The 60948-nt window shown below is 41.4% G+C and overlaps 2 protein-coding genes across 2 annotated transcripts; both read left to right on the plus strand.

Moving 5' to 3' along the window:
- The first annotated feature begins 36481 nt into the window (after positions 1 to 36481).
- On the plus strand, positions 36482 to 48648 carry LOC134842322 (vacuolar protein sorting-associated protein 33A-like). The gene is made up of 8 exons (XM_063858599.1): positions 36482 to 36941; positions 37424 to 37732; positions 41203 to 41357; positions 41588 to 41731; positions 42015 to 42224; positions 42473 to 42802; positions 43047 to 43213; positions 48215 to 48648. Exons 1-8 carry the CDS (start codon positions 36488 to 36490, stop codon positions 48375 to 48377), a joined length of 1932 nt encoding a protein of 643 aa, XP_063714669.1. The 5' UTR covers positions 36482 to 36487; the 3' UTR covers positions 48378 to 48648.
- Positions 48649 to 50156: 1508 nt separating this feature from the next.
- On the plus strand, positions 50157 to 52116 carry LOC134842097 (probable DNA-directed RNA polymerases I and III subunit RPAC2). The gene is made up of 2 exons (XM_063858278.1): positions 50157 to 50416; positions 51874 to 52116. Exons 1-2 carry the CDS (start codon positions 50232 to 50234, stop codon positions 52049 to 52051), a joined length of 363 nt encoding a protein of 120 aa, XP_063714348.1. The 5' UTR covers positions 50157 to 50231; the 3' UTR covers positions 52052 to 52116.
- The last annotated feature ends 8832 nt before the right edge of the window (positions 52117 to 60948 follow it).

The following is a 60948-nucleotide window of genomic DNA, read 5'->3' on the forward strand; positions in this document are numbered from 1 at the left end:
CTGCTCTTGATGGAGAATGCCAAAAATCGCTACTACCGATGCATCCGTGTCCAGCACGTACATTCCCTTTTCCGTTGGCATCCCTAGCACCGGTGTTTCACACAACTCCTTCTTTATTCTCTGGAATGATTCTTCCGCTGCGTTGTTCCACGTGAACTTCTTGCCTTTGTGCCTCATCAGTTGCTGCATCGGGTACACTTTTACCGCATAGCCCTTGATGAACTCCCTGTAGTAATTCGCAAAACCCAGGAAGCTCATCAATTGATGTTCCGTTTTAGGCGATTTCCACGTCAGAACCGCTTCTACTGCATCTGGGTCTGGTCTGATGCCATGTCTATCCACCATTCTCCCCAGGTATTTTATCGAGTCCTTGAGTATTTCACTTTTTGATAGTTTGCATTTTAGTCCCGATCTCTTCATGTAGGCAAACACCTCGTCCAGTCGTTTGATATGATCCTCTAGTGTCGGTGTTGCAATTACCACGTCATCCACCTAGCATATTACCAGTTACACCGGTCAATGTGTGTGCCATCAGTCGTTGAAATGTGGCCGTGGCGTTGCAAATACCAAAAGGCATCCGTTTCCATTGAAACAGCCCCAGCTCGCAGGCAAACCCTGTCTTGTCCCTGTCCTGCTTCGTCAGTGGTACCTGCCAAAAAGCTGATCCTAAATCAAGAGTCGTAAAAAAAATTTCGTCCCCCATTTTTGAGAGGCTCTCATCTATTCTGGGTATGGGATAGGCATCCTTCACCGTGACGGAGTTCAGATATCGAAAGTCGCAGTAAAATTTAATTAGTCGCCCTTCTTTTTAGCCATCACTACTCCACTCGCCCACGGTGATTTGGATGGTTCTATCATATCATACTCTAGTAAGGTCTCTATCTCCTTTCTACATGCATCCGATTTGTGTGAGGTCATTCGCCTCGCCCCCTCCCTATGCGGCACCGCCGTCTCCTCAAGCTCTATTTCATGTTCAACAAAATTACAACATCCAATATCTGCTTTATGTCTCGAAAAAACATCCTCATTCCTCTCTAGTACACCCTGATGGCTTCGAGCTGTTCATCCGTTACCTTGCCCCTCAAGTGCTCTTTTTCAGGTAAAATTGGTTTATCCATTTCCATTTCCTCTAGTGTGGGTCTTTCTGGGAAATTGGAACAGCTCGAAATTGGACTTAAGTGACTTCACAAGACCTGATGAATCTTTTATTTTCTTCAATCGTCTCAAGATAAAAATCTTGTCCCTGTGATTGGGACACTCAAGTACTTTATTCTCTTTTACATTTTCAGTCATTTCAAATCGAGTTTTCACAGGTAAAGCATATCCCAGCTTCCTCCCCCTCTGGATTGTGATGGGTATGTCAAGAGTATTCAACAAGACACTGACGCTGAGGCCGCTCTTGGTTATCGAGAGGGATCTTCCTAAAACAGCAACACTTTGACTGTTTGGATATAGAACTATGCATACTTGCTTGTTATCACTTAGTTCATTATAATTTTTCATCTGTAAGCTCACAATTACCGCTTCGTTTGCTTTCAGCCTTACCCTCCTACTCGAGAATACCCGCGCTTTATTCTCATTTGCCATTATCAGATTTACCGGTTTAATTACGTACTTCCTATCAGGGTTCCGTATTCTGAACATGGCATTGTTCAAATCAATTGTTACGTCGAAGTTCCTGATGAAGGCCCTGCCTAAACTGAACTGGTCAGACTCATCTAGGTTCTCCACCACAAGAAAGCTCATCCACAGGTTGCGTTCCCCTAGGTTTAGGGCTATTATTGGTGTTCTGTCTAGTGCCCGCAGCGCTCCCTTGTTTGCAGCCGAAAGCCGTATTCTCGAGTCTATCAAACCATTTTTGTTGAAACCCATCCGCTCCCAAGTTTCGATCGGTATAACACTCAAGACTGCTCCCGTATCAAGTAGCCCGCGTAACTGAGTCTTCTTGCCACTTATGTCGAGCACGTGTACTGATACGTCTGCCTCCGTCCCGATGTGCCTTGCATTCTCTTCTAACTTGGCGCAGTGTCCAATCGATCCTACTTTCAGTTCTTCTTTGCCCACATAGATTTGTCCGGCTAGGTCCTCATCACATGTTATCATGGTTTTCGTGTAGATGTTTATCCCATCTATCTTTAACATCACCTATTCTCGACGCGAACTGACTTGCTGCCACTTCTCGTGAGTAGTGCCCTCCAGGCTCTAGAAGTTGTCTGCGGACTTATTGCACTTAAGTAATCTGCGTACACCTCGATGCGCATTATTGTCTTGTCACTGGGTTCACTCAGGTTTCTCGTTACTTCATGGCCGCCCACAGTGATTATTGACATAATTCTGGCTCCGATCTTTGTTATGCCGAATGGCTTTCCCGTCACCATTTTTAGAGTGTTGCAATTTCCACCCCTTGTCGCTCCCATATCGGTATCGAGATACTTAACGTCTAACTCAACTTCTGCCTTTCAATTTCCTGCTTTCCGGAGGATTCTTGTTCTCAGCTTCTATGGCATTCTTAACTTGCACTACAGCCTTCATCGTTTTTGTCGGTAGTTCCGCACTCGGTGCCTCCGTGTTTTTGTGTCAAACTCGGCTGGCCTGTTTCTCGTGTTCTGCACCGCCGCTAACGCTAACTTATGTTTGGGATGACTTTGGTTTTTTACTGCTTCCCAAAATAATGGACAGTCCATCCTGAAGTATCCCTCTTGATTGCAGAAGAAGCATCTCGCACCTATCTTGATGATCAAGCCACTATAGAACTCGTTTTCTTCCATCTGGCTCATGTCTTCCTCATCCGGTGCATATCCCAGACCCTTCATGCCTTGGTTATACGTCGTGCAGTCCGCCACATGATGATCCGCTGATCCACAGTTTGCGCATGACCAACGTTTATCCATATCATCTCTAGGCTTATACCATGACGACCTCTGTGGTTGACTCCCCCCTTGCATGTTTCTGTTATCCGAGTATGAGTATTTCTTAGGTTTCATCAGCATGTACTCTCTTGACTTCTGTCTCATTTCTTCTGGAGTCGGTGCTTTATCTTTCGACAGTGTATAGTACGTTGCTAACCTTGTTCTCAAGTCGTCACTTTTACCCCATCGATAAATTTCGAGGCAATGCTGAAGTTCCTTCTATTCGTTGATTCAAGCTCTCAAGATTGTCCAGGAACCGATCAATCGATTCGTCGTCCCTCTGTCTTCTCTTTTCAAATCTCATCATCACTTGGTGACCCTTCATACCCGACCCGAATCGGCTCAATAATATCTCGAAGATTGTGTCTGCAGTATCACGTTCCTCGTCCTTCTTTGCAACTACACATTTTAACGCCGTGCCTTCTAAATTGCTGAGTATCGCTATGCAGGCTTGTCTCTCGTCGTTCAAGTTGTCTTGTTCCAAATGTAGTCTCATGACTTCCACACATGTGTCAATGCAGCCATCCGAGTCGTCTTTGAACTCTTTGGGTTTCTTGAAGGTCTTCCTGGATTTACCACTTCCTCTTTCACTCGAGTCAGTGTTCCTTGTCGCGAATGCTTCAAGTGTCCTGTTCATCATTGACAAGATGCTTGCCCATATCATGGAGTCAGGTGCTACATTAATGTTCGTACTCGAGCCCTCTGGTGTATTCGTAGTGTTTGATGTTCCACCCGTCATGATGGTCTTGGACCTCCCTGTCCCTACGCTCGTTGCAATCCGGGGTAACGGTGTAGAATCCCGTTTTTTCCGTTGCGGTTCTATGAAGTCAACTCTGGTGCCTTGCGGTCTACCTGCTACCAGTTTGTCTTACGCTGTTGAGTTTCTCAAGATGGCATCCAGTTTGGCCTGTATGGCACAAGAACTCTTAGTGTGGTCTCTGCTCATTTGTCCATTCTCGTCTCCAAACTCCCTAGCTTACTGTTCACAGTGTCATACCGTTGCTTCATTACTTGCATGTCTTTTTTGATATTCTTCTCGCGGTCTTTGTCAGTGGCCTCTACCTTGTCTGACACCTGCTGAAGCTTTTCCTCCGTCGCCCTCGCCAGGTTGAAGTAGTTGTCCAGGTATTCGTTTTTGTTGCATCTTAATTCCTTCTTTATTACTTCTCGATCTTCCTCACTGCACTTCAGTTTTTTGTCGATTTGTTACAGTTTTGCCATCAAGTCACCCAGTTCAAGAAGAGGTGTTTTCTCTTGGTTTGCTGTTGTCCCAGTTTCAACCGTTTCCTCGTGGCTAGCTGTTGCCACAAGATCGCCACGATAAACGTCTCGATAATCATCTGTTGCCACTGCAGAAACGGTTCCAAATGTCTTGCCTTTCTCGGTCGTAGGTGTTATTTCATCCTTCTCTCTTGGTTTCCTTCCGACCATCATTGCAATCCTCTCTGTGAACGACGTTCTTTTTGTTTGAGAGTCCTCTTTTATAGTTTCTGGCGTGTTGCTCCTTGTATCGTCTACAATGTCAATCGGCGAGAATTCTATCGTCTTCTTATCTTGTTCCTTCACGTTCGGCATCGGTGTTGACTCTAATCTCCTTTTCTTTCCACCTCATCAACACTCTAATCTGGTGTCTCTAGATCGATTTCTGTAGCAGGTACCGTTCGTTCCTCTTCAGCGCTTACTCTCGTCTTGCTTTCCTTTGCGCTTCTTGTGTTTGACCATGCTCACTGAAAAGTTCTTTCTTATTACTTTTTGGTCCGACGGCATCGCTTTTCGTTGCGACGAGTTGTGTTTTGTCTTTGACTCTAGAACTCTTTTTTCTGCTATCGGTACCCTACTTCGCCTCATGATTCTTATTTACAATTTTTTCTATCTACAATATTAAAAATTATAAATTTCTATTCTAAGGATAAAAATTCTAAAAAGTTTTCCTAATTTTCTTAAGTAAAAAGTTTTTCAGTTCGGGATCTTATTAGAGCAAATTTTTCTTGATTTTAATCGTTCTGACCGGTCTTTTGAACTCTCCACTTAAGTATTTGGATGTTTCACACCGTCCCAATGCCTACCGCTTCAGTGTTTGGGTACCTCGTACTGTCCCGAGACCCTTTTTGCTCAGATGTCGGAACACTTCGCACGTCCCAGGACCTCTTGGTACTGTCCCAAGACTCTGCGCTAGTGTCCCAAGACTTTTCTGTACTGTCCCAAGATTTTTGGCACTGTCTCAAGACTTTTCTGTAGTGTCCCAAGACTTTTCTGTACTGTCCCAAGACTTTTTTGTACTGTCCCAAGACTTTTCGGCACTGTCCCAAGGTTTTTCTGTACTGTCCCAAGACTTTTCGGCACTGTTCCAAGACTTTTCTGTACTGTCCCAAGACTTCATGGTGCTGTCCCAAGACTTTTTTGTACTGTCCCAAGACTTTTCGGCACTGTCCCAAGACTTTTCTGTACTGTTCCAAGTTTTTTTGGCACTGTCCCAAGACTTTTCTGTACTGTCGCAAGACTTTTCGGCACTGTCCCAAGACTTTTTGTACTGTCCCAAGACTTCTTGGTGCTGTCCCAAGACTTTTATGTACTGTCCCAAGACTTTTCGGTACTGTTCGAAGACTTTTCTGTACTGTCCCAAGACTTCTTGGTGCTGTCCCAAGACTTTTTCGCTCTGTCCCAAGACCTTTTCACTCTGTCCCAAGACATCCTGGTACTGTCCCAAGACTTTTCCGCTCTGTCCCAAGACTTCCTGGTACTGTCCCAAGACTTTTCCGCTCTGTCCCAAGACTTCCTGGTACTGTACCAAGACTTTTCCGCTCTGTCCCAAGACTTCCTGGTACTGTCCCAAGACTTTTCCGCTCTGTCCCAAGACTTCCTGACTTCAGTGTTGGGACATACACACTGTCCCAAGACCCCTTCTTCCTTAGTGTTGGGACAAACTGATTTCTTCTTCTTCGTTGTTGTGACTCTTGAACCACTATCCCTGGTACCACCACTTGAGCTCTAGTATAAAAACTTCCCCAAAACCCAACCTTACTGGCCAAAAGTTTCAAATGCTAATCCCCTGAACTATCTCCCTTTATTAATCTGACGCAAGTTGAAATTCAACTTGTTCTCTGATGTGTTGTGATCACCTATTCGTTCAAAAAACCGATAAAATTAGTACCGAAAACGTAAAAACACAAACGATAAAAAATTATACAAACAGAAACATGAACCCACCTAAAATTGGAGGTGACCAATATCGCCCTCTCGTAGAAAAAATTCTGGTACCTGATTGTCACGCGTTTTCCTCTACCCTCTTAACGTTCTTATGGGGTATTGTCCTTCCGGGGTTAAAAAACTGTCTATCTCCGTTCCCCCCACCCTATCCTACCAGAGTACCTACCTTAATTTGATCTTAAATTTGGATATCCTCTCACTATAATTCACATGTGTAAGATTATAATGTAACTAAATCGACGATATCGATTGAGTAGTTACTATAACGTGTCCCCCTTTTTTATAATTTGCAACCGCCAACCTCTAACCTAACCAGCCCCCCTTCTAACCTCCCCCCTGTTTAGCCCTCCTCTTAAGCCGAAAATTACCTTAAGTGCTGGGTGCTAAACCTCTCAAGAGAAAACCGTAGAACCTGTTTCCAAGCTCTGCTCAAGTAAAAACGTTCCTCAAAACAGTGGGATTCCGCTTATCCAATTTGACACTTATCTCTTATATTGTAATGTCGATTCTAACGATACCCGATTGACCAACCAACCAGAACACCTCTGAGTGTCCCCCTCTGGTTGTTCTGATTCCGTGCTGGTTGTCTCCTTGGCTCGTCCAGGACCTCTCTCCAGCACCTCCTTGGCTGGTCACCTGTTCCAGTCCAGTCTCCCAGTGGTTCGTAGATTCACCAAACAAAACACCTCTGTGTGCCTTCTCTTTTCGGTCCCGTCGGTGCTGGATGTCCCCTTGTCGTATCCAGTACTTGTCAGGTTCCCTTATTGTGAACCACTTTCCTGCTTGGCTGGTCACTTTTTCCAGTCAAGTCTCCTAGTGGTCCAGCTAAGCTGCAAGCTATCTGAAAACCCTTGACAACGCCCCACACTCGGGCACCTTTTTAACTTGCCGAAATGATCGAAAATATCGGTCTCATGAAAACAGTATGGGTATACTATTTAATTAATATAAAGGTTTGATCCAACTAATCTGGTGTCAAAGTCACTGTCATTTTTTGTTTCATGGTTTTTGTTCCTTTATCTATTCTTTTTCGGTTTTTGATTCGCTTTTTGTCTTTTTGCTCGTTTTTTAGTCCCCCTAGTTACCTCCCATTACTCGGTTAGCTGGCCTCGTTCGGAATGCGTACTAGGAAATTTTCTCGAGTTTTCTTAAAAAGCTATCACGGTACGACCGGAAGGTTTACACGTTCCCGCCGAACCGTACCAGCGGTACTCTAGAATGGGCATGTAGCCCGGAGCTGTGTCAAGTGGGTTCGACTCCGTAGTCATGATGTCGTGGAAACACCCAGGAGCGCCATAAAAACACTATGTAACAGTCGCCTACTTCAGTCACATATTAGGTTAAAGAAAAATAGGCCCTATAAACATTGGCTCAAGAGTCAGGGACACTATCTCTTGTGTTTTTCTACCTCGAACAGTCGGAGCCAATTCGGTTCACTTGCGACATGAGACTAAAACCCCCTTACAGCTTAAAGGCCACTACCAAAATACCCCCCCCCACTCTAGAAAATAAGAAAGTCCCCATACATAGGTCTCAAAATACCCAAAATACGCGAACGCCGTTAAAAACATGGTCGGAACAGTCCGTATGGTTACGTTTTATTGGACAGTGGAACTTTGATCCATTTCAGATCGATCAACCTAAAACTCTCCTTATCTCAACATAAAAATTATAAAACACACTCAAGAAAACTAAATTGGGTACTCACATACCAGCATACTCGAGAATTGAGGTAACTAAATTAATCAGTAATTCTAGCATTAGGTAATTAAGTTTTAACTCAAGAAGTTTGTAATCAATGAATTCCAGCAAGGGAAATGAGTTTTGACTCGAGAATTAAGTTTTGGAACTGGACCATTGGGATACCCCAGCTGTCCACCTTACCACTGAGGGTTCACTCTGGTTCACTTCTTATTTGCTCTGCTCTGTTTACAATCGCTCTGCTTCCTATTCAGGATAGGACAGCTCTACTCGCGTTTGATTTATATCTGGAAATTGCGAATAGCAATTTCCCGCTGCTTTTTTCAACTACTTTCCCGCGATTGTTATTCGGTGGTTCTGATCTTGTATTTCTGAGATTTTCAGTTTTCTCGAGAAAGTTGAGCATGACAAGCTCAATTCGAATTTTTGAAAAATTACATTTCACCCCAAAATTACGTTGTCTGTATTCCTCGATGTCAAACTTCCAAATATGACCGACTGGCACAATGACGCTTACACCATACAGTCTTCTGTATACTATACTGCAGTGCAACTATCGCAGTTACATTGTTGAATATCATTGACATAAAAATTGAACAAAAACGGACATTGTACTGATTCTTGCAACACATGTTATTTTCAATCCATTTCGAAAATTATTTTAACACCCACGCGATGCTCGTTCTTATTCAAAACTTTTTCTTAATGCATTTGCTTATAATTAGCAATATCTCCATGTGTTTGGCGAAGTGAATTGTGCTTGCAACTACTGCAAAAACTCAAACTAGACAGCTAAATAGTGTTCAAAACTGGGAACTCTCTAAAGCCGTTGGACCATATTCAACGTTCTTCACGTTTTTCTTGACCTCTTTGTCCTATATTTTACTTCAAAAAAATGCTGCAGTATGAAAAATTCAAATGAAGGCCGAGTTTTTCAAGCGGTCATGTAAAGATCTGTGCCAGTCGGTCATGTCTGGAAGTTTGACCTTGAGAGACACGAAAATACGTAATTTTCGAGTGGAATTTTAATTTTCAAAATTTCGAATGGAGCCTGTCATGCTCAGTTTTCTCGTACCAACTGAAAACAGAAAGTGAAAAATCAGAACATCCGAATTTGCAATTGCGGGAAATTACTCAAGAAAAACAGCGGGAAATTACCCAAGAAAAACAGCGGGAAATTGCTATTCGCAATTTCCAGATATAGAATAGGACACGAGTAGAGCTGTCTTATCCCGAAATAGGAGGAGAGACGATAAATAGAAGAAAGAACGACTATTCGGAACGAACTAGAGTGAACCTTCAATGGAAAGGTGGACAGCTTGAGTGTCCCAATGGTTCAAACAAAAACTCAAATTCTAGAGTCGGAATTTACTTCCATTACCAAAACTGACCAGTATTAAACTTATCTAGTTATATTACCTAATTCTTGGGTTGCTTACCAATTTAATTACTCCTTGTGCTCGAGTACAACGACATGTGAGTTCCCAATTTAAATTTCTCGAGTGTGTTTTATGATTGTTATGTTGAGATAAGGCAAGTTTTAGGTTGATCCATCTGAAATGGATCAAAGTTCCACTGTCCAATAAAAAGTAACTTAACGGATTGTTCCGACCCTGTTTTTAACGGCGTTCGCGTATTTTGGGTATCTTGAGACCTAAGTATGGGGACGTTCTTATTTTCTAGAGTGGGGGGATATTTTGGTAGTAGCCTTCAAGCTGTAGCGAGTTCTAGTCTCATGTCGCAAGCGAACCGAACTGGCTCCGACCGTTCTTGAGGTAGAAAAACACAAGAGATAGTGTCCCTGATCCTTGAGCCAGTGGTTATAGGGCCTATTTTTCTTAAGCCTCATATGTGACTGCAGTAGGCGACTGTTACAATCATTTCAATCCAAAGCTATCAAAGGTTTAAAATGCCTAGATTCATTTTCTTCAAAAATAGTTTTTCATAAGTATTAGGTGTTTGTAACAGTCGTTCACTTTTGTCACATTTGAGATCAAGACGGATAGGCTCTATAGCCTTTGGCCTAAGGGCCAGAGAAACTATATCCCGTGCTTTTCTATCTCATTCGGTCGGAGCCAATTTACGGTTCAACTAGACAAGGAACTCAAGATTGTGTTACTGCTTAAAGACCCTTGCCAAAATAACTCCCCTCTTAAAACTATATCGAACGCCTCCATGACCAGGTCTCTAAACAATTGAAACACGCGAATGGTTGATCAACCTAGAAAGTCATCTCGTCTCAGCATTATCGCATAAAACAGTCTCTATTGATTTAAATCAGCAACTCAGGGTCATAAAAAACTCAATTGTAATTCAATCAAGATCAAGAGAACTAGTTAACTCAAAAAGTGTTGTTAAATTTTTCGAGCTTGGACCACCAGATCAGTTCAATGGCAAGGTTCCCGAGTCAAGTTGTACTCTGGATCTAGATAACGCATTGCTCTTCGCAATCGCCTGTCGCAGCAACTCTCGATGTTTTCTGTCACTAATCAGACAATTCTACTCTCGAAAAAATGTATGATTATATGTGCCATTTGCGATTAGCAATTTGTCAGGGGTGATTTCTAGCACAACTTTCCCCTATTGGTATTTTGGCTGTTCTGTTTTTGACTTCTGATTTTGAGTTGTTGCGAGAAAATCAGGTATGACTAGATCGAGTCGAATTTTTGAAAAATTTAACTCAAAACGAAAAATTCCATTATCATGACCGACTGGCACATGTAACATTCGCCCAAATATCACACAGCGACGGAGCGTAGAAAAAGTACCTATTAACGACTGGCAGGCGTCAGTTACCTTAATCCTACTCGTTTTTCACCGTCTCGACCTTGCCAGTTGATTTTCTGGTCTGTTTAGGGCAAAGTAAAAAGTTACCATTTTTAGGCCATCAGTCAAACGACTTTTGATCAGCTTTCGTTTGCATGCGAACACAACCACATAGCTGAGTCTCGGATCCTCAGACTACGTGATTGTCATTAAAAACACGGCTCGAACAACCTATTTTATTATGTTTTTGTGTGACAGTTCTACATTAAATCCATTAGAAATGGATTGACCCTTTCCTTTTTCTAGCTACTCATGTTCTGAAATATCAAACAATAACGGTGTTAATTAAGATCTATGACATTCCAGCAGCTATAAAGTTAGTTTATACAGTCCCTTCACATAGACAGTCTTTGGGGGACCAAGCCTCCGCTCCCGTAATATTCCTGAGATAACGCTCTTATCTCTTATAATTCGTGTCCCGGGAGGGTTCCGTGGTATATTTCTTCCCCCACTGAAGCCTCCTTCTCCACCAATATCTGTTGACAAGTGTCTTATCGTGCGTTGTTGCCACGATAAGAGGCTTCGTATTTTCCGTCTCTGGTACGACTGTTTTTCACAATATCCGTCGTTGTTCTTCTTTTTCAGTCAAAATGGCCGACTTTTTCTATTTCTCAGAAATGTTCACTCTTCAATCGAAATTTTGAAAATAAAATTCTAGAACATTCTGACCCTCCTTTGCAACACTTTTTCGTTCATAAGGCCTTTAGCCGTCCTTTTTTATGTCGCCGGAAGGTTGTGCTGTGTCATCTGGCAGAATGGCACATACTCCCCGGACAAGTCTCCATCAATGTCCCTATTGATCGCATAACACCGGGTTATCATCAAGTAGTTAACCAGTTTTCTGTAATCAATCTTACAAATTGCATAAGAAAATGAAATTTATCTACTCCACCTCAACTCACTACGTGTTCACAAATGGCATCGTACTACATCTCACTGCCTTTCAACATTTTCACAAAATTTGCACCATGAGGAGTATCCTAGATAAAATTTCTTTTCTGACTACTTACGTCGTTTTGCCATGAAACTTCTTTTCGCTTCTGATTAAAAAGTGGGACGTGGCACGGCCACGCACCCGTTAAAATTAACTTAACATTACTCACCAAGTATCATCAGTTATTTATGCGGTCCTTTCAATATTAAAACTAAGAAACTCTGTGGCTAGGAAAGTTATTGAGTTACCCACCCTTCTCGAGCGAGTTTACTCAAACTTACCATGTCGCCACACAGTGAAGTTGTGTCTTAGACAGGTTAAAAACTTCAGTCGTGAATAAATAGGTAAATATACTCACCTATGCTCCTTATATACATACATAAATAGCCATAACTAAAATCAACAATTTCAACAATTTTAACAATTGCAACAATTTTCAAAGTTTGGTCTGACCAAACTAGATCAAAACAAAAAGTTTAACAGGTTCAATAATCAAAACTTGGTTGATTTGTTCAAGTTTTTACACACAAATACAATCAAGTTTTCTCTCCTTCTCTTCTCTTCTTTGGTCATCTTCACTCCATCACTTCTCCATCCTGATCTTCGCTGTCTTCCAACACTTTCTCCAGCATGTCCATTGAGTTGCGGACCGTGACTCAACTCTCCTGTTCCAACAGCCTCGGTTTGCAGCAAGGTAGCAAGTCCACATTCACCTTCTGCTCCCGGTTCCTGCAAAAGCTGTTGTGAAGTCATAGGCTCACGTTTCGTTCTAGGTCAGCTCTTAAGACCTCTTTCTTCTCATCTTCAGTAACACAAGGCGCTCCAGCTACCCGCTTCACCGCTGTGGTGACCGCGTTTCTGTGCGTCAGGAATGCTCGTTTATAGGCTCCTGGTCCTATATCTAGCTGGAAAGATTGATAGGCTTCCGTGTTCCTTGACATGTGACGCTTCGCGCGTTCATACATCCATGATGTCATCACTGCACGGAACCAAGGCATCAATCTTTGCCTTGACCATATTCTTTCAATGGCTTTAGGTATCCTCAGAACCTTGCAGGTGGTTCTGAAAAGATCCAATTCACGACTCATCTTCACGTTGCTCAGCTGCTCAGGAGTCGGCACGGCCGTCTCCTGCTGACTTGTGTCTGCGTTAGCCTCCAGCCATCTCACTGCTAGCATGGCGCTAACCACCACGATTGACACTTGTTGATTCTGATCGGGCAACCCCGTGGAGTAAAACTCCTCCACGTCCCATACTAGCATCAGATTCCCGCGTTTGGGGTACCACAACGTCTGCGCCAAGCAGTGGCAAGGATACTCCCCATGGGTCCTCACTATGTTCCTTCGGGTCCGATACCCTGAGGCTCCCAGCAACGGTTCCACTTCCATCAGGATTCTATGTAAATCGTCTTTCTCTTCTATGGTGGGGAATTCAGTGGGTAACGCTCCACTCGCTTTCTGTTTCTGGAACTCACTCACGTTACCTTCGTTCAGTCTCATGAACTCTTCACCCACAACGTCTTGCAACTCGCCTTCAGATCTTTTCGGGACTGCCCGAAAGATCTTTGCCAACAAGTCATATGACCTTTCTGACATTCTGGCCAACCTCACGCACTTTGGCACAGAGAAATGTTGGTCAACCAACACTTGTTGCGTCCTAGCATCCATCACTACCATGTGCGTAGGATACTTGCTATTACAATATGGCGCGGAGCTTGAACCCACCATATATTTTGAACCAGTAGGTCTGTGATAGGCTTCACTATCCTTCAGATTCATTTCGTTTTCTAGAGCTTCTCGCCAGCCTCCAATCTTCTGCTCTGTCTGTAATGCTCCAGGGAATATTTCCACGCTGAGGGACGTCACTAGCTCATGGGCACGCTCCAGGCGCTCGAGTGATTCTATCGAACTTGTCATGCTACAAAATCCCAAGGCTGTGATCAGGTTCACGTCCGTCACCCCATGGCAGTCTGCAACCAACTCCATGGCACTCTTATCTGACATGCTCAATCTTCCGTACAATCGTGCCAGTTGTCGATGCTGCTCGCTCAGCGTAATCAGGCAGTGTCCCAAGTTGCAAACATGCCCTTCCATCCTACTTTGTTGAGCCAAGCATGTGCCTTGCTTCAACCAATCGCTCGATGGACTTTCCTCAGGCAGATCCGTGGATGGATTGCTCTTCCGCTTCGTCGACTTCATGGCCAGCAGATGGTGTATCATGGCCAGATCATGTAAACTCGCGTCATCATCTAGGTATAACGTGATATCCGCCGTCATGTCCCAGATTAAACCGGCATTAGGATGAGGGCACCAAGAAGGCTTCATGAGTTCCCACATCGTCACTAGACTGGTTTTCAAGGGACCTTCCCAAGAACCACAATCAAAACTCACTTGCCCCTTTAGCTCGGGAACCGAGGGTTCGACCACTCGTTCTTCCAAAATAATTCCCAGCTTGGGTTGTTCCATCATCAGCATCCCAGTTTCTTTAATACGTTCGACCCAGAAATTGAGTACTATGACTTGCTCATAGTCGAAGTACGCTTCCCTGGCTTCTTCATTCACGAAGGGATTATACGCCATCCCCGGTATGCCAGACACATATTGGAACGACTTCAGTTTCCCTAGTGTTGCAAACTCTTTTTGTCCTCTGACCGCTTCAATCAACTCTCGGCTCAATTTCAATTCTTTGTTGGAATATCTTCTCACCTCTTCCAACTTGCGATAGCTTTCCATATCATTCGACTCCTTGCTTGGCACAGTCGATGGCATGTCCTGATATAGTTCCAGGAGTGCCCTAAGGAAGCTCCTTTCACAATCAACTCCCTTTTGCCGAATGATCTTTATGCATTCTCCCAAAACAGGAGTGGGGATACGATCCACCACGAACCTGACAAAGCAAAGGGCATCCTTACGCTTAGCCCATGCTATCGCAGAATCGTCTTTCGAAATCAACGCTCGCAGAGCTTCCATCAACTCCGGTTCCTGTTCCCGTGATTTCGAATCACTACTGGCTTCATACTCCGCTCTCTTGATGCCCATCAAGCACCAAGCCAACCGTACTTGCAGATCAGTTCTCACGCAAGGATGAGCCAGGTATGCCGCCACCGTAGCAGGTGCATGCATCGCCTCGTCGTAGTATCTCTGGAGGGCCGCCCTCCAGGAGATTTCTAGCAATTTTTCCAATCCGACTTCGTTCGCTTCAGAGGACATTACCGTTCCGTATTCTTTTCGATTCAAGTTCGAATTCTCTGTGAGCTCTTTCAGATATTCCTCCATGACTCGCTTCTAGCTCCAAGCCATCAGGTGCCCTCTCGCGGAGTTCCTCGCTTTCAACATCTCCAGATAACCCCCTGCCGGATCTCCCATGTGGACCGATTCCGGCACAGTTATTCGACTGTACTCGACCACGTCGTGTTGTCCTTCCAGTTTCAACTTGGCCATGTTGATTCGCGAGGGCCTATAATCTTCAAGTCCTCCAGATCCACATTGACTGAGGATTTCCATTTCTAACTTAGTGTCTGCCAGGGTTCGCGCCATCTTCTTCGATCTCGTGGCGGTTATGGTCAGACCTGCCAAGAGCATAGGGGGTATCAGGTTTTCTTTTTCTCCCCCGGCTGGTGTCGCACCATCTCCTTGCCCGCTCTCGCCTGACCGACCCGTACTAATCAGAGAGGTCACCACGGTCTTGGCTTTTGACTTCACCACCCTCTGGTTCACGACTTGACTCCCTGTCTTTCCTTTCAGTCTCTTCAGCCCTTTTTTGGCTCGTCTAACAAGTAACTTCTTTGTGCCCTGCTGATCATCGGCACTGTCTTCTGTAACTGACTCGGTCAGAACATCCGACTCCATGGAGTTCACTATTTTCTCCAGGACCTCACGCATGATGGGTTGATTCAATCCCACCTTCATTATGGATTGTGTCCCATATCGTCGTATCACGTCCCATGATTTTTCCATGAAGTTCACTCGGCTCCAGGTTGCTCCTGTCTTGCCTTCCAGTTCCATTTGATATCTTTCCCATTCCTCTTCTGGTAACGTACTGAGGAATGATATCTTCATCGACTCTTCGATTTTCCTCCTCCTTGGTGATTCATGAAGCAGTCTCTGCGGATCCCTGCTTCGGCACTCTCTAGCCTGGCTTATTGGGTCCATCGGAGATAGATCGGCCGACGCCTCCTTTGTAGGAGACATGAAGGACGATGGTGCCATCAGCAATAAACTCCCATCGACTTCCCCATCGTCGTCTTCACTGAACCGGTATTCTAGCAAGTCCCTCTCCAACGCTCCTAGATCGGTCTCTCCCGGTTTTTCAGTCTTACTTCCGGTCTCGTCATCATTATCGTCCTGATCCATCAATTCATCGTAATCCGCATCAGGCTTCGGCTTGGGTCCCGAGGGTCCTTGTCGTGCGTCTGTGCCCGAATCCGGCCGAGCCGGTACGGTCATGTCTCCTGCGTGATAAAACAATTCACCATCCACCAGGAATTCTACTAACTCCTCGCCATGTGGAGCCAGGTCTTCTATCGTTATATATGAGCCCCCTCTGCTCTCCTTTGCCACTTCCATCATCACTACCTTCACTTCTCCTGATCACTTCAGTCTTGATAAGTCATCCGTGGGAGAGTACACTTCGTTCCACATTTCGGCCGAGACCTCTGGTCTCCTGGAAGGTAATGCCTTGATCTTCTTCCTACTCCAAGCATCAGGAAATGAGAAGTCGAATGTGTGCGCGGCTGCCACATTCCAGCCGATGAAGCGCGGCTCCATCCCTTCACTCCACTTCAACATTCTCTTTTCTGCATCACGAGCTGCTCCAATGCGAGGGGCAATGATGGGAGATGTGACTCCCAACAACATCCTCCTTATCGGTGGATATCGAGGGCATTGGTCCGGCAGCGGCCTGGACCCAGGAAGCCATGTTTGCTGATTCTCTTTCGCGTGTGTGCAGGCTCCTGGCAATTGAGGTACTCCCACAGCCTCTCCTGTATCTTTCACCACGGGTCTCAAATTCCAAAGTTTTGGGTTAAACTGGATGTGGGACAGATCCTCACGGCCCATTCGGCACTTGAAGTGGTTGTTGAAGTCCATCAACACCCAGCCTGGCTCTGCTATTCTTCCGAACAGCCTATCGTCGCTAGCCAGCCTTCTCAGTTCACTCTGCTCTACCCAATTCAGCACGGAACAATCCACGACTGAGACCAGGTTGACGTACAACACCGAATTCCTGTACGCTTTAACTTGCACATCCGGGAACGCAAAAGACATCACCGGTCCATACACCACTGTGACGAATTCCCTCAGCCCGTGGACCAGAGCCAACGGATCAATCCGCATCATGACAGCCAAGTCCGTCAGTAAGGGCATGCCACAATACTGCTTACATTCGCCTGCGTTCGTCGCCACCTTGTCTTCTCCCGTGACGCTTCTGTTCTGTTGCAAGAGGTATTGAAGCAGGAGAGTCCTCCAGTCTTTCATCTTCTTGAGCGAGGCGGTTTCCAACTGTGCATTGAACTCACGACTGGGTCCCTGTAGTTGTTCAGGGTAACGCAACAGCACAAGCAAGTCACCCAGTCGACCGTAGATCATGGCAATCAGAGTCAGGAGTCCATCCAATCTCAAATCTGCCAACGCTTGGGTAAAGAGGTTTGCCGGTCCTTTCACAAAGTTTTCATGACCAAATGTCACGTATAAGGCTAGCACCAGGCCAATCGACAACTTCCTGATGTCCTTGACGAAACTCGCGATCAGGTTCCTAGATGCCTTCGGATAGCACGTCGATAGGAAAGATGGCGTCCATCCCACTCCCATTCCACCCAAGATAGCATCTGATCGTTCATACTGTGCCTTAGTGGCCAGCACGTCAGCTTGGAACTTGTCCAGCGACATCGTGTTAACGTCCTGCATCAGTTTCAACATCTTGCCTCCAGCTAACTCCCGGGCGTCAAATAGATTCTCTAGATACACGTGTATCTCTTTAATTATTGCCGGCGCATGCTCGAACGCGTCCTCACCCAAGGTGCACAGCCTCGGTGACAAATACAACCATACGTTGTTGTGCGGCTTCGTACGCAAAGCCATTGCCATGAGGTCCTCCTCCGCTGATGTCATGTTCTTTCTGATCATCCTTCCCTGCTCATTCTCTGCATGATCCATCTGTCTGAACCAGAGATCATCAGCCACCTGTTGTACTAACAGATGATCGTCATCTACCCCTGGTCTTAACTTCAGTAATCTGGCGAAGTTGGACAGCTCCAACCCCAGAATTTCATCTAGCACCAACCGAGTTGTGCTACAATCTCTGAGCCCTTGTATGGCATTGGAAATGTCAGCCCAAACAGCGGGAAGCTCAGATCGGGATGGGTAGTAATTATCTGGGTCTACTACTCTGTTCGGGGCAGGAATTATCACGTTGAATATCCCCTCTGCTATCGTTGCGACCATTGTGTACACAAATTGAAGGGGTTCTGGCAACGCAGCGTAGCCTGGTGACAATACAAAGATCACCTTCACCACATTCATGGTGAAGCGTTGTCTTGCTGCTGCCTCTACCTCGGCCATCGCCGAGAGCAGGGTCATTATCGCCTCCCCTATAACCTCGTTACTCGGGATCGACCCATCCGTCAGACGTGACAATAAGCCCCTGCTTTGCAGATGATCATTTGAGCCTGCAACCACTATTACCTGTGGCTCCATACTGACCACCCTTCGCACACTTATCATCATACCGATTGCTTGTCCCCAGTCCAATTAAGGTGCCGTCAAGAAAATATCATCGGGCCAGAATAGAGAACGGGGCGTGTAGAGATAATCGGAGCCGGCCACAATCAGATACTTGGCAGCCTTCATATCCAAGGGATCATAAGCTGCAAAAAGGCCATCGCCTATTGGGGCCTTCAGTTTCCCATATCTCTTATCGTCTCCAACCACCGTTGTCGTTCGGGGGTAGTCCCTTGAATACTCGCCAGGCGTCTGACCGGGTGGTTTCGCAAACTGCCTGTACATCTTGTGATGCTTGTTATTGGGCTTGTTCTCTGTCTGGAATTTGCCCTTGCGAGCAGGTGGTGTCCTTTCCCGGGTCCTATCTCGAACATCGGTGAGCGACCGGGTGTTCAAAGGTCCAAAGGTATTGTCATGAGGTAATCCATTCAAGTCTACATGTCGGAGTGAGGTCGAGGAGCTGAATTTCTCCTGCTCTGCTAGCAGCCAATCCACGCCCGGTATCCGATAGAGTCGCGATACTGTAGGACTTTCTCCTCCAGTCATTCTCATCACGTCCTCCCGACACGTCAAGGTGTTCATGTTCAACTTCGCCGACATGTCCGTCTTATACTGACCCCAATGACTAGGATCTGATCTATTCCAAAGCAGCCTGCTGCCTGATTCGATTCCCTCCGCTGGCACGGTACTTGTAGACGGTCCTGTTGTCGAAGCAGGATTTGTCGTGGCAGGCGGATCGTTCCTCCTAGACGCGGTCTGGGAGTTATTCATGTTGTTCTGTTCCACCGATCTGCCGAGTCGGCTTCCAATCGATTGCGGCCTGGGAGGAGGAGCAGTCCCTAGCCTGTCTCTCACGTTTGAACTTGGAGCAACGGTTGCGGCTCCAACCGTCTCCGTTGCCAAGGGCCCTAGACGGTTGGCAAGGGATCCGGGCACGGTTGCCCTTATTCTACTCCCTCCGGTCGAATTGGTCCGGGCCAAAGAACCGGTCGCCCTCGACTCTTGCTCCGCTTCCCTCAATTGCGTCTGAAACACATCATTAATCCAATGCCTCCCTCGTTGGGTATTGAAGTGCACTCCATCTTTAGTGAGCGCGATGTGGTCAGTCATGCGCAGCATGTTCTCGAGATCCAGGAGTCGCAACTCGCCAGGGTTGTTTCTCACCAGACTGCGGGTCATTTCATTCCACCGCGTCACGTTGCCATTCATGAAATCTGCAGCTATGGTGCCCACCAAAGGATTTGGTGGTATCGTGCACAAGATCACGAGCTTGGGTCTGTACTTTTCTTTCAGTTCGTTCAAGAGACACACCAATAGAGGTTCCCACTTGTTCTCCGGAGTCACGCGGGCTCTCGAGACGTCATTGGTCCCCAGCATTATTATTAATGTATCCAGATGATCCTCGCTCTGGAATTCCATCATTTTGATGACCTGAGCCACTGAGGCTCCTCCAAAGGACAGAATGATAGTCTGACCATAGACGAAGATCTCATTCAGATCTCTCACCAAACTGTCTCCAATGATCAAATGGCGACTCCCTGGGGGAATTACCTGGTCGTTCGTGGCGGGGTTCCAGCTCATGTCATTCAGGCAGGCTCGAGGATGCTCGGCTGGCACTTGCATGAACTGATGACGTGCCATCAGATTCTTCCTGATGTCTACCACGCGAGACTTCTCAAAGACTCCACCAGGCGCAGAACACGCTATCGTGCGGGTTACTCGCTCCGAGCTATTTGATGACTGATCACGACGCTGGGAAGGAACGATCCTACCCAATGTCCGTCCAGTGGTCCGGTTGATCTCCTCCATTGTCGCTCGGGCCACTTGGTTGAACGATTCTTGGAACTGAGGGGCGAGGTAAGTGTCAGAAGGATCTGGTATCGTGAACCTTTGACTAGAAGCAGACGGTCGTGTCTGCTGAGGAGCCTCGGGCTCTCTCGATGCACGCAAATCCAGAATCTCGGTCCCCCTCGATACACACAGCTCCTGAGCTGTTGTCCCGGGGCGTGTGTCGTTGGATCCCTCCGAGGATCTCATGCTCGCCAGGACCTCCGGTGACACTTGGCTCACCTTCGCCGTATACAACTCCTTCAGGTGCTTTATTTCATCCTCCTTATGAGCCACCTGTAGATCTTCGTATTTCTTCTTCCATTCGTCCCTTTCTCGAGCTATTGCCCTATACTCCTGGAGTTTGGCACACAGCTCGCTCTGATCTTTCTCCTTCTTTTCCAGCGTCTCGATCGTCTCCGACGTCTGGATCTCTATCTCACTCACCCTCACTTTCTTCAAAGGAGGAGCGGCTGTAGGAGAGTCGACCGAATGTGACGGGCCTGGCCCATCACGTTGTCTCTTCGCTCCGATGAGTGGCTGCGCAGGTTGGACGGGTAAGGGCATCTCACCTAGCCGGTGGTCCCTTTGCTCACCTAGTCCCGGCTCACGAGCCAGGTCGTGGCCAGACATTTCTCCACGCCTCCATCTCATCAATCGGTTTCGGCCTCTCTCGGCGGTCCCGGACTCACCGAAGGCCAACATCAACACGACTTCTGTAGGGCGATTCCCTCGACCCTCTCGTCCTAGTGCATTGAGGAGTGCGACCACAAACATCGCCAACCCCGGGTCTTCCCGTGTGAAATCACAATCGATCAGCCGCTGATAGATCTCGTCTAGAGTCGCTCCTAGACTCGCTGAGAGGAATTCCATGAGTTCGTTCGTGTCACCCATTTCTTATCGTGTTGATTCTTCTTGTCGTGTCGTGTAATTTCTTCGTTTGATTCAATGAATTCAATAAACAATTTCTGATCAATCAAGATCTAAAAAACAAGTCGCGACTTAGAACCATCATTTTTGGATACAACATCAATCAATTCTTTAAAACTTTCCATTGAAATTCTTTTCACAATTCTGATTTAAAATTTTAGCACCAAGGTGGATCGTCCACCTTTACCTTTGTCAGAGTAGCACGAATGTGCGCTGTCACCTTGATGACCTGGAGTGCCCCAGGTCTTTTATGACACAAACATAAAACCTATCATAACAATAGCATAACATAGACACATAAACATCACACACCTATACTATCATATAAAAACCTAATCCCTAATAAAAACTTAATCCTAATCTAAACTTAATCCTAATCTCTGTCAAGTTAACTTAATAAAAACCACTTACCGCCGAGCGCAACTCTTAGCATATGCTCAGATAGTATTTTTTATGTAAGTAAACTTCTATGTCAGTCTCTGAAAATATCACATGTACAAGTGCGTACAACTCTCTCGGATGTAGCTTTCCCCTATTAGGATCGTATACTGGCAACGAGAGAGAGGTCACACCTCTCTCAACCAGGAAATCCCTAAGTCGAGTCAAGGCCAATACCAAGCTCTCCGGATTCACGTGTTGCCTATCAGTAGCTTTCGTAACCAAAAAACACAAATATTTCCCTGGTATCTGTGATGCGACAGGGGGCAGCGCTATCATCCCTCCCACACCAGGCCTCTGCTTCCACAAAAACTCGATATTTTTATACTCTCTCTTGAAGTCAGCCGCTAGTGCTGTTTTGAAGCTTACGTCCGCGGTTATCGCTATGGCGCACGTGCGTTCCGTGAGTATGAAATTGCTGTCCGTTATGACGATATTGTTCGAATAATGGTTCGGTAGATCAAAATGCGATTCAAAGATTCGCCCAAAAGGCGGTGTTTTAGCGTTCTCACCCTCTGTCTCTAGTTCTCCGGTTTCTCTTGCCGATTTCAACTTTTTTATTATCAGATTTTCGGTGTGGGTGAGTCCTTCCCCCACTCCCCTGACAAAAATATCCATCGACGTCCCCGTCGATCGCCCAAAGTCTAGGAGATCGAGGTTGGATTGTGGAACATGTAGAGGACCATCTGGGGCGACCCAGTTGGACTCGGTATTGTCATGACTGATGTATTTGGCGCCGTCTCTATCGACGTCCTGAATCGTCAGGATCGTCTCTTTTGGATCTGTCGGCAGATCATGGAGCCATTCGAGCACGTGCAAGTTTGTTAGTTCTTGCTCATGAGTCTGTTCTGCTTCTGGTTCGAACTCCACTTCCGGTTCTGATCGATCGTCGATCCAATCTTGATCCATATCGTTCACAAGGTCGATTTCTTCTAGCATCGCCACTTCGTCCAGTCCCACCAGCGAGTCCATGACATCACTTACTACTATCCTGTCTACAACGAAGTCCTCGCCGTACGGATTGTATTTCTTCTGGTTTTTTCCTCTCTTGCTTTGGCGTGTTTCCATAGTGAGAGGAAAGTCAGGCTGTATTCCTTTGTCAATTTCGGTTTGTTCCGGGCAGTCCCAGTCTTCTTCGGCATAAGGTAGAGTTTCATCGTCCACCTCTACTCGCTCGGTCAACTCGAGATCCAGTGGTAGATCGCAATTGTCCACCACCTCATTCCCGTCGTTCTTGTCGCGAGTACCCCTTTCATTCACTTCACAAGCAGGATCCACTATCAAATAGTCTCCCTCTTGCATGTCCGCTGGGATGCACCAATCCTCTGACGAGGCATTGTGTGGTTTGATGTTCTCGTAATGAGCTGCTCTTCCAGTGCTCAATCGATAAAAACGACCTCCTTGGTGCACCTCTGTTATCTGAAATGGACCACGCCATTTCTTTAATAATTTCTTGGTTCCTTTTGGTGGATTCACTTCCTGGAACACCCAGACGTAGTCGCCAACTGAGTAGGCCTTCGCATCAGCTGTCCTTTTGTCAAACCTCCTTTTTTGTCTAATCTGCGCCTGTTGCGTATTCCTCCTGCATAAGTCATTGAGGTCCTGCTGTCTTCTAATAACATCCCGCACGTACGTTTGCGGTGCTGTCCTCTTCCCCTCATATTCAGGGTAGAAAAACGTCAACGGGAGCGCTTTTTCATGACCCGTTAACATCATGTGCGGACTTATTCCCGTGGTGGAATGCTCCGTGCTGTTGTAAGCACCCATCACTTGCGGCAGGTGCTTGTCCCAATCATCCATGTAACGCGAGCAATAGACTCTCAGCATGGATACCAGTGTGCGATTTTGCCTCTCAACTAGGCCATTCGTTTGCGGGTGATAAGTGGTCGAGTGGGCCTGCGCTACCTGCGACCTTTTCATCAACTCCTTCGTAAGATCGCCCACGAATGCTTTGCCATTTTCCGATTGGAACGTGATGGGGCAGCCATGCCTCGCTATCCACACATTTATCAAATGATCGCATGTTTCTTCCGCCGATGCTGTCATGCAGGGTGCTGCCTCCGCATACTTCGTAAAATGGTCGATCATTACCAGCACCTGATTATAGCCCGTTGCTGTCATACAGATTTTCTGATGATCAATTTGCACCACTTCGTTGAAACCTGACGACTCTATTGACTGTAGGGGGAACCTTAGCTTCCTGGGATCCTTCGCCTGCTGACATGACAGGCATGCTGCGATCCACTTCTCACAAGCCTTCTTCAATCTCGGCCATTCGAATCGTTTCTGTATCCTGTTATACACTTTGTCCACGCCTTGATGGCCCATCTGATCATGTGAGCGAAAGAGCAATTCGGTCTGGTACAGCTGTGGTAACACTATTGAATTGTATTTATAGAGGACCTTGTCCTCCTCTTTCCGTTTGCAGGCTACAATTCCGTCCTTGTTCAGGTACAACAAGTCGTTTCGCTTCAGGTAGAATTGCTTCAGGATTTTGTAGCTGTCTTCTTCCAAATCTCCCTTGTCAGGTGCTCCATTCTCGATCCATCTCTTCAGACTGCTCGTCATTCTATCATTTCGTTGAGCCCTTAGGAGATCCGACAGCCTGTACCTGTCTTTCAAATACGTCTTCACCACGTTCATTTGCCCACTCATTATTTCCGGAGCATGAGCATCGTCCATCAGCTTGACACACCATATCTTTTTCAAAGGCGTGGCTTCCTGCACAGATGGTTCCAGATTGGTACGGACGACCGTACCATGTGGCAGCAATCTGGTTGGGCGTTTCGGAACTGCTATCAGCTCGAGCTCGTCCGCGGCATTATCTACCACAGTGCCCTCTTCATCTGAGGTGTATCTGTCCCTGTCTGGATCCTGATGTGTTTCTCGGTCCAGCCCACGCTGCTTCCAGTCTACCAATAAGGAGTGGATTGCGATCTCTGACATATCGGAATTGGAAGTTGTTTCAGACGTGTTGTCCAGGACTGGGGCCTCGAGTCAACACTTGAGTCGACTGATTTCCCAACATCATATTCCAAGTTGTCTGAGATGTTTCTCGACTCCCCGGACAAAACTCTGTCCATCGGTCGCTTTGAACCCGACTCCCCGGACAAAATTCTGCCCCTAGGTGGTCTAGTCCACCTCTCCCCGGTCAAGTCGTCCTGCACGGGCTCAAAGGTGTCTGACTCCTCAGACGAGTCGTCCTTGACTGGCTCGAAGGTATCAGACTCCCCGGACATTGTCTCGTCCACGGACGAACAATCTGGGCTCGGCTCGTATTCCTCTTTTGCATCCGTGAAGTGCACTCTCCTCGTGAAGCTAGATTTCGACCTGATCCTGACTTCCTCAGCAGTTTGGTTCTGCTTCAGTGTTCCATATTCAGTGAACGAAGTTCTCAACAAGACTTCCTTCGGCATCGAGCTCACCAGCTGGTTGACAATCGACCTGCAGTCCCGTTCAACGCCTCGGCTGCGGATGGACACTGGCCTCTTCTCTGTTCTCTCGGTGACAGTCAACCGCTGCATGGTCTCCATCCATTCACGATCATGCCTATCCACTTCCCTGTCCAACAAGTCACGGAGTTTTCCCATGACGTCCGGCGCCACGTTAACCGTCCTGTTCAATAGAGCCACACTGTTTATACCCAGCCTGGTTAGTTCTTGCTGTACCAAGTTGGATCGGACTAGCAGATCCAACGGAACGGGCTCGCCTCTGGCTAAAAGCTTTATTTCCGCGGCTGTCTCCACTGGAAGGTCAGGGTGTCCAGGTATAGGATGTCCTGATTTGTCTAACCACCTAGTAAGTGGCAGCTTGTCGTAGGTTTCTTTGTCCAGAAAGGAAAACCCGTCTTTGATCTCTGATTGGTTAGCCTGCTTCTCCTCGAGTCGCTCATAAAATTCTGTCTTTTTACTGTGACTATCTGCGTTCTGGTGCTTGTTACGAGTACGGTGCTCTATGATCATGTGGTATCCATCCAGGCGCACGATCCAACGACCAATATAGCTTTGGTCCATCGAATAGGTTTTCAGCCAGGCAAGGGCACGGTTATCCACACGTAACTTGAAGGGAGCACTCCCCAGGTAGGCCCTGTATTTTTCCACGAACGTGATCACAGCAAACATCTCCGCTTTTGGTGCGCCGTACTTCATCTCAGTATCACTCAGGACTTTACTTCCATAAGCTATCGGACGAAGAACCGTTCTCCCGTTCCACTCCTGCTCTTGGTGAAGTATGCCCGATATCGCAACCACTGATGCATCCGTGTCCAGCACGAACATCCCCTTCTCTGTTGGCATGCCGAGGACCGGCGCCTCGCAAAGTTCACGCTTGATGTTTTCAAATGAAACTTGTGCCTCATCAGTCCAGGTGAACTTTTTGCCCTTGTTTCTCATCAACCTCTGCATGGGGTATATCTTGTCAGCATACCCCTTGATGAACTCTCGATAATAATTTGCGAATCCCAGAAAACTCATCAGCTGTGTATCTGTTTTAGGTGCCTTCCAGGTCAGCACCGCTTCAACCGCTTCGGGATCTGGTCTCACTCCATGTTTGTCAACCAGGCGGCCCAGATACTTTATGGAATCCCTGAGGATTTCACACTTAGAGGGTTTACATTTCAGACCAGCCTGCTTCATGCAAGAAAACACCTCCTCCAACCTCTCTATGTGGTCTTCCAAGGTTGGTGTTGCAATCACGACATCATCGACATAACACATGATGAGATTCCCGTATTTCTTAGTGACGCTCGTGAGTGCCTGGGCCATCAGTCGCTGGAATGTGGCCGTCGCGTTACACAATCCGAATGGCATCCTCTTCCACTGGAACAGTCCCAGCTCACACGCGAAGCCTGTTTTCTCTCGATCTTGCTTTCTGAGTGGCACTTGCCAGAATGCAGAGCCCAAATCCAACGTCGTGAAGAACTTCGCGTCTCCCAGCTTGGATAGGCTCTCATCGATGCGGGGAATCGGGTATGCGTCCTTTATAGTCACTGCGTTCAGATAACGGAAATCACAACAAAATCTGAGTTGTCCCCCTTTCTTTTTCGCCATGACCACGCCACAAGCCCATGGGGACTTCGACGGCTCGATCATGTCGTACTCCATTTACATCTCGATTTCCTTCCTACACGCTTCTGACTTGTTTGGGGTCATTCTTCTCGCCCCTTCCCTATGAGGTACCGAGCCCTCTTCTATCTCAATCTCGTGCTCTACAAAATTGCAACAACCTATGTCAGCCTTATGCTTCGAAAAAACGTCTGCGTTCCGATTTAGCACCGCCCTGGTCGAATCTAGTTCCTTGTCTGATATTTTACCCTTCAGATGTTCTATTTCAGGTAGGACTGGTTTATTTACTGCTAACTCTGCCTCCGTCGGTCTCTCAAGGAAGTTGGAACAACTAGACAGCCCATCATCTGTTTCCGACTTCATTGAAAACAATTTCCTCGAAGATTTCAATTCATTCACTCTTTTCATTATACATTCTTGGTTCGCATGCAATGGACATTTAGTTACATCAAACTTTTTCAAGTTCTCCACACTCTGAAAGTCTGTGTTCAGAGGCAAAGCGTAGCCAAGTTTCTTTCCCTTCTGTATTGTCACTGTTGTTGCTTCTGTGTTCAATAACACACTCACACACAGTCCGCTCTGAGTGAGTGAGAAGCTTCTTCCTAAAATAGCCGAGCTTTTACTGTTTGGATTTGGTACCAGACACACCTGTCTGTCATTGCTGAGTTCATTCAAGCTCCTCATCCTGAACGTCGCTACTACGGCTTGGTTTGGTTTTAATCTAACTTTTCGATCCAGAAAAATCGGCACCTTGGCCTGGTTAATTAAGATCTTATTAAGGGGTTTTTTCTCATACTTTCTCTCAGGATCCTTGATCCTAATCAATCCGTCATTGAGATCGATCGTGACGTCAAAGTTGCGAACGAAATCCCTTCCTAAGATGAACTGATCGGATTCGTCCAAATTCTCTACTACTAGGAAGCTCATCCAAAGATGTCTTCCTCCGAGCTGCAGTGAAATGATCGGGGTTCGTCCGGTGACATAGATCGCTCCCTGATTGGCAGCTGCCAGCCTGATGTTGGTCGGTATGAGATCCGACCTTTCGAAACCCATATCAGTCCAAGTTTTGACTGGCATGACACTAACCACTGCTCCCGTGTCTAACAATCCCTTTACTGAAAGTTGTCTGCCTTGCACGTCCAGAACGTGTGCGGCCAGATCGGCCTCACAACCAATATGCACCGCATCTTGTTCGAGCATCGCGTTGTGTCCGATTCGTCTAACCTTCAGCTCCTCTTGACCAATGTATATCCGGCCAATCTGATCGTTCGCATCAGTTATGTGAGCTTTCGTGTAGATATTGATGCCATCTACATTCATCAGGATCGGGTAAGGGCCATGGACATCGATATAATGTCCGCCCACTTTCATCAGCCTCGGACCTCCCGTTGTGAGCAGCGCTCGCACTGCCCTGGAGTCCAGTTTGGGATCCCTCTCCTTCAGGTAGTCGGCATAGATGTCCAGGTGGACTAGTGTAATCTCGGATGGTTCACTCAAGTTCTTGACCACCTGGTGCCCTGCGACTGAGATGATGGACATTATTTTGGTCCCCGCCTTCGTCATGCCGAAAGTCTTACCAGATATAACGTTAAGTTTTAGTCCCTGTTTCTTGGGTTCCTCTTTGTCTTCTACTTTTGTCGTTTTACACAGGACATTAAGATTTTCCCGAAGATCTGTGCTCTCCAGCTCCGACCTTACCCATTGCTCCACTTCTTTCGTGGCTAGGTCCTGTTTGACATTCTGCAGCGCTGTCCTTGCCGACAGGCCGTAATCCACCTTCAGTGGGCTAGTCGACTCTGCTTCGAGGTTCGAGGCTACCACCTCGTCAGGCCATGTCTTAACCTTTTTGGTCGTGAGGGTGCTCGGTGTCGTCTCCTTTCGCCGAGATTCAGCCTCGTTCATCAGACGTGCTCGACTGGCCTTGACACCCGAAAGCGCCTCTTCGTGGCGGGGATGTTTCGCGTCCGCTACTGCGTCCCAAAATTGAGTACAATCCGACTTGAAGTGTCCCTCCAAATTACAGAAGAAACACCTCGGACCATATTTCATGATGAGCCCTCTGACGTACTCTTCATGATCCTCGTCGGTCGCGTCGGCGTCCTCGAGAAAGTAGCCTATGGCCTTCATGTTCTGTTTGTATGCAGAACACGCGGAAACGTGATGGTCCATCGAACCACAATTCGCACACGACCTCCTCTTGTCCATGTCATCGCGAGGTTTGTACCAACTGGAATTCGCACCAGTGTTTGTCCCGCTATAGTTGCCATAATTGCTGTAACGGTTTTGCGCCCTTGGTTTTATGAGTAAATACTCGCGTGACTTCATACGCAAGTCGTCAGGCGTGGGTACCTGGTCAAGCGACAGGGTGAAGTGAGTGGCCAGCATCGTCTTCAATTCCTCACTCCTTACTCCATCCATGAACTTCGAAGCAATCACCAAGTTTCGCTCGGATATTCTCTCATCCGGGTTGCTTCTCCTCCTGAGCAATTCAAGGTCATCCAAGAATTTATCTTTTGATTCTTCATCTCTCTGACGCCTCTTCTCGAACTTCACCATAGCCTGGTGCCCTTGTACTCCAGAGCCGAAACGATTCAGCAGGATGTCGAATATCTTGCGAGCGCTGTCTCTCTCATTGGCTCTTTTCGCCATTACACAATTTAATGCAGTACCCTCCAGGTTGCTCGTCAGCGCGCTGCACTCTTGTTTCTTTGAGAGATTCTCTTCCTCAAAGTGTAACTTCATCACCTCTATCCAAGTATCAATGCAGCCGTCCGACTCGTCTTTATATGACTTCGGCTTTTTCAGTGTTCTTCTTGACCTCTCTCCTCTCTCGGTTGACTTCGAGAGCTTGGTGATGAATGTTTCAAGAGATCTGTTTAGAGGCTCAAACATCGAGGCATACATCGTTGTGTCTTGTGAGACTGTAGTCAGATCTGGTACTGAACTGACTTGTGGCACGGTTGGCAATCTTGTCTCCGGGGTGGCATCTGCCTCTGGCGGGACTGGATTCGTCCAGCCAGGCCTCTGCGGGGCTGCCCTTGGCCGCTCCTTGTTTCTATGCTCGTAGTTCGTTCTCGAGCCTTGCTGGGCTCTGGCACTGTTGCCCGTACCATCTCCAACATTCGCATGGCGTGAGCGCTCCCTTGAGTTGGAATGCTCCTGCCAACTACTCCCATTCAGGATCGCGTCAAGCTTCCGCATCATTAAGTCAGACTTTGCATCTAACCTTTTCTCCAGGCTAGTCATCGTGTGGGCGTAGGTACTATCATGATCGTTCAACAATCGTTCGATCTCCCTGGTCATCCTAGCCTCTCTTTCGTATGACTCCTTATTTGCCTGTGCCAGGCTCTCCGCCAGGCATTGATCGGTGTTGCGAATCAACTGAGCCTGATCAACCCTCGCCTGCGACTTCACGTGCGTTAGTTCATCTCTCAGATTCTCTTGACCCTTGTGGGCTCTCTCATCAACCTGATCTATTCTTTTAGTCATGTCCCGTCTCAGTTCATCCAGACCATTCATTACGCCAGCGAACATGTCACTTATGTCACCAGTGGCCCCAAATGACGGGGTTAGTCCCAGAGTAGATGAGGTCAACTGCGGCTGCAGCCTGGTGCTTGATGACGCACCGCCATTTTGCTTGCTCATGGACGTCATTAATCTGTCGAAGGTCGATGACGCTCCCATCGTTATCCCATCTGACATGGGCCTGGTCGGCGAGGCTGATAACGCCTTCCCGTTCTTATCGTTCCTTGGGCACGGTGTGAAGTTCACATCCGGATGGGATGTCTCCGGGTAGTCATAACTGGAAGTTAAACCTACAGTTGGTAGTGACGCCATGCGCTCGTCGTACAATGACTTCCAACTCTTCTTGGCCTTCGAACCCGGTTGTTCTTCACTCGGGCTTATACTCGACATCATTGCATTGTTGCTCTGCTTGGCCAGGGATGAGTGGGTACTAGCCGAATGTGAGTATTCTCCCCTCCACCTGTGACTCTTGGTCTCCGATTTGGACATTCCTTTGAATAAGACTTCCTCTCGCGGCTCGACCTCGGAACGCTCCGAGGTCTCCTCCGTCCTCTCGACTTCCTCCCGCTCGAGGTCCTCGCTCGGCTCAAAGTCGGGTCGAATGAGCGTCTGTTCTCCCTCGTCAAAGGGGTCCACAAGCGTTTCGCTCGCGGTTCCGGTTTCGGCGCTCCGCCTTTGATCGCCATCGATGTTTTTCTCGCTCCTCAATCTCATTTCGCTCACTGAAAGATCAGGTTGACCTTTAGTCGATTCGTTTTCGGCAAACACGTCAGAGGCGCTGCTAAATGAGGACTGGCTACGCCTAGTTTTAAATTTTCGCGTGCTGCCTTTACTCAGCCTGGGAATCTTAGTAGTCGATCCTAACGAGTCCCTGCGCTGCATGCTTTGTTACAAAAACAATTTTCGTATGATTTAATGGCGATGCACACGTACCGCAAACAAATTCAAGTTGAATTACTTAACGCTGCCTCCTCGATCTCGTAAGTATCAAGAGTGTCTCTTAGATTTCTCAATGACAATATTAGTGACTCCGTTAGAGTTACACACACACAGGGCCTGCTCAGTATTGATATAATGCTAGCTCAACCCTGTCGTATATTATAACAGTATCACAAAATTTTCACAAGATATAATCAACACACCAAACACAATAGATAATCAGATAAGAATATCCTACAGGTGACAGCGACCTTTTGTCAGTATCAATTTATCGCCACACAATTTATCAAGTCACTGCTTTGTTAAAATTAAACAATCTTTGATAAAAAGCAGTGATGACTCAGAAACAGATCAATAAAACTTAGTCTTAAAGAAAAAGACTTCCCTCAATCGGAACGATCCGAAAGAACAAAGCCCAGGACACAGTCTTCTCAAGTGGGTGTGTATTTGCCTAATACACCCACCGAGGTCTTCTTTTAGGTGCCCTGCGATTGCCCGAGCTGTCCTATTGAGTAGCTCAAGGCAACCTCTGATCGAAAATTTCTAAAGTCTATGAAAAAGCTCTCCCACACCCGGACTGCTCCAAGTGCACGAGAGCAGGGAACAACTTTTCTTCTCAAGTGAGTGTGTATTTGCCTAATACACTCACCGAGGTCTTCCTTTATTTGTTCCCGGATTGCCCGAACTTTTCTATTAAGTAGCTCAAGGCAACCACACGACCAAAATCACAATCAAAAATTTTTCTTTGTTCGGGTACTTCTGATACACCCAATGTAGAATCCAAAGTTGATCACGAATTTCCGGGTCAAAATGGGTCCCTATGATCCTGATAAGCACGCCTAATATCCTAATATGATCCTAATTAAATGGATATTTTCCGTTTCCCAAATTGCCACAGAAAGTTTACTCAAGTCTCTAACAAGGAAGATCTTTAGAAGGTTTAAGACACTCCGGAGGGTCACCTCGGAGGGTACCTTGATCACCCGAGCTACTTCGGAGGGTACCCTAATCACCCAAGTTACTTCGGAGGGTCCCCCTAAATTTACTAAGGAGGGTCAATAAGATGCTTAATATGCTCCGGAGGGTTACTTCGGAGGGTACCTCCAAAATTTTCAAATTTTTTGATCTCGCTTAGAAGGTTCTCCCACTAGCTTCAAAAAGCGTCAAAACAAGCTAGGAGCTCTAAGGGGAGCTGTTTTAACTTCTTTGGGTGATCTCGTGGAAATTTTCCACTAAGGAGGGTTGCTAAGGGGCTTAGCTGACTCCGGAGGGTCACTTCGAAGGGTTCCTCCAAAATCAAGAAAAAGGGTTATATCACCGCAGTAAAGCCTCTGAAAGCGGTCTACCTGACTTAAAACTAGGTTGGCTGACACGGTCAACCTTCCCAGTTGAATAAAAAGATGTTTTGATAAAATTTTCTGCCGCTCGGAAGGTTACCTGTAATTTGGACCCTCCGAACCAACAAATTCTAAAAAATTTTTCTTTTCCGAGATTGTCAATCCCAAACACGGTTAAGATTCGGAAAAGTGATCAAAAACGTCGACTTATGGTACCAAAATTATCCCGATTGGATAACTAATCTTTGAGAAATCGCCAAAAACGCGTTCGTCAAAATGGCCTTTTTCACCACCTGTATAGGATCTGAAAGACTTTTTTCGCAATTCCGGTCGAAAGTGCCTAAAAATACTTGAAATGAGCGTAGTAGCGCTGTACGGCACTGGAATAATGCAAAAAACCGGACCAAAATTGGTTTAGAAACAAAAATTTGGCCAAAAACTATCAAATTTGGACCCTCCGATTCCTTCCTTTTCCAAACCTTAAGTCGTTAGCTCTATCCACGGAGCTACTCGGAGGGTTACCCAAAATTTTCTCTAGTAACCGAGCACGTTATGCTAGCACGCTCCTAACGCAAAAAATTTTATTGCTCTAACTCTAAAAACTCAAAAACTCGATCCCCAAAACAGATTGACAAAATACAGAAAATTATCAAAATTTTGATCAAAAAATTTCCGTTTTTCTAACTTCTACTGAGTCTTTGCTCACGCGGTTTCTTTAGTGAAGGGGATCGAACTACGTAGCTACTCTCTGTATAAAAGCTTTTTGCCTATCGGAAAAGCTCGGATATCCGGAAATTTGGGGGTCTGCAGTTTTGGTCGAAAATTGGTAATTTTCGACAAAAATAGCTGTTTCTTGGGTCTAAATAGGAGATAAGTAATATATAATAAGGATAATGATCTATTAATAGTCGTTAATGAATGGTACTATACCCTCCTTTGCACCAAAATACCCGAATTAAGACCCTTAACTCGGAAATTTGTAATCGATGGAGGGTACAATCGGACCGCGCCAATCGTGCCCCCCACCACTTAAGTTTTAATGAAATAGTACCCGAACGATACTAAAATTGCTTCAACGATACCCAACAGTCGTTGCAGATGTTGCCCTTGATGTCCCTGTTGAGCGTGGAACACGTCGGTCAGCTTGCCACTCTACCCTCCGGTCACCGGCAAAATCACCATTAACGTGCTTAAACACTCAAATTACACTCGAGGTTGTCAAAACACACAACCTTTCTATCAGAAACGATATAAATCAATCTGAAACAACAACAAATAGGAAGGTCAGATCACATCTCGTCCGGAAATAACATATAAACTGTCACTTTATGTTTTTTACTGTTTTTGGTCTTTCTTGGATTTTTTTACTGTTTTTTGTACTTTTTTGTTTTTAAATAAATTTGTTTTTGGCTTTTTCTTGGTTATACACTATTTTTGTTTGGTTTTACGCTTTCTCTTTAGTTGTTTTTGGTCCCGGGACCTCGGGACAAGCGGGTTCATGACTTCCCACCTAACCCCCCGGCCCGCGGAATTTTCGGTGTTAACTGAGTTAAAAAGCTAAATTGTACTAGACGGAGGGTACGCACCTTCCTCCTAGTACAACAACGGTCATTAAGTTCTCTAACTCGGGCATACGCCCGGAGCGGAGGGTTCGTCGCTGAAACGCTTGCTGATCATGATGGTTGCATGCCTTTAACAGGCCCACCCAGGAGCGCCATAAAAACGTCTATGTAACATTCGCCCAAATATCACACAGCGACGGAGCGTAGAAAAAGTACCTATTAACGACTGGTAGGCGTCAGTTACCTTAATCCTACTCGTTTTTCACCGTCTCGACCTTGTCAGTTGATTTTCTGGTCTGTTTAGGGCAAAGTAAAAAGTTACCATTTTTAGGCCATCAGTCAAACGACTTTTGATCAGCTTTCGTTTGCATGCGAACACAACCACATAGCTGAGTCTCGGATCCTCAGACTACGTGATTGTCATTAAAAACACGGCTCGAACAACCTATTTTATTATGTTTTTGTGTGACAGTTCTACATTAAATCCATTAGAAATGGATTGACCCTTTCCTTTTTCTAGCTACTCATGTTCTGAAATATCAAACAATAACGGTGTTAATTAAGATCTATGACATTCCAGCAGCTATAAAGTTAGTTTATACAGTCCCTTCACATAGACAGTCTTTGGGGGACCAAGCCTCCGCTCCCGTAATATTCCTGAGATAACGCTCTTATCTCTTATAATTCGTGTCCCGGGAGGGTTCCGTGGTATATTTCTTCCCCCACTGAAGCCTCCTTCTCCACCAATATCTGTTGACAAGTGTCTTATCGTGCGTTGTTGCCACGATAAGAGGCTTCGTATTTTCCGTCTCTGGTACGACTGTTTTTCACAATATCCGTCGTTGTTCTTCTTTTTCAGTCAAAATGGCCGACTTTTTCTATTTCTCAGAAATGTTCACTCTTCAATCGAAATTTTGAAAATAAAATTCTAGAACATTCTGACCCTCCTTCGCAACACTTTTTCGTTCATAAGGCCTTTAGCCGTCCTTTTTTATGTCGCCGGAAGGTTGTGCTGTGTCATCTGGCAGAATGGCACAACACTTCTTAGTTTGCTTCCTTGCTAGTTTGAATTAGATTTTGGGAGAGCAAGTATCCTTTAATCAGCAACTAGATTTTTTTTCGCGTAAGCAAATTTCCTTACAAGAAATTCATCTGACTTTACAATTGAGGCTTAGCAATTTCCAGGTTCCTTACCACTTGGCCTGGAAATATCGCGATTGCATTTTCATCCTTAGGTCTGGGGCTCGAGTCCAACTAGTACCCTGTATTTTCAGTATACATAAAATTGACAATGTTATACGGTTAAATTTGAAATGTCTGATTTTTGTTTGTCTGCTCAAATTTTGTCAGCTTAGATGGCACTTCACGGATCTTTCTTGTGCTGTAAACATTTATCATGGTAGTTGGAAGTGTTTTTCCTTCTACTTTCTACATAAAATCAATGTTTTTTTTTCGGCACAACTGGTGTCTGCTCAAAGATTGTCGGTTCTGTCTCCGCTTTGTAAGTTTTGTTCGGTTGCTAATTTAAAATCGAAATGTCTTGCTTTGCGTATTTCTCAAAAAGGAGAAAATAGGTATTCGGAGCAAAAACAGGTATTATGGAAATGTATGGGATTGATAGTTTTTGATACGCTTTGAAAGTTATGGCAATCGGAATAAAAAATATTTGGTTTTTTGATGTTCTTTTTTGAGTTTTTTTAACTTCTCTTGAAAATTATCTTGTCAGATTATTTTGGTTTCAATCCGAAGAACGGGTTTTGGAATACTCTCTGCATTAGCAGCTACGCTCATATTTACACAAAAAGTAACGGCTATCGGAAAAGTCAGATTTTTGATTTGTTGAAACTTTTGATTAGCTGATTACTTTTTTGAAACCCTCTCAAATCTCAGATTTTGGATTCAATCGAACTAAAAGTTTGCGGAAAGCTTCTGTGCATAATTTATGACGCTTATTTTTGATACGCAAAAAGTTATGGTCCTTGAAAAGCAAATTTTTTCTTACCGTTTTTTTTAAAACTAACTGACTTTTCTCAAAAACTAACCGCCCATATTCGAGTTTTTGGGCTCAATCGAAATTACAGTTTGTGTGAATCTCTTCTGTATAGGCGGCTACTTTTCAAGTTTCTTGAACAAAGAGCTAGGATTCTCAGAAAAGTCAGATATTTGAGCTGTTTTCAGTTATTTTGGATAATTATCCTGCTAAATCTGATATCTAGAGTTTAATCGAAACATCAGGTCATTAAAGCCTACTTGCATAAGTGGATATGCCCAATTTAAAAAAAAAGGTTTTGACCTTCAAAAAAGTCGTAGTTTTGAAACTTTGACCGTTTTTTTGGAAACTTTTTGGTTTCTTCGAAACTACCCTGTCAAAATTGAGATGAAGTGCTCAATGGAAAAGACCAACTGCGAGAGTTTTTCCTGCATAAGCTGTGACTCCTTATTTTTTTGTTAAAAAAAATATTGTCCTCGCCAAACAGTTATATTCAGTTTTAATTGGGTTACCCTAGTTTTCTTTCATCGATACATCACCTCTGTGTTAAAGTTTGCTCTTTTGTCATTTCAGACTAAATAATATGGCTCACCTCAGTGGAAGGCGCGTTAATTTACAATTACTACGACAACTTGGTAGAAAAGAGTTTTCCAGTTGCTTTGAAGAAATAAATGGAACAATATGTATCGGCTGGTGCGATGATGCATTGCGTGACGCTTTAAACTTGATTGTAGACATGCCATATCTGCAAGAAATCAACGTTATCAAAATGTTCGTTGCAGAGAAAGGCGCAATTGTTCCAAATATTGCACCAAATGTAGTGTTTATAACAAAACCAAATCTCGATTCTATCCAATTAATCTGTGAAGTAATTTTACGAACGAAAGAGAACGATCGTTCCAGCGATCATGTGAAATACCATTTGATGTTTGTACCAAGAAGATGTTTTTTGTGCGAAGAGAGGTTGAAGGAGATGGGAGTGTTTGAAACGGTCAAAGATCGAATCTATGAATGTGCCATCGATTTCTACCCATTAGGTAGTTTTTTTTTTCAATTTTGAGTTTGTACGAAGCTACATTATTAGTTGACAAGTCTCTGTCCAAAAGGATGTTGTGATGAAAAAGGCATTCAGGTGGTCTCAAAAACTCGGGTTTGTCTCCTGTCACTTGGTTTACAATTTCAATTTTTTTTATTGCCCATGATGGCAAACCTGCCTTAAATGTTTTACAAAATTCTTTTTTTGACCGGAACGTAGAAAATAAGCCTGGATTCAAACAAAAAATCAGCAGTTATGTTTTGTTGCTAGGAAGATCGATAAGATGATTATTCCGGACAATTTTGATGATTATTCAGAACAACCGTAAAATAGTGGTCAAAAAGAAAGTCTAAAAATTTTGTATTTGAAAATTTGGATATAAAAATCTCTGAGCAAAGTGTTGAATCCTACCCCTGGAAAAAATTAGAGCCTCTGTTTTTCAATTACAATGCCTTTTGTTTGACAAACTTTTCTTTATTTTAGATAATGACTTCTTTTCGATGGAGCTTCCCGAATGTTTTAGAGAATACTGCTTAGAAGATGATACTTCATCCCTTTTTGTCGCAGCGAGAGGATTGAATTGTCTTCAGAATATGTTTGGAACAATTCCGCGTGTTTACGGAAAGGGAAAGGCAGCTGAACTGGTATTCCAGTATATGGCTAGAATGAGGGGCGAAACCTCGACAGGAAATGCTGCGATATCAGAAGTGACTCCAGTTTTCGACAATCTCCTTCTAATTGACAGATCTGTAGATCTGCTCTCTCTTCTACCAACTCAACTAACTTATGAAGGTATTGAAGGATAGTTATTTCATTGTTTATAATACATTTACGCTTTTCAAGTTAATAACTCATCTAACAAAATCGCTGAATCATTTGATAAATTCAAGCTAAGCATCTTATTCTGGGCGTGTGGCGCAGAGGTAACGTCCATACCTGGAACGACGAAGGTTCGGATTCGACCAGTCTATTTTTATTCGCAATCTGAAAATCATGCAAAAAAATAGTTGACGACCTACAGTTTGTCTGCGCTAGTGTGGAATTTTCTTTTGGGACAATTTTTGTGATTTGTTTTGTCTATTAATTTTCTTTTTAGCCACAAAAGAGCAAGGAATGGGACCTCCTTTTTACACAAGCAAAGCTTGTGTGATAGTAAGAACTATCTTTTTTTTCCAACCTAAGTCGCAAATATTGTTGCGACAAAATATGTTCATTTTGAAAGTGTTCAATTTGATCTACAACCAGCTATAAAGTACAGCCAATGCTAAGGATATTAACACAGACTATTATATTACAAAAAGCACTTTAGCTTCAAGGTATCATGGATCTGTAGGTCAGAGGTAGACAAGGAGACCCGCAACAAAATAAGAGGGTTCGAACATGCGCAAGGTCAGGGAATTTTAACTTTTTCGTATGTTGTTCGGATGTTTTGAACTTCTTCGCATATTTTATAAAATTCGTCCGCTCTATAAATTGAGGCATGCTAGTTGGTAAATTTCTTTTTTTTTTTCAAATTGACTTGTACTGCTAATGCGTCATCATTGGCTTGGGTCACTTAGTTAATAAGTAGACTCATAATTGGCGTGCGTCACTTCAGAAAATTTGTAGGCTCAAAATTTTACTCACTAAGTTTTTCCCAGTAGCGTTATTGGTCATATTTTTGCTTGTGTATGCAAAGTACAACTTCGCCTCTGTGTTAGTTTTAACATTAACCGTAACCAAATCGATTTGGTCAAATTGGTCCCATAAAAAACAGACAGAAATAACCAATACAAAACATTCCGAATAATTATCCGAACAAATAGTTGAATACAAAACAGTCCGAAAGCATTTGAATTTTTTGGCCGGGATCTTATGGCACCAACAGAAATGTTTTACGCTTTGAAAAATCTGACATGAGCGTAATTAACAATCAAAGAACTGCAAATCGAACAATAAGACTGATCGTATGTCAGGGTAAAACCTTGAATGTTCCGACTGCGACTTAATCCATTTCGACTATTTTTGGGAAGCTTTTTTTAAAAAAGTTTGCAACGTTTTGAGAGTATAAAAATTACCAATAAGGCCATGCTCTGAACGATTTTACGCACGCTTTGTATATTTTATTCATAATCCTGGACTGTTCTAAACCCTGAATCGTTCCAAATTGAATTGAGTCTAGCTTATTGGTCATTTAAATTTTGTACGACTCAAATTTTCACACTCGATCTTTGATAATGTCCGAAATTTCGGACATTATCAAAGATCGAGTGTGAAAATTTGAGTCGTACTAAATTTAAATGACCAATAAGCTAGACTCAATTCAATTTGGAACGATTCAGGGTTTAGAACAGTCCAGGATTATGAATAAAATATACAAAGCGTGCGTAAAATCGTTCAGAGCATGGCCTTATTGGTAATTTTATACTCTCAAAACGTTGCAAACTTTTTTAAAAATTTTTTCGGAGATGAAATTTTTTTTGAACTTAATTTTGGAAAGTCGAGCTCTTCAATGGGGCTCATGTTTTTGTTGAAACATTTCGATCGGTCGAAAATTGACAAAAAACACCCCAAGCCTAAGTATTCCGTTTTCTTTGAAAGTCGGAACAACAAAGGAAATGCCTCGTGGCATAGTTGTTACATTGGACTGAAATTCAGAAGATTAAAAAGTTGAATCCCCTTCGGCATCATCATGGAATCTCCGAAAGTTAAAAATAAAACAAATAAGTGTACATGTTGACATTATACTTGCATCCTCTTAAAAATCCAATGATATCGTTAGGTCATCAAGACCTCATCATTTTGTATAAGTTATTGTCGAGTTATTCGTTTTTAGTTTCCTGGATCGGGCTACTTTTTTTCTGCGCTAATTGTTTTTATAAATTTCGGCCATCTTTGTTAGTCATTTTGTACTTGTTGATTGCAATTTTATTGCTCTGTCAAACCTGTGTGTCTGACGTCCTTGAGAAGTAAGTCTAGCAATGTTGAGTACCAATTAGTTTTCTTCAGATGCTATACATAGGAGAAGCTGAAACACAGCGGTGACTTCTTGTACGGGTTGAAATGACTTTCAGGTTGATGTCGAAATAAACGCACTTAAGAGCATGTTGTAACTGCTAGTGTCGCCTGACAACTGAATTTGTCTCTAGACGCTTTGACTCATTAAAACCAAGCATTCTGATAGGTAGCTGTTTTTAAGTTTCGCATAGCCGCTTTAAAATCAACAGAAATGCACTTCGGGGAATCAGTTTTTAGGTCAAAACGGCGAAAATAAGTTGATTCTTTTTCTGCCCAGAAATAGCGTAAACAGAAGGTATAAGGCATCCGTTAACTTAAATTTTTGTAGTATAAATTTGGTTGAATACATCGGGAGTTGCCAAAAACATGCCATCCCAAAAACAAGCATCTGATAATGTAGGTAGCTCTAGCCCTGGTGACGTTGCGAGCTCGAAGGCGTTTTACATCTTGAAGACAATCGTTTGCTTGCTGTATGGCCAGATATAAGTTAAAAACAGTTAGCGAAGTATGTGCCGCAATGATTTCTGTTCACAGCTTACTGAACAGCCGTTTAATTTGGTAGATGACCAGCTGTTTCTTGGTTCACATCATGCTGGGCTGCAAAAATAGTCTGTCGTGGTGATAGATCTGAAAAGTTTGCTCGGCCTTTTTTGCGCTTCGTTTTTCATATCAGCCTGATTGTGGAAGTGGTAGTGATGTTTTACCACTTAAACGGTGTCCTCTTTGGTCCGCGTACTTCTCTTGCAATTGCTTTGCGCGCAGCGTCACGAAAGGGAGCTATTCGACAGATTTTGATGTTTAGTATCAGCAAATCTTTCAAGAATTAGTTGCTTAAATTTTTAGTGGTAAGACTATATTAATCCATGGTAAGTGAATTGTGTTCTATTTCAGTGTTGGGAAGTGTTCGCAATTGACACAACTTGAGCGACCTGACCATTTTTGACTGGATTAAGTAAATGGTTTTTTAAATTGTCAATTTAGTTGTTCGCGTTTTTTGCTTTTTTGAGTGGACGGTGCTGTTATCTAGATAGTTCTAAATTCTCTGCTATAGTTAGGTATCATCATTCGGATCAATTTGAATCAAACTATTATTAATGCGAGATAGTTTTTCTTATCAACTTTCGGAACAATGATCACTTCGATCAATGGGTCTGTTTTTCGGTTTGACCTATATGGAACTGTTTTTTGCACTTTGATGTTTTTTTTGTACTGGACTGTTTTGTACATACGCGGGATATTTTATGTAATTGAAATGTTCTTCGCAGGTTTACTGGATGAAACTGTTAGAATCAGAAGCACGGCTGCCAAATTCCCTGCAACTATTTTTAAAAGCGAAGACAGACAAACGCAGCAGCCGTTATCTGAAACAATAGAGATGAAGAAAATTTTTCTCTCTTCTGCTGATCCCATGTATATCGAAGTGAGTAGACATCAAGGTACTTGAAAGGTACTTAAAAATGGACTGTAGTTCAATAGCATACTTGGGTATGCGGAAGATATAAGGACAATTAACAAGGTACCTACGGAATTTGAGGATATTGAAAATGATATTGAACAGTTTAGACGTAGGAACTTGATAGCGATATGGATCGAATAGGGTCTGTAGAATATGAAATATTGAGGAATTCATTGAAAATTTGAATTATGTAGACTCGCGACAAGGATTATCGACTTGTTGGGCCTCACTTGGTGAAGAAGTTGGACACAATCAAAGAGACATATCAGAAGCACAAGCAGAAAGATACCTCCATGGCCGAACTGAAGCTATTCACGAGCAACTTGCCCCACCTAATTGTAGGTTCAACTTATTTATCAAAGTTATGATGAAATGAAGATAATATGTTAGTAGCCCTGTAAGACGTCAACCCTTAAGGACACAGTCAACTCTAAATCGCCTGAGGTACCGAACTTGAAGTCAATTATTCTGTCAACGGTGAACCTCAATTAGCTAGCAATTAGAGGGAACTGAACCTCCCAAAGCAACGTAGCAATCAGCGTTACGCCGGCAGATACAAGTTCTCTTACGTTGATAAATATTAATTTGGCGTCAGTATTCTTTCACTGATTTTTTGTCTAGGCTGAGAAGGAGAATGTGAGTAAGCATACAGCCATTGCAACTCTGCTGAAAGATAAGTCACAAACTATGGACTTCAAGGAGCAGATCAGACAGGAACAGAACCTTCTCTTCATGGACAGTAGCATCATCGGATCTTCTGGACCAGTAGATTTGGACAAGAGCAACCCTTTTGTGGAAACCTCGATTGCTAAACAGGAACCAATCACTAAGGTATATCATATCAATTTTCCGTGCCATCTTTTTTTGATCAATCTTACTCGCCAATCAGATCACTAATTGACAATCTATTGGCTATTGCTAATTGATCGGCATAACTTTATTTACGCAATAGATCCGTTATCAAATACGGTGGATATATGCATTGTAAATATACGATTCAAGGTAATTTGAAATGTGTCATATATTGCGGTAATGTAGGATCGCATCGATGTGTTTAGGAAAACGGATTTCTGTTATAGGTTCTGCGATTAATATGTTTGCAAAGCGTACTCAACAATGGACTGAAGCAGAAAGTACTGGACTTTTACAAGCGTGAAATTATTCAAACATACGGATATCAATATCTAACCACACTTCTCAATCTGGAGAAAGCGGGCTTAATAGGCAGCCCAACTGCTCGCACGATGCCCTCTATTAAGAAAACCCTGAAGTTGATAGACATGGAGTTTGACTTCAGGAGTCCGAATGACATCATCTTCAGTGTGTTTGATGGATACGCGCCTTTATCAGTTCGACTGGGCCAGTTTATCCGCACTCCCGGATGGAGGAGCATCGAAGAGATTCTGAAGGTGTGGTTCTTCCCCTAACCGAGCAAAATTATTCTATAGTGGTTTTTTATGTAACAAACTCCTCGGACATGTAACATCATGAATCTGGATGAACTTCCTAGCCTGAAAATTTTCTATTCAACGAGAAAAAAGATGGGCACAGGAATAGTCAAATAACTCGATAATTAATTGTGGCTTGTGAATTGAATGTAAAATAAAAAGAACTGCTCCGTCTGTCTGGGTGAAAAGGAAAGTTTTACCATAGGTGCTGCCGGGTCCGAAGATCGACGAGAGACAGGAAGTGCCAACTGCTCTTCGCAAGAAGCTTGAGGATCCAACTGTTGCCTCCACTTTCATGAATGCAGACAACCCCCAGTTGACTCTGGTGTTCTTCATTGGGGGAGTCACATTTGCAGAAGTATCCGCGTTCAGGTGAACCGATGAATTATTTACGGCACTATCGGAGCTTTTTGTAATGACACTTCCCAGCGAACCACTTTTTTTACAGAAGTCCAAAATATGATTGTACTGCCATTGACCAGTATCTATTTCACGATTTAAGCAGCATAAGCTAGATAAGCGGAATGAAAGGAGATTTTGTCTATTCTTCATGTATGAACATGAGCTTCGTCAAGTAGCCTAGTAAGTTGCTTAAGACTAGTAGTGACTCGCTTTAAGAAGGTCGGGTTGGATTGCGGTGGGCAAGGTGTTTTTTCAATCACACCATCTTGAAATGAACTGTGATCAGAAAATTGTCAAAAACCGTTTAAGGCAATGCAGTTTGTTCTCTGAAAATGATGTCGCGGAAAAAATTGGTCAACGGGTTCGTTAAAGCTTTTCCAACCCTACATTTAAATGTCAAGTAGCGTCAGTAGAAGATGTAGCCCCTTTGTACTTTTTTTTGAAAAATCCATTTTTGATGATGGAACCTAAAATTTTTCTAAAGGCACCTTTGGCGCCAATATATACTAATTTTTGAAGGGGGGATAGCGCGCGCCGAAAAATGCAATTTTTTGGTCAGAATGATCCAAAAAGTGCCTTAAAACGCCTTTTTTGGCCTTTTTCAAAATTTTACCTGCGGCGTTAAAATTGGGTCTTTATAGTGATTTAGGAGAGCTCCGAAAATCAATTTAGTCGACCTAAACAAAAAAGGCGTCAAAATTTTTTTGAAAATTAAAACCCCCCTCCCTTCCCTCAAGGAAAATCCTAGATCCGCGCCTGAGTAGCGTAGTGAATTTTTTTTTCAGGATTTAATTTTTGTTGCGGTTTGACTTTTGACCTACTTTCGATTAAGTTAATTAATTTCTATTGTGAAAAGGAAAGCAAACTTAACTATCGAAAAGCAAAAATATAAAGGTCACGAAAAAATGAACGATTTCTAATTTTGAAATTGGATTCTAATCTCCCAGCAGAATAAAAAAAATCAGTCGATCCAAATTTTTCAAACTGGGTTAGTTTTATTAATCATCATTGTCTCTTGAAATTTGAAGAAGCTTCAGGGCGTATGTTTTTTATAGTTCGAAAATTCAAGTTTTTCAAAAAAAAACAAGTCAGAATTTTTTAAGAGTCGATGAACGTAGTTCAGACTCCTATAGAAGTCGCGATTATTTTTTTAATTTTGTTTTTAGGATTAGTCTTCAATTTGCTTTGGCTCAAGTTTTTTCGCGGTTTGACTTGATTAAGAGTAATGAACGTAGTGAGTACTCTTATATATATGCCTTGGTGATTTTTTTTCAGGAAAAAGTTTATTCGTGCTCAATAAGAGTGATTACTCTAATATAGATCTTGCTGACTTTTTTGTTTGTTTTTTTTCAGGAAAAAGTCATAAAATTTGTTCACGCTCAATTTTGATTTTCGCGGTTTGACTTGTGATTTCTTTTTAAGTTCAGTGCATTTTCATTGTTAAAAGGAAAGCAGACTTCACTATCGGACAGCAAAAGTGTAAGGGTCACCTAAAACGTGATCGACTCCTGATTTCGAAAATGGAAATTAATTATCAGATTTCCCAGCGAAATAAAAGTTTAACCTATTGATCAATTTTTCTCAAATTGGGTTAATTTTATCCAAAAAAATGTCCATCATAAATTGATCTACAAATTCAAAGAGCTTCAAGGCCATCTATTTGTTCTTCGAAATTCAAAAGTTGAACGCTCTTGAAAGAACAAGTCAGTTTTTTTTCAGTTTCCTTGCGTTCATTATTTTTCCAACTATCAGTTGTCTATCAGTTGTTAAAAAAATTTTAATTGGGTAAGTTTTGCTCTGGAGCTATGTACATTAAGTTTAATTCGAAATGGACCCTAAAAATGTTGGTTGTCGTTGTGATTTTCTAGTCTATTCTTATAGCATGTCCAGATGATTACACTTGCGGAAGTTAGTACGAACTTTTTTTTGGCCTAAATCGCAAGTAAAAGTGTTCATTAAAAGTGTTCACTTATTTGGTGGCACTTTTGCTATAATCACGATCTGTAGCATTGGAAATTTCATAGAGTTTGTTCTCTGCTTTTTTGTAGCTAGTGTCTGTGACTTATTACACAAGCATAGCCTGTGTTATAGTATGAAATCTCTTTTTTTCCAACCTCAGACGCAAATATTGTTGCGATAAAATGTGTTCATTTTGAAAGTGTTCATTTTGATCAATAACCAGCGATTAAGTACAGCCAATGCTAAGGATATTAACACCGACTATTAAGAGTAAAGACTCTCATATAGAAGACTCTCATATAGGTCTTGCTGAAGACTCATAGTGAAGACTCTCATATAGGTCTTGCTGATTTTTTTAGTTTTTTTTTCAGGAATATTAAAATAATATATTGATGCACCAATATCTAAAATATTGACGCACTTAGGCATATATGCAACTTTTGAGTTCAATTGAAATTCATCTGTTGAAAGTGGAGAAAATAGCATTCTCCAAATACGAACGTGGAAATGGCGCAAATATACGTGAGCGATTTCTAGTTTCAAAAATGGAATTTACTTTTTAGATTTCCAGCGGAATAAAAACTATCTGTTGATCCAGTTTTCTCAAGTTGGTTTAATATTATCAAAAAGAGCCAATCTTAAATCGTTCTAGAATTTCAAAGAGCTTAAAGGGCATCTATTTTTTTAAAATTCGAAAATTGAGATTTTTTTTTAAACAAAGTCAGTTTTTTTAATGTTTACTTGCGTTCATTACTCTATGAATATGTAGCGTAGAGGTAGGGAAGGAGACCAGCAACGAAATAAAAGGGTTCGAACCTGGGCAGGGTCGAAAGTTTTTAATTAACTCTTTGGTAACACTTAAGAAATTATGTAGACTCAAAGTTTTTTTCATTCAGTTTTTCGCAGTAGCGTCATCGGTCATATATTTGCTTTTGTATGCAAAGTGCAAATTCGCTTCTGTGTTAAGCTTCCGTTGCTAATTGGTTAGTGCGTGAGACTCATATTCTCTAGGTCACTGATCGAATCCGAGAGGTAGCCGAGTTTTTACTGGTTCGAGACTTATTTCTACATTTTCTTATTACACTTTATAGAGCTGCTTTTTGCCGTGTTCTCGCTAGAGTTTTTAAAGCGCCGCTTCACCTCTGTGTTTTTAGCAGTTGTTTTTTGGGGGATGTTTTTTTTCAGGATTTGGTTTTAGTGTAATCGAAATTTTGCGAGTATTGTTTTCATTTGATTTTCTAATCAAAGTAAAATCAACAAACAAAGTAAAAGCAACAAATCAAAGTAAAAGCAACAAACCACCTGACAATTTTAATTTTTGCTTAGTAAACATATTTGCTGAAAGTGTAAGCAATCTGAATCTTCAAGCTCGTTTAAATAATTTTTTTACTTTAAATTGAAACATATTGACACAAGCTGACTTTGTGCAATAAGATAAGTCCGCTTTTATCCAACCTCACTCGCAACTTTCCTTGTTCAGTTTGTGTGTTCAATATCCGCAGCGATGTCCATTTTAAACCAAAATTTAAATTAATTAAAATTTTCCGTAAACAATTGTCCACATGATAACTTCTAGAGGATCTCCGCCTCTAGAGAATCTTCACTGCTTAAGTAGGATCTTCACTTCTGCCACTTCAGTAGTAATTAGTTTCTTAGCCCGTTTCAGATTGTAGTTATCTTTCCAAAAACTTTCTCAATTTATTTCGGGTGCGTGGTTTTCGTCCTAGTTTCTGTCGGTTCATTTTCCGTTTTTTTAAGCGCCATTCTCTAAAATCTGGCAAGATTTTTTATTGATTTACTTTTTAAAGCATGGGTTAAAGCAAGTCTGACTTTGAGTTTTTTCATTTCCGTTATTTTTTAAATATTCAAACGGTTTTAGTTTATGTTATAATCTGAACAACTTAATCAACTTATTTTGCGTAATTTTGAGGTCAAAAAAATATTTTTTTAGGATTGTGTTTTAGTTTGGATGGGTCTTAAACACTTTTAAATTTTATGAAACTTTTCATGACAACAGTTTTGTTTTCGTCTCAACAGGTTTCTACCCTAAGTGTGTCGCCTTTGTTGTTGCTCGGTAAATGATTTACATTTTTAAGGGCTGTTTATGAACCTCATCAGATACAAATATGAAGTTATGGTAGCTGTATTTTTTGAATTTTTGTCATGTTATTTTCTCAAATTATTTCGAACAGATTTTTTCAGAAATTTTTTTTGACTGTCTTTTTTTTTCATTCGCTTTTTCTAGCGCAATTTATTTTGCATCGCATGTGTAGCTATGCAATGCTTCGCCTCTGTGTTTAAATGTGAAACTATGTGCCCAATCAATTTGAATTTAAATCGAGCGATTCAAGTTGAAAAAGTTGCTCGGGCGGGATTCGATCAAACGCCAAAATAAATAGTCTACTTATGTCAATTATTTTCAATTTTCGCAGTTCCGCGGAAAAAGCAAACTAAGTTTTCACGATCAAAGTTATAGTTTTTTGTTGCAGGTAGATATACCCGATAAAAATGCTTCCGGTTTCTTTTTTAAAATTGCAAAAAGTACCCAACATTTTCCCCGAGAAACAGTTTTAAGACAAATTGTCTAAGAAAAATTTAAATTGATGCAATAATTTTTCATAATTTTTTTGAACAATTTGATTTTAAATTAAATTTTTTTTAAATGGACATCACTGAATGTCCGTATCTTCTGTATACAGCTCAAATTCTCTGGCGATTCAGTAGCTTGTGTTTTCTGCACTTATTAAAGCACATTCAAAACTACTGGTATTTATTAGTAATGAATGCGAAAGAGCAATAGTTATAAGTGCCCTTCGACGTGCGCGGTAGACTGAGACAGGATTCCGGTAGGTATTTTTCATCTTTCAAAGGCGTCTTTTCTTTAGGGATTATTTCATTATTTTCTTTCTTTTTTCTTTAGTTTTCCAAGGACGGCTTTTGAGTAATCCGATTTTGTTGTTGTATTTCGATATTGCTAGCTCTATTTTGTTGTTGAAATGTTTATATTTTCAGGTGTCTGTCGGCCAATGATGAGAATGGAGCTGAGTTTGTGGTAGGCACAACAGCTGTAGTGAATGGCAACTCCTTCATCGAAGCCCTAATGGACGACTATTCACACGCATTCGACACCACCGAACTCACTAGCTACAGCCAGAAGAGTCAGAGGAAACGGTGATATTATGTTCACTAGTGGTTATAACTTTTATAAGTGTCTATAGAATACCCATGGAAGCAACATTATTTCACAAATTCTGTGGTATTGCAATGTGATTAACTTATGTATTTATCTGTCACCATTTAAGTTTTGTCCAACATGATGTTGGGACGTTAATCATATGTTTCTGTCAAAAATTGTAGTCTAGATTGAATTATATATTTGTTACGCTTTAATGTCGATATTTAGAAAAAAAATTCTTTTTGAAAAATGTTGCTATGAAATCGTTCATTTTGAAAGCAAAGCTTAATTCCAGTTTTGTCTCAAGGGTCTTTTTTTGAAAATTAAGTACTTGAATTTCTGTCAGTGATATTTTGTTAATGAAGGAAATGACGTTTGACATATTAATGTGGCATTTTTTTTAGAGAAATGTTCACGCTCAATTTTTTTCCACGGTTTGATATATGATTTTTGTTAATTTCACTTCAAATTCGTTAACCAAATCTGTATAAAGAAACACACCTTGCTCCATTATGGCACCTCAATATTTTAGGCCCCTTCCAACCTGTTCCAGAGGTAAAGCGCGCGCATTCGTATCCTAGGGCGTTGTGTCCGAGTACCGGCTGGACGTTTTTTTCTCGAGATGTATGGAAAACGTTATTCTCTGGGTAAACTGTTTGTCTGTTTTATTTGTGTCGGCATATAATTCCAAGCATGGACTTATCTTCTGACGTAAACAATGCTCTATTGTAATTGAAAGGCGTTCTGTATTTATAAATTTTAAGTGCTCTGATTTTGTATCATTTCCTTTTTAAGTAATGAACGTAGTGAGTACTCTTATATAGGTCTTCGTTATTTTTTTATTTTTTTTCAGGGAAAAGTCTTGTAATTTGCTCGCGCTCAATTTTGGTTTGACTTTCAATTTTTTAAAATTCAGTTAATTTCCTTTGTTTAAGGAAATCTCCACTGTCGAACAAGAAACATCTAAAGTTCACAAAAAACGTGTTCGACTCCTGATTTCGAAAATGGAATTTAATTTTCAGATTTCGCAGCGAAATAGAAGTATTACCTATCAATCCAGTTTTCTCAAATTGCGTTAATTTTAACAAATAAGTGTCCAACATAAATTGTTCTACAAATTCAAAGAGCTTTAAGGCCGTCTATTTTTTTCTTCGAAATTCAAAAAATGAAGGTTTTTGAAGAAAAAAAACAAGTCAGTTTTTTTTCAGTTTCCTTGCGTTCATTTCTCTTTTCCAACTGTCGGTTGGCATGGTTTTTTAATCAGATCTTTTTATCACATCACGCAAAAAAACGGCACTAGTTTGAAAAAAATTTCTTGTTTCCTTTTAGGAAAATGGTCAGAACATTCGGTGCTCCTTGCACAGTAACCGGCCATCCTTATTTTAATTTTTGCTTTTTCTCCATCTTAAATGGTTTCGATTTCTGTTGTAATCGGCTTACTAACATTATATTGCGTCGTTCCAAGCTCAAAAATTTTATGACACTTTTGTTTATGACACAACGGACATCTACCCAAGTAGTGTCAGCCGATCTGCTGCTCGTTCAAAAATTTTTGAAAGCTGGTAATTGTTACTCGGCCAGATTTTCCCTTATTGGTTTTTCGACATTTTTCAACTTGAAGTAATTTTCTACTCATTTTGCGTTTGATTTTCTATTTGCTCGCTTGCGATCTATGTTAGTGTTGTTAAGTGTTTCAAAGCTTCTGTCTAATTTCCAAGATCATTATTTTCTCAAGTCGGTTCACATTGTTCAGACTAACTTTTGAGTAGAAGCAAGAACCTTGATTAGTGAGTGAAATCGAATTTTTACAGAATTTATGTACAAATGATTTGATCGTGCCGGGACTGCACTAGGATGTCAGGTGGAGCAGAACTTCTTCAGCAAGAGACTTTGCCCAAAATCCAGGAGACACCTTGTGTGGATGAGAACGGAGTGGCGAGTGAACAGAACGTGACCTTCACAATCAACGAAGAGGACCACACTCTGGGCAATGTGCTGAGATTTGTACTGGCAAAATATCCCGAGACTGATTTCGTAGGGTGAGCGAAGTTGAGATCCACCGCGTACATATAGAATTTAGCAAGTATATTCAGCTTCGTTTTTAAGTTTTTGTTGGAGTTGCTCAAATGTTTTTTGACAAATATTTATAAAATTTAAACCAGAGGGCCTCAATGTCAAGGCACACATTTATCGAGTGTCTGCATTTGAGTTAATTTCTCTAATATTGATTTTGTAAAAAGAAGTTCATGGGCATTTCAAATGTTGGAATCAGCTATTTTGCAACACTTATCATGAATTTGGTCAGTTTTTTGATCTACGCTCCCACAGAAAAGTTGCTGTGAAATAAATAAATTTACCGGGACAGTCTCTTTTAAACTCAATAAGTTTTTGTTCAGACTTTCCAAATCAGGTGATTCAAATCTTTGCAAAGAAATTATTCAAAAAAGCTCAGCCTACGTTATGTTAACAGTAAAGTCGAAAGTTATTAGTGGAGTATTTAAACTGTGTCTTTTATATGAGATACTTATTGAGAGTTATGAACGTAGTGAAGACTGTTATAGAAATCTTGGTGATTTTTTTTTCAAATTTTTTTCAGGAAAGTCTTGAAATGATCTAATTACTACAGATGTGCATTCATACATATTAACGCATTTATGAATGCACTTGTTGAGGAATATATACCATTTGTGAGTTCAATTGAAATTTATCTGCAAAAAGTTACGTAGTTAATACTTTTTAAATACGAACGGAAATGGTGCGAAAAACGAACGACTTAGTTTCGAAAGTGGAACTTAATGTTAAAGATTTCTCAGCGGAAAAAACTTTACCTATTGATCTTGTGCATCAACCGTACAATCCCTCCTTAAATGACTGACCTACCGTAGAAAAATTCTGTATAAAGTATGTATTTCATACAAACGCGCAAATAAAATTGTTTAATACATTTTTTGCGGGGATTGCATTTGTATGCTGTTAATTACCTAGATTAATTTTTTAATTCAAGTTTCTTGTTTAATACGGATAGTTACGAATCTAGGTTATACTCAAAGTTAGCTTAAAAAAATTGATTTTTTTCAAAGTCATTTTTTGTCTGTTTTCTTGCGTTCATTACTCTTTTGCAACTGTAACTTGGCTATGTTTTAGCTTGTGGTTTATTCGGAAAGAGCTATAAAAGTTGCTGGCAATCCTTTTTAATATTTTTCAGTTTGCCTTTTGATGGCTTGTTAAGTTGGCGCTATATAATTTAGCTAATTTTAATGCAATTTACGCTCTGTTATACGGGAAATGATACGAATAAGTGAATAAAATATGGGCTTTGAAAATTTGAGTCTAATTATTGGATATCCCCGTGGAATAAAAAAAAATTGATCCAGTTCTTAGTTTGAATTAGTTTTGTTTCAACAGTCAATCATAAATATTCTTGAAGATCAGAGAGCTTTAATTTCCTTGCTGTCTGTAGACTTGTTTCAGATAACTGTCCGCTCTTGTGTTTCAGATACACCGTACCTCACCCCACGCAGTACAGAATAATCCTGAGGATACAAGCTAAAAAGGGGCACAAGGCACATGATCTACTTGTGAGAGCACTGAAGGATTCCAGACTCATCTTCCAGACTATGAAGGGCACTTTTTCAGATGCTTACAAACGCCATTCTGAACTGAACAATAAATGAGCAAAAGAAATGAAACTAATCATTTGTTGTTAAGTTATAAATTGTTTTGGAAATTTGATTGATCAATTAATATCTAGGCCCTAAACAGCCAGACTGATTTTGTCAAAAAAATATATCAGATTTGAGAACAATTTCGCTGATTTAGCTGAAAAAATTGCAGGAAAACATTACAGGAAAACGTTGAACTGCGTATAGTGAATACATGCAGGTGATAAAAGTAGCCGGGTCTTCTCGGGTGTAGCCTAGAAATGATTGTAGTTTTACGTAGAAAAGAAATGAACGCAACTTTTGGTAGCATTGTTATGGTAACAATTTATTTAGGGGAGAGTTATACATATACAATAAGTTTATGAGACTGCTTAACCAGAAGAACTCACCAAGGATCATGCAAAGCGCTGTACAGCTTATCGAGGCATACACCTGATAAACTTAAGACAGGTTGCGAGATAATATCGGACTTGAACATTGCGAATAAAAAGTCTATTACATCGGTGGTATCTTTAAGATTTTGTAGTTGATGCTCAGTTAACTGTTTACGCTTGCGATAAGCAAGCGTTATCAAACTGGAATATAGACTTTTTTTGGGTTAACTAGTTGAACAAAATCAGCTGAATCACTTGCTGAGGAGGATACTTCTTTTCTATGAAGCTGACTTCTTTTCAATTATAAACTCTTCTGTTAGTGTTTCAGGTTGCTTCCCCTTGACCTGGAGGTAAATCAGTTGCCGTTGTACCCTAAGGTCCGGGGTTCCAGTCGTGGCCGGACCTTATTTTTTTCAGTATCAAGGAAATTGAAAAAAAAATCCGAGAAAAATGAGCTGGTTTTCCCTTAGTTCGCTCAAGTTTTGGCTAAATTGACACATCGGGTTTTGCTTGTGCTCTAGGCAATTTTCATTTTAGCTGCAAGTGAAAGTGTTGTTTATTTTATTTTAAGGGGGGACTTGAAATATATTAGAAATATTTTAATAAAATCTTTTTTTTTTCGGTTCAATCGGTGTCTGTTCCGATTGAAAGTTGTCACATAACTGATTTTTGCTTACTGTAAGCAACTTTTATTGCATTTGCAAATGCTGTTCTTTCAAGGGGGACTTGACAGATTTTTTTTTCTAATCAAAATAGCGTTTTTTTTCGGCTCAGGTGGTTTCAGCTCAAAGATAGTTGACTTAGTTGCCAAATCACTGATTTTTCTTGTGCTGTAAACAACTTTCATTATAGTTGCAAGTTTAAGTGTTGTCGATTTTTGTTTAAGGTGGGACTTCAAACTTTTTTTATAGAATCATTTTTTTTTCGGCTCAACTAGTGTCTGCTCAAAGATTGTCGGCGTTTCTTTTCGTAAATTTTGTTCCATTGTTGCTGTTTTGAAATTCAAGTGTCTGGCATGTTAACCTCTAATGAACTTCTATCGAGACATGAAAGTTTATATGACGTATTTTTCATCAGATTTCGTTTATCGGCTTTTAACGTTTATTTTATGTTTGTTGTATCGCAAGTGGTGCGAAGCTTAGCTTCGTCTGTTCAAACTATCTGGTATCATATCGTTTAATTGCAAACAAATAAAGAATTTAAGAGAAATAATTTTCATTGTTGTCCGAATTAGTTCTTAAATCATTAATTTTGCCTGGAAAGGGACAAAAAAGCTCATAAAATACCATTCGTGGTCTCTTCCCAACGGCCAAAGCGGAAATTTTTTCTTACATTTTTATGGTGTACCAAATGATGCAGCAGGGTTTAAACTCATCGCTCTTGCAATTTTAGAGTTTAAACGGCTCGTAGATGTCTCTGTGACGACTTGTTAAACTCAAGAATTTTTCATGTCCAACGAACTTTATGCTTGAGGTTAGCAAGGTTTATCGAGTCAGGTTAACAACTTGTTGAACAATCACTTGCGTCATGCTGTTTTTCAGGTTAGCAACTTGCTTAATACAATTACGAGCATCATGCTGTTTCAATTCTATACTGTCGTTGTAGAAAATCGTGCTGGTGATTTTTAAGGCCTATTGTTGTTTTATTTTTTTCAATAAAATTTAAAGAGTAATGAACGCAGTGAAGACTTTTTCATAGGTCTTGCTGATTTTTTGATGTTTTTATCACGAGAAAGTCAGGAAATGCTCTCATAACTACAGATGTGCATTCTTGCATATTAATACATTTATGAATGCACTTAGGTATATATGCATTTTTTGAGCTCAATTGAAATTCATTTGCTGAAAGTTACGGAAATAGCACCTCGCTTGAAACGACAAAGGCTTAGTGTTCGATCCAAGTGGGGACCTGTGTTTTTCCGCAGAACTGAAAATTTAGAGGCTATATTAGACTACTGTCTGTCTGTTTATTTTTGTTGGCTAAGTTTCCACAGAACCGATATTTTAAGAATTTTAAATTTTTTAAACAATTTTTTGAACGCTTTTTGTGAAATTTCCAAGGTTGCAGATAAATTTTCAATTTTTTTATTTGTAGATTCAGTTTTTACGTAATGACGTTTACTCCATTTCTTATCGCGAGCGATGCGAAGCTATGCTTTGCCTCTGTGTGCCAATATGCGCGTAACAAAGATTTCAGGTTTCAAACCTGAAAGCTTGAAAAAAAATTGCATCATCTTCAACAAAATTTCCAATTTTTCATGTTGGTTTAAATGGCTGTCAACTCTAATACCTAATCAAAAGTTCAATTTTTCTTTGTTTGTTAATTTTAGCCATTGGGACTAAAATCTTGAAAAAAGGAACTTCAAGCGACAATGAATAATTTGCATAAAATTCAGAATATTTTGCATTAATTTGAAAAGCAACTGGTCAGAAATTTAAGTTTTTTTATGTCAATTTTTGTCGATTTGATTTCAAATAGCACCTGCGTTTCATTAATACCACTTCGGCGTTGTTTCGTGGCTTCAGCATGCTCTTTCAGTTGATTACTTTCTGTCTTGTATTTAAAAGCTTCCTTTTGTCACTTTCTTTGTGCTTGCCTATTGCAGCTTTGCCTTTGTAGTCAATCTACAATCAAACCCTGGTTAAAAATGAAACACCGTCAAACAGACCCTAGTGTTTTTTAGAAAATTTTTTGGTAAAGGTAGAGATCAACCTTGGTATCAGTTTGAGTGCTCTGGAAAGTTTCACAAGAATGAACTTTTATGGTTTTTAACAAATTTGTAGGGAAAAAAATCATTTGGTCAAAATAGGTGCACTGGCAATGGAATAGTTTTGCAAACAAACATTTTTAAACTCTTATTATCTTTTTCGCATTCTTTCCCTATAATTGTTTTTATGCAAAGAAAAATGTTCAAGCAAGCAATATGCACGCAACAGTTATGAAATAAAATACAAAAGTAATTTGGTCTTACCAACAAGCAGCTTTTTTTCCATTAGCCTTTTCTTTCAAAAAGAATTCAACAAGAGATACTTCATAATCTTTTCAATTTGAGTTTGCTAGAAGTAAGTTTATAATCTGACACCCGCGTGTATTATAAGCTAGAAATGTGTGTCAGGTGATGAATTTTTTTCGCAACCTCAGTCGCAAATAGAAGTGCTCTTATTTTTGATGGCACCTTTGCAGCATTAACATTCTTTTTGTTTTTGCCGCATAGCATGGTATCTTTGTATGCTGCTAATTGTACCGATGTTTGTGGAATTTGAGATCGTTTTAAACTATTTCGAACGCTCTTTGTAAAAATTTGAATGTTGGAGGTAAATTTTCGTTTTTTCATTTGCGATTTTGTGTTTACCTAATGAAATTTTTTCCATTCGGTATCGCGAGCAATGCAAAGCTCTGCTTCGCCTTTGTGTGCCAATATGCGCGTAAAAAATTCAGGTTTTAAACCTGAAAGCTTGAAGAGAAGTTGCTTCATTGTTAACAAAATTTCTTTTTTTCCATGTTATTTCAAATGATTGTTTTTCAACTAGAATACTTAATGAAAAGTTCAATTTTTCTTTTTTGTTTTTTAAACTAATAGGACTAAGTTCTTGAAAGAATAAAACTCTTCTAAGGTCAATGAATATTTTACCGAAAATTCAGCCAATTTCGAAAGTTTTTAAAAGCTACATTTTGTCATTTTCTTAGTGCTTGCCCATTGCAGCTTTGCCTTTTTAGTCAATCTGCATATTAACCCTCGTTAATTAGGAAACACTGACAAAAAACTCTTGTTTTTATTGGCACATATTTTAGCAAGGTAGAGAGATAGAGTTCAACCTTGGTATCAGTTAAATGTAAACTTTTAGGGATCTTAACTCATTGAAAAGTATGCTCATTTTTCATTATAGGCACACTGGCAATGGAATAGTACTGCAAACAAGCATAACTAAACGCTGATTATCTTTTTCGCGCTCTTTTGCTATATCTTTTTTATAAAATGGAAAATTTTTAAGAAAGGCAATCTGCATGATACAATTATGAAATGGAATACAAAAGTAATTTGGTCTGATCACCAAACAGCTTAGACTTTCTATAGAGACCAAGAGACTTAGACCTTCTGTAGAAAACCTTCTATAGCTTTAACATTTTTGAACCATAAGGTTTTCATTATGATTGACATTTTTGATCCATCTTGCATCAAAAACAGTTCGATGTGAATAAAAAATCTGCTAATTTAGTACGTAGTAAGGTTTTATAAATCGCTCGTGGGGGGGGGGGGGGGGGGGGGTTAGGGTTGGGGTGGACAAAAAACGGGTAAGAGCAGAGAGTAAACTTTTAAAATTTATGGAATTGAGCAGGTGCGGATCTAGGAATTTCTCGAGGGGGCGGATTTTAGAAATTTTGTCGACCTTTTTTTTTAGGTCGGACCAAATAGATTTTCTGAGCTCTCCTAAATCACTATAGAGACTGTATTTTGATCAAATTGTCTGCGCCGCAGGCAAATTTTTGAAAAAAAGGCCAAAAAAGGAAAAGTTCTTCTGGCGACTTTAGAAAAATTTCAAAGTCAGTCAACCAAAAATGGATATCTCAGGGTCGGCAGGGGGTTGAATCGCTGAAGAAAGGACGTCCGCCCCCCCCCCCCCGTAAATCCGCTACTGGAATTGAGCCATAGTTTTATAGAATTTCAGTAGCACCAGACGAATATTTAGAAAAGCTACCTGTGGTTATTGAATAGTTTTCGTTTGAACGGAACAAACTAAATTGCTAAAATTTTATCAAAATCATGTTCACTGAATCCCCGGGGCTGAATTATTCTGAGTGTTCGTATTAAACAACCCGTAGCAGACATAAAACAAAATAATTTTTGCATTGAAAATAGAAAATCTAAGTGGCATGTAATTCAGCTTGAAGCCGGGAATGTTTCAGTTCTGATTGAAAGGCTACTGAAGGACTGTGCAGATCCACACACTCTTACTTCAACTTCAATTCTTGAAATTGAAGTGGCTTTTTTTCGTGATTACTATTTCCAAAAAAAACCTGATGCTTCTACCAACACAGTTACTTATTTAAAAATTTCTGTTCTGGTTTACAATTGAATTATTTACAGCAAATAACCACCATTTTTTTCCACATGCAACGTTTTGTTTTCAAAAACTCAGATTTTGTATATTTTAACAATTTGTCGTCATTTTTTGGCATCATAAATGATATTACGGGGTTATACAAAACAAAATTGTGTTTCAAAACTGACCCCACTGAAGATCCTAGTGTCAGTAAAATGTCTGATCTCGATTTTGATTCAAAAACAAAAAAAGTAGAGAGAAGGTAAGAAAATTGGGAACAGTTAAGGATCATTTTTCTGGGCTTTCTATGATATAAAATGTTTTAATATTTTAAAAAAGTTTTAAACAATCTCGAACAAAGTTTAAAAGTACTTAGTGTAGTTGTTTGATCAATTTCCGCTAAAAATTTTGAAAAGTTATTCGAAATAACTTTTTTTATGATAGAACAATTTTTTTCGTTTTTCTAGTCATTTTTCTACAAAACTGTTTTCCAATTGGCCTATTTTGCTATTTGCTATTACTGTCGAATATGTACGAACATATGTATATATGTATGAACATCTATTTTTTTGTTCGGATCTTTTTTATTACACCACGCAGAAAAAAAACGACGCTAATTTTTAAAAAAATGAGATTTTTTCGTTCAAATCTGTTTCGTTCAGATCTTTTCATCACTAAGCAGAAAAAAAACGGCGCTATTTTGAATAAATGAAAAACGACGCTCAGTAAACGGCGATCCTTGTTTCCAATAAGATCGTTTTATTTTTCTAGGTCAACTGCTTTGCGAGCACCGCATCACGCCAGTCCACCCGTAATACTCAGAGCACCTCAGAAACCAATCAGAGGTGTTCCCAATTAATCTAGCGCCAATACCTTCTAATCAATTTTAACCTTTTTTCAGTTTTTTTTTCAACAAAGCATCTCAGTATAAATTTAGTTGAGACAAGCACTGTCTCGATATCACAATTTAATTGGACAAAAAATTTGGGACCTGTTTTTTTTGACGAAGTATTGTAACTCATAAAAAATTGCTCATTTTTAAAAGAAGTCGAAGACGTTGATGTTTCCGTGCTCAGCTGTGAAAACTGGAAAATAATTGATGAGAAAATCAAGTTTACGTGAGACAATACTTTTCAAACTTTTTGAGATCACACTACAATTAACTTTTTTCGAACACAGACCGTCACCAATCAGAAATGAACGAAAAACTGCAATATCAAAGTGCAGCAAGTAACAGTGAGATTTAGAAACTCATTTCACTATACGCCGGCCCGAGAGTTCCAGCACTAATGACAAGTACAAAACACAATTTTTCCATTTGCTAGAAGACATGCCAAAAAATTGAAAGCAAAAAGCGAGCCCAGTATGCAGTCAAACCGCGTTATGTGAATTTGAAAACCCCAATATTCAGAAGTAGCCCAATATTCGGGATAATCCTGAAAACGAGCGTGCACACCAAAAATGCATCTTCATTCACCTTCTTGAAGATGATCCGTCAATTTTGGATAATAATAATGATACTAATAATGTGACTTCTTGGCCCAAGCTAAAAGCTGGAACCGAAGGGCGCGTTGCCCAAAACAAAGATAATACATAGCCACATGTCACGATCCAGAAACAAACAAACATCCCCAATTTTAAGATCTCCATTTCCAATCTCGCACGTCAGAACAAGTATGCCAAGTTGAATTACTAGCAGCTGGTTTTGAGCTACTGGAGCAATCCTGGGTCTGCAGTTGAAACTTGTTGAAAAATAAGTTGATTTTTTGTCGGTTATATTGATTTCATCCCAATATTTGTCGACTTACTAGCTGGGTGTTATTTTTTTTTTACTTTCGGTTGTTTCATTCAGTACTGTTTTTCCTAGTTTTCAGGTGGGTAATTATAGTTTTTGATTTCTGTGTATATACACGACAAACTTACTGTTAGAAAATGAAAAAAAAATTGAAATGAAAAAAGTTCCATAATTTTTTTTCGAATGCATGGCTTCTGGTAATTTTTTATCTTAAAGTGCGTAGAATCAGTTTCTTTTTCGTTATCGGGTTGAGCAAGATTATTTAAAATCAATTCAAACTGATGGGATGGCATTTGTTTAACTTTGTGAAAAACATTGATAAAATTTATTATGTTTCCGGAAGATAAGGTTTTTTTTCAATTTTCTATTGACTGCTTTTGTCACAAAAGAACGCGGCGAGTTTTTTCTTTCTCCATTTCTTTCTTTGTTTCTCTCTTTCTTTTTTTACGTTAGTCGTTTTTTATATGCGTTGGTGTATTGTAGCTATCTTAACGTTGCGTACTATTCGCATATTTCTGCCAGTTCTTTTTTGGGGCAATACAAGTTGTGTTTTTTTTTTGTGGCATTTCAAGGGTTTTCTATTGGAATTTTTTGAAATATTTGCATTGGTTGGTAAATTTTTGCAGTTTTTTCTTTCAGTATGATCATTTTTTTCTTCCAGCATGTCCATTTGTTCCTGTAAGATATGCAGATTGGTTGGGTGCAAAAATTTAAGCAATGTCTCTGAGTGCATTTGGATATCTATTTTTTGACCAATTTTTTTTCTTATCGTTTCCATCTACTGGTTTTGTGAAAAAAAGAAATGGATTTCGTCTAGCCCGAATCTTTTTTCTGTAATAGGTTTTGCGATCAGTCTGGCAAGAAAATTTTCATTGAACTTTGTTAGCCTACAACAGTTCATTCAATTTGTTTTGTACTTTTCTTTTGAGACATTAATTTGATTTTTGGCTTTTTGATGTATCGTAAGTGGTGCGTAGCTCTGATTCACCTCTGTGTTGATTTTGTAAGGTTTAGTTGTTGACGTTGAGATTCTGACGTTTTCAGGGTTGTTTATGCACAGACGTCGAAGCTTCTTGGTAACACTGTTTGCGGTATAAAAAAAACAACACAGCAAAATTTTACAACACCCTTTCAGCTGCAACTTAAAATATAAATTCAATAAAATTTTTTGCTAAAACATCCCCCACATGCCATATTTAGTACAAAGTAATAGATTTTGCTCCTTTTAAGAAATCAATTATGGCATTGAAGCTTCCTTAAACCAATTTGGAACGATTTCTAAGACGGATTAAATCTCCGCTTACGCTTTAATAGCGCGCGAAATATATCGCGCGTTAATTGTCCCAAATTGGCCAAAATGGCCAAAATGGCAATGCTCAAACCCCCATAATTTATTGAAAAACAATCACAGGTGAAATGTTTTTTCAAATTTAAGCTCAAGACAAAAATAGCTTTCCAGTGATAGAAAAAAATTCTGTCAAAAATGGCTAGTCAGAAAGTCAAAATTTGTCTGAAGAAAAAAAAACCCAGCCGAGCACAAAGACTCCGTTACTTTCGTTACAAAAGTCGGAACAAAAAAAGCAACCATTTTTCGCTATTGGAAACCGCATGTGTCTGATCAGAAGTTCATGTCTGCTTTTGGGAAAACTTCACGCGATTATCAAAGTAAACTTGAGCAACCTTTTGTCAGTTATAGTC

Source organism: Symsagittifera roscoffensis, chromosome 3 (genome assembly GCF_963678635.1).
Source record: "Symsagittifera roscoffensis chromosome 3, txSymRosc1.1, whole genome shotgun sequence".
In the NCBI taxonomy this organism is placed as follows: Eukaryota; Metazoa; Xenacoelomorpha; order Acoela; family Convolutidae; genus Symsagittifera; species Symsagittifera roscoffensis.

What these genes read in the sequence shown, in the direction of transcription:
- LOC134842322 (XM_063858599.1), top strand. Translation starts at nt 36,488, where the DNA reads ATGGCTCACCTCAGTGGAAGGCGCGTTAATTTACAATTACTACGACAA. An exon ending in CATCGATTTCTACCCATTAG is followed by an intron (nt 36,942 to 37,423) that starts GTAGTTTTTTTT and finishes TCTTTATTTTAG; the next exon opens with ATAATGACTTCTTTTCGATG. An exon ending in GCAACTTGCCCCACCTAATT is followed by an intron (nt 41,732 to 42,014) that starts GTAGGTTCAACT and finishes TTTTTTGTCTAG; the next exon opens with GCTGAGAAGGAGAATGTGAG.
- LOC134842097 (XM_063858278.1), top strand. Translation starts at nt 50,232, where the DNA reads ATGTCAGGTGGAGCAGAACTTCTTCAGCAAGAGACTTTGCCCAAAATC. An exon ending in CCCGAGACTGATTTCGTAGG is followed by an intron (nt 50,417 to 51,873) that starts GTGAGCGAAGTT and finishes CTTGTGTTTCAG; the next exon opens with ATACACCGTACCTCACCCCA.